The sequence below is a fragment of the Euphorbia lathyris genome, chromosome 8 (assembly GCF_963576675.1).
Source record: "Euphorbia lathyris chromosome 8, ddEupLath1.1, whole genome shotgun sequence".
Taxonomy (NCBI): Eukaryota; Viridiplantae; Streptophyta; class Magnoliopsida; order Malpighiales; family Euphorbiaceae; genus Euphorbia; species Euphorbia lathyris.
Window position 1 is genome coordinate 14,368,216 of NC_088917.1, and position 57,988 is coordinate 14,426,203.

Below are 57,988 nucleotides of genomic sequence, written 5' to 3' on the forward strand. Positions count from 1 at the left end.
ATCATTATTATTAGAACCATTATTATTTTTATCAAATTTTTATTTTAATTATTGCTATTCTCAAAAGAGCATATTATTATTTTATTTTCAGTAGAATTCAGTACAGTTCAGTTCAGTTTTTTTCAGTCATAAAAAGCAGAGCATTAATGTTGCATAGAGTAGTGGATGGTTGTAAAACCTCTTAATTTACGTGTTATTCCATTATAATGACGTTGAAATTAATAAGGGCTGATTAGAAAACGAACGAATTCTGGATTTTGAGGGAGGGTTTGAGCATCCACTGGTTGTTGAAAAATGCCGAAAATTCTATGAAAACCGTAAATGATGCTTTATTTTTAAATGTAGAAACATTAAAAAAATATCAATTTAATACTCATAAGCATTTCCTCTCAATAAATCATGAATCCGTCACTGTTTCGAACTACTAATTAATTTCCATTTGGATTAATTAGAAAATTATAATTAGCAAGTTGAGTGAGTGATTAATAACAAAAGTGAATTTTTCTTCTTTTGCATATGTAAACATATATGTGCTTAAAAATTATTCAGGATTAAAAAGAAAAGCAAACAACAAGGTTACAAATAGAAAAATGATGTGTATCAATTATTTTCCACTTGGTTGCTTTTAAGATTGTGGGTTAAAAGTAATATTTAGCCATCATCTATAAAAGAAATGTTTCCATTTTTCTTCTAATCTATAATGGTGTTACATTAACTCCAAATCTATTAAAAATGTTTGTGTTTACTTAGATTTTGACCCATTATTTTATAATATTAAAGAATACTAATCAATTCTTACCAAAAAAAAAATATTAATCAATCAATCACATTTGATTAAACTTAGATGGAAATCAAAGCATATATAAGAGCCATTAAATGTTTGTATTTTTTTTTTTTTTGAGGAAAACCATTAAATGTTTGTATTAATGATTGTTAATCACACCACAACTATTACAATATTTTACCAATTTACTTAGTTGTGTCAATTTTTATATAACATTTTATACTGAAAAACCATTTGTTTCTTCATTTTTACAAGAGTTCGAAATTCACTTGTTTCTGTTTATATACGTGCTAATTGTAAGGTGGACTATCCTTATAATCATGTTATGTAATGGGGGCGAGTGACTCTAGTGTAGTATTCAAATATTGTAATCACAATAAAAATAATAGGCTTTACCAACACTTTTATAGGAACACTTTGAAAAACTGTCTCATGGGCTTAAATTGGATTTAACTTGTGAAAGCTCATTGAAGTCTGGATCAACCCACTTTAACCCATAGCAAAAAAAAACACATAGAATTCGCTGATTCCATGAAGTTCGCTTTTAACCTAGATCATTTTTTTCTCTCGATCCAAATTCTCCTGCTAAACAATTTTTTTCTCTAGAACTTCTTCCACTCCGATCTCTATCTCTCTCTCTCAAACAGCAAAGTAATATCTGTGTTTGGATCTTGAAGATGCAGACAGCTGCTGCCTTCAGTCTCTCTTCATCCCCGTCTTTCCCTCTTCTCAAGCCAAACATGGTTCTTCTTAACCCTAGATTCGATTTTGTTCACGCCTCTTCCAAACGGCAGGATACCATCGTTTTTCATCGCCTATGGTCTTCTCCCTCCCTTCGTAGGCAATGGAATCCTCTGCCTCCTCTCTTTCCTCACAAATCTAACAGCATCACCAAGCTTCAGGTTCGTCCTTACTGGATAATTTTCTCTATTCAGTATTATCTTGCCAATACAAGTTATTGTTTAAGTTAATGATTAATTTGAGCACTACAACTATGATATCTTATGTTGTTTGGTTAATGATTATTATGGAGCATATGGATGAATTGTACAATCAATACATGAAGAGAACTGAGATGAATTTTATTGTCTAGTTACAGGATTACATAGATTCCCTTCAAAAGCAACATGTCTGTTGTGGTCGAACCCATAAATCGTAATGGTAAGAGACTTTTTCTGTAGTAATTTGAAATAGCCAAAAGAAGAGTTGGTAGTTCAGGTTGTTTCTTTTACTTAGGTTATATTGGTGAAAGTAGCTTGGTTTTATAATTAGATTTTTGCTATTTGCATTGGTATTAGCTAATATGTAATATTTGCTTTTGACTTTCATAGGAAAAGTCCAAGAGGGGTGCTTATAGTGTATTGGAGAGGCTTTTGGGGGTGAGTCTTCTAATGCGTTTTATTAAAAGCTCTTCAAATTTGTACTTATTGAAACTTACTTTTTATGTTTCCGTTTGACTGGTGATAATGTTTTTGATTGTACATGTATAATATGGTGGCTGTTGGTTTTATTGTCCTTATTGTTTCATTGTGTTTCAGGGAAGATTGTGCGCGCTCCTTAGTTTTAAGTACTGATGTAGATTTATTTGAATTCTGTACATTATTGGTTCTTTCAAAACGTTTGTAGTGAAGTGTTAAATATTATCAGTTGTTTGTGAGTTCTTGTAGTTCTTGTGCTTGAATTCCTGTGTAAACCCCTTATCAAAGTTCTTGTTCTTGTAGTTCTCCTACCGGTTCATTTGGTCACCGGAAACTATCTCTAGATCTAACTTCTGCAGTGTTGATTTATGGATTCTTCGCAGTGTTTGGTGGTTTCAAACTATGGATTGTTTGGGTTATTTATTCACTCCTCATGGAACCTAGATCAATGTAAGCATGAATCTCTATGTAACTTTTCCTTTTTCTCTTTTTCAATTACTGTTTCAATTTGGTTTGTTTTCTTCCCTTTCTAGGGTTCTGTTTTTTCTTCTTCTATTGTAGATCGATTTCCCTACTTAACCTTGACTGATTACTTTTCTTTGGGTTTAAGTTCTAGATTTGAAATTTTCTTTGGGGTTAAGTTCTAGATTTGAAGTGGATTGGTCCAAATTACTATCTTTTGCTTGTAAACTAAATTAAAAACTGTTAAATGTCAGCTATCTTTTAGTTATTCTTATTGCCTAGTAGTATTTTTTTTTTAATATTTGCAGGTCCAGACAATCAAAGAATGGGAGACAACACATGGAAACTTAATCTGTGAGTTGGAGGTAAGTGAAAAATTCTCTTGTATTTCAACTCAGGACATGGGAACTTAATATGTGAGTTGAAATAAGAAAATAAAATTTGTTTTGCATTTCCAGCACTATGCTATCTGTAGTTTGGTATTAAGTCCACTTCAAGAATCCTCATTCAAACTACGCCCCATTAAAATTAATTATAATGTGCATATACACCTTTATTTTGTTTGAAAGGTGCATATATACCTTTATTATTATTATTATTATTATTTCAACATTATTCAATCAGACAAGTTACCTATATAAAGGGCTTACATTGAGTTATAGTCCAAACATCAAATTGAGGATATGGCGAGTTGCAGAGTACTAGTAGTGTTATTGTTGTTCTCTACTCTATTTTTTAGGAGAAGTTCTGTCGCTAGCACTTGATAAGGCTTCTGGCTCAGGCTTCCGGTCTAAGTACGTGTATCTCTTTGCCTGAGTTGATATGGAAGTCAAGCTTGTTCGTGGCAATTCTGCAGGAACTGTTACTGCTTTCTATGTAAGTAGTTATGGATAACGGTTGAAAGGTGTTCTCAACGTGCCTTAGCTTTTTTTTTTAATGTCAGCAACGAAAGTGGATACGGTGGACTATTCTCATGAAGCGAAGGTGAGACACTGAAATTGAAATGTAATGTCTGAATTTCAACGGTGTTTTACTTATATTTAAAATTGAAAGGGTTCATTTTTCAGTTTTCAAATTTCAATTTAGAAAAGAGGGGCAGATATATCCTCAGAATTGAAAGGAAGGTTGCCATTATATTATGGTTACTCAAACAGATTGCCTTACTTTCATGTGTAATAGATGTTAAGTTGTTGGATTGCCTTACTTATTTCTTCAAATACTGCTATTTTGTTTGGTGACAAGAATTTAACTCTCATGATCAGGAAAACCCTGTGGCGAATTCATGGTTTGAATTATTATCCGTTGTTCATATGAGGTCGATTCTAACTTTGTCCGATGCTAACTCATTGATGATTCCCAATGATCATTCTGGTTCAGGCATAAGACTGTTATCTTCAGGTTCATATTCTTACATCCTTGATGCTAACTAACTCATTTATAATATCTCGTCAATCATCTTTTATCGTTTCTGTTTGGTCGACAGGTTTTAGGATTCCCTTTAAGTGATTGGAAGAGGAGGCAAAGGTTCTGATCCCTTTTTCAATTCCTCCAGGTCTGCTCCATAGCTATCATATTTCATGTTAAACAAGTACTTATAGGAACTTATAGTATGTTGAAACATTTACACATAAATTGCTTTTATATGAACTACTAATGGTTCAAGTTTATCTCCTGAGCAGGACATAAGACGAAGCGTTTCAGGTAAGCTAAGGCCACTTACCAGCATACCAGAGGAGGCAAGTGGATAGTGCGAGGTCAGGAGGATCTACAAAAAAAAAAAAAGCTAGTCAAATAGTGCTTTGGATTCTCCTCTTGCAACAAGCAGCAATGCTAGCTCTGAGCTAAGTGTGAATAACTCCCATTTTTTTGATGGGATTGAAACAGAAGTTAATGACTATATGAGTCAGGTAAGTGAAGTATGAGACCAATAGCCTTCAAAATTCTTCCTATTTTATTATACTATTGTATACTTGGACTCCCAATTTGTGACATGTTTATGATCGTTGTTCCTTGTTGGAAGTGATTCTTCGATAGGCAGTTCATTTGAAAGAATATTGGTTCTATTAATATATAACTGGAACCACTCAGCTGCTCCTAATTATTTGATGGGCTATATTCTTTGTGGATCATCTTTTGATTCTGTTGAGGAAAGTGGAACTTTTGTAATGCAAACTGTTTTGAACATCTTAAAGTTTATATGTGACTAACATGCCTTATACCCATTTTAAAGTTATAGTGCATATTATGAATTAATTCATATTCCAAGTTATTCAAATCATATTGAAATGAGTCTGTTTCTTAAACATCATTTTCAAGCTATTAGACTGATTTGTTTATGTAGTACATATTTGCCAAACATTAGAAATTTTCTCATGTTCTAAGAATTGGTTCTATCTAATAACATCTCTGTTATTTTGATTGAGTTTTTAGTAAATTTTCTTCAAAATAGGTTCAATTTCCTGTTATATCTCTTTAAATCAGTTTATTATCTGTACTTTCTTTTGCAGCAAACTTGGCACTAAGGATAAAAAGCAAGCCCAATTAAATTGTTTATGGTGACATGGTAAACTTATATATTATAAGCCCAATTTGAAATTTGACTGTCAAACAATTTTTATTTGGTTCAGCCTATCTGACTTGATATATTTGTTGCAGGAGGATGTTAAACTTATATATTTAGTTCAGCCTATTTGGTGTAACTAATAATGGTTGTTATTTTATCTCATAAATGTCTTGATAGAGCCTAAAGATATTGTTAAAAGTGTCTGCTGATTCTATTCATGAAATGAGTAATAAATCCATGGTTCATATTTGATTTTTCTGCTTTATCAAACATTTAATTTGTCTATTTTATTTACTAATATATGCTTGTTTAAGTGTTTGATCCAGTTGGTGAATTCTCATACATGTCTTGAGAGAGTCTAAAGTTATTGTTAAAAGTGTCTGCAGTACTTCCACAAATGGACCGGGGATAGGTTGGTTCATGCTCAACTGTACTCAATTGCATTTTGAACTATACCATATTATTGACGAAATCATATGGCACAAGGACGTTGAAGTCTCTCAAGTAATTTCTTCTCAATTTTCTTTTTTCTTCTTTCAATTTTGATCCATAATTGGGTTTAGTCTAATAATGGTTTTTTTCCCGGTTAAAACAGAGAAGGCCTCTATATGCGATGAAAAATTCTCTAGACAATGCTCCGGAGCAGTCCACTCTCTTAAACAAACAAACTATGGTTGTTTTCTAATAGCATTTTTTAACATGTATTTTTTTTTTTTTTTTGGTAGAATTTTAACATGTGTTTCTGATTAGTCATGTGTGGTTCTTACTTTTAGTTCTAAATTTTAACAATATTAATGTCAAGACGAGTGCATAATTGTTGATTGTACTTGAATTGATTGTTGAATGACAATATATGGTTATGTTTGCTACTAGTGGCAATGTATTGAAATATATTCTCGAAAATCATATTTTTTTTTTTATTGTTGATCAGAAATTTATTTTTGTCCATAAAAAATGTACAGCAGCAAATCATTCATAAAAATAATCACAGAAATCTTCCGTCGGTAAAATTAGCAAGTTTTGAATTACGGACGAATTACCGACAAATATTCCGTCAGTAATCTATTTCTGTTAATGTTCGAAAATCACTTGTAGCGGCGGTTTAAATCGCATTTAGAAAAGTGTCGCTACAAAAAAACCTTACCCCGACGCATGTGAAAAACCGTCGGTAATGTAGCAACAGTGGCAATTACAATACTTTTGCGACACTTAAAAAACCGTCGGTAAACAATATAGCGACGGTTTAAACCGTCGGTACAGGGCAAAAAAACCGTCGCTAAAAACCTTTTTTTTTTTGTAGTATGGTCATTGACCGAACACTTAGACTTGGTATAAGAAACATTATAGGGGAAATGACCTGTCACATTAGATTTGTAAGCCGACATTCTACCATCTCTAGTAGTTGCCCCCTACTACTACGGGATGTGACCTCTTGGATGTAACATTGTTGCTTATGTATGAATAACATCATCCATGTATTGTTCATTCTTGTGTGTCGTATATGTTATCCATGCGTGTGTATTAATGTGATGGTTGTCTATATAATGGTATTGTATGTATGCTACTATGTTTTCTATATATATGGATCATATGTAACCTCTATGTGTGATTATTGCAGATAGAGTGATCTAATCCTTTTGGCTTGCTTACTTTGGGGAAGACAAGTAAGCGCCACACGGGTCTCTACGATTGGCCCAGTGACACTAATAAGGGGAGTAGGAGAAAGGTGTACAAAGAGTTCTTTTGCACAGGGCCCAATTTTTTTTATATAATATTTGACTAATTTTTATTATTATTATTTAGCATGTTCAAAATGAAGTAAATGTTAACTTATCCAAGAAATATCCAGAGTCTAACAGTTTAAGAGATTTAAGAGGTCCAATTTTTTTTCCCTAATTCAGGGTCCAATTTTTTCATTTAAGTATGGCTCCAAAAATGTTTAAGACGGCCTTGATCCTGATTACAATCTAAATTACCCACAAGATGTGATATTATACGGCAGCCATCAAATGTGGTTGATTGACATACATTATAGGATCAATATTAAAAATATTTAAATTGAAAAACACTAAAAAAAAATTATATTGTGTTCCATATGAGTTGATAAAAAAAATTCAAATATTTTATCGAATTTAAAAATATTGATCTCTAATTCTATTATAAAATTTTAATAACATAATTTTTTTACATCCGACTATTTATGTTTTTTTATTTTATTTTTTGAGAAGGTTTATGTTTGAAATTTTTTTACATCCGACTATTTTTATTTTTTATTAATGTTTGAAATTTACTCAACTTGTCAACGTTAGGAGAAAATTGCTCCTAATTGCCAACTTTAGGGATAAAATTGTATCATTTTAGATATTAAGATAAAATTGCTCTCGACTGTCAAATGTATTTCTGCACCTTATCTCTTATTTTAATATTTCATAGTTTTCGATAAACTTATTATTTTGGGATAAATATCAAATTCAACCCTAACGTTTTAAGCGAAATGCAGATTTAACCATAGCATATGAAATTGTGCAAATTTAATCCTAACATTTTCAAACATACGCGCTATCAAAAATTTGAAAAGAATGAAAAAGAGACTAAGTAGTTAATAATAATAATAATAAAGTTAGAAAATAATAATAATAATAAAAAAAAAAAGTTAGAAACTCCATAATATTCTGGTGAAGTGGTATATCCAGCAAGTCTAATATTGTGAGGTGAAAAGTCACCTCATAGAATCATAAATAGAAACATCTTTAAAATGTGCCTTTCTTTCATTCTTATCAGAAACTAGCAATGGCACTTCGTTGAGCTCTCCACAATGGCTTCTTCTTCATCATCATTTTATGTTTTCCAGCTCATACAACACACATTTTCAGTGTATATATATGAGGCGCTTCGCAATGACTTCTTCATTCACGGATTTTCAGCTTTCACCGAAAGGTGAAAGCTGAAACTCCGAGGCAAATTAACAAAAAAGAAACTGCCCTAGATTACAAAAATCATTACTAATAACACCCGTTAATCTTAGCCACCAAATTCAAATAACCTTGACCAAAAGATCCATTTGCACCCTCTCGCTTGCTTAAATGTTACCGAGTATGTAGCCTTCTCGTTCATCTACTGAAACCGAGTTTATCAAGCCAATGGCACAACAATTGGCATGACCCGTTAGTCCACTTGGCAATGTATAAAGTTTCTAGCACAATAAGCAAGGCTTCTCGTAGTGAGATATTGGCTCTCATATGTATGTTGCAGTTACGAACGGTGTTGATGTGCTTTCACTTTCTCTTTCTCTTGGAATCAGCTCTCAATCGTTCTATGAAAATGTGAATGTGACTCCATTGGGTGCATATGCAGCTATTAGAAAGTGAATCATTTCGAGTTGTTCAGCCGGAAATTCTAGGCCTTATAGTAGCTTCTTATTAAATGAGGTGCCATATATTCTAACTGTTGGAGCAAGTACTATTGATCGGGCTATAACAACAACAATATTACTTAGAATATGTGCGTGATTATTTTAGGTAATTTAATATAGAATCGTAGTTGTTCTACCTTAAAACTCATTCAAAACATTTTTTATGCAGGTTTGTTCTCCAAAGCGGTCAGACTGTTCTTAAACTGCCTAGGACGCAAAGTCAAAGGATCTTGAAGTGGGGCCGAGAGGTTCCAAGTAATATTGTTATTCTTATGGCTCTATCAACAGTACTTGCTCCAACCGTTAGAATCCATGGTGCTTCATTTAGTAAGGAGCTATAAAGCTCGGAATTTTCAGCTGAACAACACGAAAAGTTTCACTTTCTAATAGTTGCATATGCACCTAATGTGATCACATCTTCGTAGAACGCTTAGGAGCTAATTCCAAGAGAAAGCGAAAGTATATCAACACCATTCTCAATTGCAGTATCCATGTCAGCCAATATCTCACTATCACATACCTTGCATATTCTGTCTGATATTTTGTACATTGCTAAGTGGACTAATCGTGTCACGCCAATTGTCATGTCATTGGCCTTAGGATCGGTAGGGTGGACCAGATGGCTACATACTTAGTAACATTTAGCAAGCAAGAGGGTGCAAATTGATCTTTTAGTCAAGGATATTTAAATTGGGTGGCTAGATTGATGATTTTTTGTAATTTAGGGCAGTTTCGGTCTTGTTAATTTGCTCGTACTAAAGTTGTTATTTTGACTCTATTATTATTTTTCTTTCTTTTTAATAAAATTCGATCCGGTTGGTTTAAGAGTTCTGTGAATGTGTCAACCTAGTTAAAATGTTTAGACTGTTTCGGCTCTCTAGCTTACAACTTTCATTCCAAAACACATGCAAAAATAACATATTGAAAACTAAATGTTGGGGTCAGTGTCATTTAGTTGATGTAATAATTTATATATTCCTCTCTCCATAGGATTTTTTTTTTTTACTTTTACTGAACTAAATTTTTTATTCACATGGGTGACATTTAATCCATTTTGAATAAAAAAGTCTAACTGTTTTATTAAATGTTTTACCAAATGATACAATTTTTTATGTGTGATACGTAAATTTAACAATTTTTTGAATGGAATTAATATGTGGATAAATAAATAAAAATTAATTTCTTATTTATCCATATATTAAATCTATATGGAAAAAAATCAAATGAATTGCTACGTGTATATGCAAGGTTGTAAAAAACACTATGCGCTAGGCGCTAGTCGGGCAGACATCTCCCTTAGAAATTAATCTCGGATTAGTCGGAATTAATCGGAGATTAATCGTATTTGTATTTTTGTATTTTTTATTTGTTAATTAACAAATTATTATATAAATTCAATTAAAATATGTATTATACTATTTAAAATAATAATATAAAATTATTTAATATGAAAAAATATGTATATTTGTAACATATCTTTAAAAATATGCGAACTTCGACATTTCAACAACAATATCATTGAAACAACTTAAAATTGAATTATAATAAACCAAAACAATAAGTTCACAATAAAAAAAAAATGCTTTTGTTCATTGTCGCTTAGGTGGTACTAGACGGTGTCGAGGCGGTCTACGCGAAGGCAAGACGGCTAAAAAATCACCTAGGAGTCAATAAAACGCCTGGAGGGATAAATGACTTATATTTTTATCCAATTACATTTAATATATAACCTCATATTTTTCAATAGAATTTATTGGATGTAAAAAATGGGAGACACATTCCGCCATGTATCAAAAATAAAATATCAAATAGATAATAGTTTCTCTTGAAAGCTCCCATAGTTATTGGAATATGAAGTTATGTATCAAAAATAAAATATCAAATAGATAATAGTTTCTCTTGAAAGCTCCCATAGTTATTGGAATATGAAGTTATTGAATGAAATTGCACAAAAATAACGGATTATTGAAAACAACAGAACAAGAATAGGGAGTTAAAGAATAGGGAGTTATTGAATGTAATTATACCAGAGTAAGGTCATTTGTAATTGAAGTTTTGAGTATTAAAAGCCTTAAGATTAACTAAACAGAAATAATAGTAAAAAAAAAACTAAACAGAACTAAAATGACATTAATTGAACCTGGTTTCAAAAGAAGAAGAGGCCATTGTGATTGTGAAGTCATTGCTAGTTTATGATAAGAAAGGAGGAAACTCAACTGTTATTCCAAAACTAAAGAGGTTTCTACTTATAATTATGAGGTGACTTTTTCACCTCAAGTGAATATTAGCTTTGCTAGATTGCACTTCAAGAGAATATAGCAAGATGTTACTGTGGTATCAATTGTATCGAGTTAGTGTAATTTGAGTTAATTCTAACCGATGTATTAAAAAAAAAAAAAGGGAAAAATACAAAAATAAACCTTATGGTTACACCAGTTTTCGAACAACACTCTGTGGTTTAAAAGTTTGCAAAATAGTATATTGAGGTTCATTCCGTTAGCAAATACATATAAAATTGACTAACGGTGTTAAAAATCAAAGGAAAAAGAGTTAATTTGGTCCTTATATTTATTTATTTTATAAATTAACCTCATTTATTATCGAATTATCACAAACAAACCTCAAAATAAAAAATAAAAATCAATTATACCATCTTTTCCATCTCTTTAATTTCTTTTTTTTTTTTTCTACTATCTCCTTTTTTTCTCTCTTAATTTTTATCTCTCAAAAATCAATTAAATCATCAAACAAACATCTAATTATTACACCTCATCATTCCAACAGCTGCTTGTAGTGATCACTGACCGACTTGGTAAGCCATCGCTAATGCCAGACTACCGGACTCCGCCGCTGTGAGACTGTATTCCTTGATTATATACGCCATTGTCATAGCTTCAGCAGTAATCGATGCGCTGAAATTGTTGAGAAGTTGAAATTTATTCGCCGCAACAGCGAAATACGACGTGTTTGGATTCAAAGAGCTATAAGTGCTAGGATAAAAATGCAATCGGACCCATAGCCATCATGTACGGTACGGTCGACGGCAAAGAAGGATCTTGACTATCTGCTGTAGCAGTAATTGAATTACCGTAAGAACTTACAAATTTCAAATCAGGTTCCCATTTCTGTCCATCTCCGTCAAGTACATAAGATGTTGAATCCGCCGCGGAAATTTTATTGAATTCGAAGAGGCAAAGATAAATGAAAGGAACATTTGGGCATTTCAGCTCATATCTATGAAAAAACAGAGGAAATTGAAAACAGAGTGCAGGAAACAGATGAGAAATAAGATTGAATATAAAAAGTTGTCTTCCTCCACAATGAATCTCTTCTGATTCCAGAAAAAAGATGAACAAATTAAGTGATTAAAGTTTGAATTTCATTGAATCTGATTTAGGTTTTCGTGTTTACTAGGAGGAGCAGAGAAAATAGAGGAAGGAGAAAGAGTTTCTTCCCATACTCGGCTAGTTTTCTTTCCTTCATTTTATTCAATATTATTCCAACAGCTATTCAAGACAATGGAACAAATGAGGTGGAATAATTGGGTGTTTGTTTGATGGTTTAATTGATTTCAGAGAGATAAAAATCAAGATAGAAAAGAGAGAAATTAAAAGAAAAAACAAATAAAAAATTAAGGAGATGGAGAAGATGGTATAATTGATTTTTATTTTTTATTTTGGGGTTTGTTTGTGATAATTAGATAATAAGGGGGTTAATTTATAAAATAAATAAAATATAAGGACCAAATTAACTCTTTTTCCTTTGACTTTTAACACCGTTAGTCAATTTTGCCTGTATTTGCTAACAGAATGAACCTCAATGTACCATTTTGCAAACTTTTAAACCACATAGGAGCTGTTCGAAAACCGGTGTAACCACAAGGGTTATTTTTGTACTTTTCCCTTCAAAAAATTAGTGTCGTAATCGTGTCAATCTAATCGAGTTAGTTTTGATTTAGTATCATATTTTCGAATCACATATAATTTTATTATGTACCTATGTAATAAGGTTGTGTAAATTAGGAAGATTAGGTAATTTGGAAATCACTTTGACTTATTATTTAGGAAGTTGAGGTAATTTAGGATTTTAAGTTCTTAATTTCCTCGACTTGAACACTAATCTTAGGCCATGTTTGTTTGGGGGAAAATATTCTGCAGGAAAATATTTTTCCAATTTTCCAGTGTTTTTTTGGGTAGAAAAATAAGTCAAAGGAAAATAAGTGGTAAATCAATGGAAAATGAAGAAAGAAATAAGGGAAAATGTTTTACCCTTTCCCCAAAACATACGCATTTAGAGAAAAATGGAGAAATCGTTAAAAAATGTAAAACACGAAAAACATGAATAACGTGAAAACGTTACAAAACACGAGAATATGAAAAAAAAACCCGCAAAAAACATGAAAATGTGAACAAATGCAAAAAATACAAAAACGCAAAAAAAAAAACAAACACTTGAAAAAGCATAAAACATGAACAACGCGAAAAAGTGACAAAACACGAAATATACAAAAACGTGTAAAATACCAAAAACACGAAAACGTGAAAAAATCGAAAAAAACGCGAAAAATGCTAAAACACAAAAACGTGATAATACGTGAAAAACATGAAAAGACGAAAAATGCAAACAAAACATGAAAAATACGAAAAACATGAAAAAATGTTAATAACACGAAAATGTAACAAAATGCGAAAAATAAAAACGCGAAAAAAAAAGAAAAAGGGAAAAATCGATAAACTAAACGTGAAAACACGAAAAAATGAAGAAAAAATGCAAAAAAAAAAAACACAATAACGTTAATAACACGATAAAACTTACAATTTATAGTAATAGATTTGAGAGTAATGTTGTCTTTTAAATGAAAAATTATATATTTTAGTCTATCTTATTCCACCAACCAGACATATGAATAGTTATTCCTAAGGAATTTCTATTCCATTCTTTGCTATTCTATTCCTTTAGAATAGCAATTCTATTCCATTCAATTTCATTCCGCGAACCAAACGACACCTTATAGTTTATATGTGTTTTTGGTGCTTAATTTGTGCTTAATACTACATGTGAATCTTTTTTTGTGTTTTATATATACAATTGAAAATAATAAAAAATACATAAAATCTATATTTAGTAGTTGGAAAATATTTTTCAGTGTTGTAGCTAAACACCGGAAAATATTTTTCAGTGTTGTTGCCAAACACAGGAAAATATTTTATTTTTCTGCACAATATTTTCCTTGCATAAAATTTTCCAGAACATAATATTTTCTCCCAAACAAACAGGGTTAGAGGGATTATATATTCATGTGTAAATATTTTTAGATAAAAAACATCATTAGACCCTTGATCTTTCATTTTTTGGTTCATTGAGCCCTTCATCTTTTATTTGGATACATTAAGCCTCTGATCATTTATTTTTTGTCTCATTAAACCCTTGATGACCAAATTAGTAAGTTATAAACATCTAATTCTGTTAAAAACATGTTATTAACTTCATCTCTTTTTGAAATTATTAAAAAATATATATATTTTACATTTTGAATTAAGGTTTTTACAGTTTTTCTACAACCACATTACACATCCAAAACTGCTTTCAAACAGTGAAAAAATAAAAATTTTGAATGCAGTTGCAATGAATAACAACCTGTTAACCGAATTTTATGTTCAAAATTATTTTTTTTGGTCATCAAGGGGTTAATGAGACCAAAAATAAATGATCAGAGGCTTAATGTATCCAAATAAAAGATGAAGGGCTTAATGAACAAAAAATGAAAGATCAGAGGCCTAATGATGCTTTTTGCCATATTTTTATGATCAAGGGGAATGAATGATATTTAATTTTTTGAGGCAAACTTGTCATGGTATTAAAGCCTTAAGAGAAAACCTAAAGCTTTTCATAAACCACATGAGAGATTTGTGAGCTTACACCGAGAAACTTTATCTTTCCGATGAGAGACAAGGCTAGAGAAAACTCTAGCAAACCGAAGATGGACATGACGTACCATCTCAGATCAAGCGATGGACCAGGAAACATCATTAAACCAATCCAACTTCGTGGTGAGAACTACGATGAGTGGGCGAGAGCAATCCGTACCTCATTGAAAGTGAAAACCAAATTTGGCTTTATTGATGGGACGGTCGAGAAGCCAATAGATGCTACTCAATTTGAAGATTGAGATGCGATCTACTCCATATTGGTTTTCTAGCTCACTAATGAAGGAAAATAGACAAGTCTAGACGCAGCGGAAATATAGAATTTTATCTATTTTCTTTTTCAAGATCCGTTAATCGTTATTTCATATAAAGAGTGATTAAACAAGTTTACCTTTATTGATGATCTATCTACCATTGCAAACGAAGTGCCTACTATGACTTGTAATTGATACCTAACAAATTGTTTTGCATAACATAAAGAGTGCACATCCTTAAATAAGTGTCATTGCACATACAAATGAACCAAAATATGTGCACCAACAATACCAAAAAAAAAAACCATCAACAGAATGGTGCCTAACAACTGTTTTGTACATTCTTAATAAGCATTCCAAAATATACACATGTTCCTATTAAGCATCCCAAAATTTACACCCAAGATACAAAAAGAACTGGCTATGCACATCTAAAACACAAATGAAATCATCTCCATGGTTGATCCCTTCCTATAGTGGCAGAACCCTGCCCTCTTCTACCCAGTCCCCTGGATGTTGTCACTCTTCCTCTTCTAGCAAATTCCCTTCCTCTTGCACCTCTTCCCCTAGGTTGAGGTCCAGTGAAATAACTATATTCACCGAGATGTCCTAGGTTGAGCTCTAGTGTTATATTTCTTGCCATTGAAATTGTAAGTGTTGTATACCCTAGGCCATTCCTTTTGTATATTATACCTTGTGAATTTTATATCCAAATGGCAGTTAATAAAATATGTATTCTTGTGTAATTATTTGTATTGTTTAATTACTTAATGAATATATATTAGTCCAAAGATTATTTACAAAGAGATAATATTATCAAGAGTTAATAATAATGAGATATATTTCTTTGGTAAAATAATAATCTTAAATGTTCATAGTCGGTGGATAATGAATTGGACATTCATCTATCCTTAGATTATCACCTCTGTTTATTTTCTCGATTAGTATGAGATATTATTCGGAAACAGAAAATCTCATTCTATTTGATATGATGATATCAAAATAAATATGTGGACATTCAAAGAGGTGAATGGTCGAACTGTGACGTTAGATAATAATTGCACAAAGGTTTACTCCTAGTCAACATAATTATTATCTAGGTCATAATAGTGCATATAGTCCTTTGACTTGAGGAAACTTAGTTGTTCTTGCGCAGGTAATTATAGTTTGTTCATGCTTTGTACTGGGATCTTAATTTTGGTAATCCGGCAGTGAATCGCTACAGTTGGTTGTGTAGTGTAACAAGAGTTTGCTAATAGAAGATTCATTACTCTAAGTAAATAGAGATAAATCCTAAGATAGTTATTGATTGGTTTTTTGATGGAATGAGTTCCTGGCCAGGACAATAAAACTCATCTGATGAGATAAGTATCAAGGAATGGTTCCTTGATGAGAGTCTTATTTTATCAAAGACTTGATCAATATTTCTTAGTATCTTGACGATTAGAGCTTGACACTTTGTGGCTCTAGTCAAGATCGGGATTTTAAATAAAAGGACTTTAGTGCATGGAAATTATGATCGATGGTTCATAATTAGTTTAATTATAAGTTTACTTCAAGTAACTTTATTCTTTAATTGGGACATCATGACGCAGTGTGTTAGCTGGAGATCATGACCTTTAGAGGACTATAAGTAAATATAAGTTAAGCTTATATAGGATACACTTATAGTACAAGGAATTGGATTCCTGACATATTTACTAAGAGTTAGTATTATGCCTCTAATGCCAGTTAAAGATGAACCTAGAAAGTCACACACTTATAAGTTGTCTGTATCAAGCTTTAGTTAAATTGATTAATTAAAAGTGTTTTAATTAATTAATTGACACAATTGAATGCGTCAATAAGATTGACAAAACATCCTAACACTGTTTGATATTCAATTGAAATGAGGAAATTATAATAATTATTTTTGCTCAATCTAAATGGGTAAATTACATACGTGGTGTACAACATTTGCCCCATTTCACACTTTGGTGTACAACCTTCAATTTTGCACATAAAAGTGTATAACCTTTTGATGACCTCCCACTAAAGTGTACAGCCGGTAATAATAACCGGTCAACCCAAAGTCAACACGCCACATCACCATTCTGACTTCTCTAAAAGTCAAAAACTGACCCACCTAATATGAAATTATTTTCGTACCCTTTATCCTTTATATAATTACTAAAAAAACCTATCTTCTTCCTCAATTTTTTTGCCATTTCTCTCTCTAAAACTTCCACTCTCTTTACCTTTTTCTCTCTAAAGCTTTCCCTCTCTTCCCTTTCTCTCTCTAAATCTGTAAAATGTATTATGGTTCATATTTAATTCTTTCCCTCTCTAACTCTCTCTCTCTAATTCAAATTTTGATGGGTTTCTCTTTCTATATTCGAGTAACTTTCTTCTTGCCATTAAAAAGCTTTTTCAGTTGAAGATTGGTTTTTTTCTTGCAGCAATATAGTTTATTACTAACTTATTTCCCATACAAATTAACATTAAACATTCCAATAATTAAAATAACAACCTCTCGTTACACAGTCTTACACATTATGAAAATAAATTCCAAAATAAACTACCTATCCTCTCCAATTTTTTTTTTTTTAAAAAACCATATCAATAACAATAATTAAGATGATAATTATTATTAATTAACAAGGGCATTTAGGCTCAAAAGCAAAAGGACCAACAGTGAACAGAACAAAAGGAAGCTTGTTCGAAACATATTTTTTGGCCAGCCTCAAGATGCCGCCGGTGAGTCCACCGTGGAGATCGGTGATCTTGCTGCAAGCGGGATTGGGAGCAGAAACAAGTGAAATCTTACATTTGTGGGCCTCGTAATTTCACTGCAATTTCACTGTTGCCCTTGCAATAAAAAAAATTCAAAATCAATACATGAATTTAGAAGTTTTTGCCCCTGAAGATCGGCTTTTTCAGTTGCGAGTCAAGTCTGGTTTTGTAACTAGAGAGAAGGGTTAGGGAGAGAGAGAAATTTAAGAGAGAAAGAAATAAACACTAATACAGAAATGGCTTATAGCCACGCCTCATTAGCTACGGTTGTTCCAATAACCGAAGCTAAAGGGCATTAGAGTCGGTTATTAGAAATAACCGACTCTAAAACCCCTGAATTATGAAGGCACGCGTTATTTTAGTCATTAGGATCGGTTTTGGAAGAACTGACGCTAATGACCCTAAATATTAGGTTCGGTTACAATGTAACCGACTCCAATTATGGGCATTGGCGTCGATTTTGTTCCCAACCGAAGCCATATATGCTTTAGGTTATTTACCAGATATTAGAGAGGGCATGTTTTCTTTTCTTCTCCTTCGCGAACCACAGAGCAAAATTGTCCTCCCTCCTTTGCGCGAAAACCACATTCCATGCTTTGAGTATGAAGTTTTGTTCGTGTTTCAACATAGAAAAATGGTAAGTTTCATTCGTTTTTCATCCTCTCCTTTCTTCTGTTATATGGGTTCCGTTCGTGTTACAGAGCAAATTTTTCCTTTCTCATTTGCGTGAAAACCACATTTACATGAGTTGAGTTTGAAGTTTCGTCCCTACTGAGTGGCTGTTTCGCTCGTGTTTCTACACAGAAAATAGGTAAGCTTCGTTCGTGTTTCATTTTTCATTATTATCTCCTTTCTTCTTTTATATGGGTTTCATTCGTGTTCTGTCTTCAAATCATATGGGTTTATGATATGGTTTCAATGGTTTATGTTATATATGGTTTCGTGTATGATATGCGCTTGTTCGATTTTTGTGTAAACTGACTGGATAGTTATCGGATCGATTGTGCTGAGATTATTGATATGCTCATGGGGTTTGTAGACCATTAGGGTTCTTGTTAGGGCTTCCATTTGCTTTAGTTGCTATTAGTGTTTCATTTTTCATTATTCTCTCCTTTCTTTTGTTATATTTTAAGGTCTGGGCTTCTCACCCTCATTTATCACTTCATGTTCGACCTGCCATTGATCTTACTGTTCGACCTAGGTATGGGTGTTCCTCATAAGTGATGGCCTTGGCTCCTTCTCTCAGACCATTAAAGTTCAGGAACCAAACTATTTGGCCATCTTCTTCTTGTCATCTTTTTTTGCAGTATCTCAACTCTCACTCACAGGCCAACTCATCATCTAGAAGAAGACAGACAACAACCCATCTCTCTATGATCTCACCCTCTCTCTCTCTCTCTCTCCATTGGAACATGATAGTAGGTGCGCTGACAAATCATAGATCTAATTGAGGTTAGTTAAAAAAAATTGTTGTGTTTTTAATTCTAATTTTAGGGATTTTGTGTTAAGGATTCTGTTTTCTCTTGGCTGCTCACTCATTTTCTATGCAATTTTGAATGTAATGGTTGACCGGTTGAGATTTGAGAATGGGAATAGCTTGTTGAATAGTTTTGATAGCATTTTTGGTTGCGAATAGCTTGTTGAATGAAAGAATCGAGTATAGTCTTGTGTTTTTTATGGTCCTGCCTATTAATCTCTATTGTTTTTTATGGTTTGTGTTTTTTTAACTTATTATTTTCATAATGTAAGAGTCTGCTTGATTTTCTAACTGTCCACACGAGGAAATTACCTCACGAGTACAATAATCAATATGATAGGATGAATTTTGTTCATTTGTGAAAAGAATCTGTCAATGATAATACTGATATTATGTTAAGGCTAAAGTTGTTAATTATTGGAGAAGACATAAATGGAAACTTCTGAACTTTAGAGCATGTATGTATGTATAAAATAGCATACCATGAAGTTGGTATCCACATATCTCCTCTATAAGTGGTCTTTTGGTGTTGTTTCCCTGATGGAAAAAGGGTAGGTTGCTTGGTTAATTTCTTTCCTGAAAATATAATTGCTCTGTTTAAGTTTTTATGTCCATATTTCCAGATTCTACTTAGTTTTCATTTGAATGCTAAAGCTCTAGTAGATAGATTAGACATATTATGCTTCTAAAGTGTATTATGGGATGTTGGTGAATTTGATTTTGGTAATGGAGATTGGCACAGTGAATACTGTTTTGTTTTAACATAATGGAACAATTTGGTCAATATTTGGTTGTGTTTTATTGATTATTATGCTTGATTGTGACCAGCTTATTTTGCAATTAAATCTATTTTAATTTTCCTTGTTGTTGTTTAATTACTTTTTTTAGGTTGATATTTCACTAGAATATTTTCTCAGATTTCAAGGTTCCTGATATTGCTCTATCAATTGAAAGGGGAGGCCACACCCATAATTGATCTCTTGCACTGAGGTAAGCTTATTAGGTGCTTAAGGCTTTTTGGTCAGTATTGCTCATTGAGGTACTTATTTTCGTGCTTGAGTAGAGCCATGCTATTTGTTGTTGTATTTCGTATTGGCTTGAGCTCTATGTTGAGAAAGCTACAAATAGTTACCTGTATAAAGTAAATGGGAGGTTAAATAATTATTTCAAAAAACAGGGATTGGATAGTTTAATAAGTTAAAACATAGCTAGTAATGAATTATTTCCCCAAAATCTAATAAAATGTAAAATGGAGGTTGTGGGTTCATTACCCTCTAATTAAAGGTTGTTGTCATCTCATTCATATTGCAACTTCCTTTTGAATGTCCCCATTTTCATTTTCAAATTCAATTGCCCACTTTTGTCTTTTCCTTTACACTTGTTTAAAAAACTCCTAAGATGTAGATTTCTGAAACTGCCACTTTTAATATTTCCAGTTACCTTTTTTCGAGTCGTTTTTGTCTTCTCTTCTCCTTCCACATTCATGTGACCCCTTGTTTCCATTTCCTCGAGTCCCCAAATGCCACTCCCTCTTATACAGTTCATGTTTCCTCTTCTTATCTGCTTCCATCAATGGGTTTGGGCAAATGCATATCACCAAGAGTTGCAAGCTACTTGGCCCACTGCAGAAGTTATCCCTTAGAGTTGTATGCATGCAAATGTAATTTCTTTTCAATATATATCAAATCATTCTCTTGTTTCTCTGTTCAAACTGGTTAACTGATTTAGACATTTGCACATCATAATCATGCAATACATCCTTATACTCATTACCTATTTTGATTACACAATCATTAATATATTATACAACTGAATATCTTGAGTTAGGTTGTCTTACACTAATCTTTTGGTCTGGTCTCTCTTCTTCATGCTGTTCTGCTTTTGGTTTCTTCATTTTGGTCCGGTTTGCCTTGCACTGCTTTTGCCCTTCGTAGTGACAATAACACATTGTATGGATTGTTTAGCAGTAAACAATTGGTAAGGGTTTGATATCGAAATTAGTGTGTTAAAATGAGTTATCGCATCATGATTATATAATTATATATGATATAAATACAATAAAAATGATAATTATATTCCTTAACAGCAAGCTGTTCACGAGCAGCCATAGCCTCTACCCTTGCATTCTGTATCTCTTCATGCTTCTCCCTCGAACATATACTTCGTTCTATTGCTAGCTTAACAATGCTTTCCATATTTTGGTGACTAAAAGAGTTCTCCATTTCTAAGGTTATAATCTTTTCTTGAAGTTGTTTGATCACATGAATTGCCTCGGAATCCCTCAAACTTACATTTTTGTCCACTTGATCAGAATTTCTATAGCCATGGTTGGTCGAACAACTGATACATTTAGCAGATTTATAATTATTTGTCAGCAAGCTGTCTCGGTAAGCAATCAATTTGCATCTGACTCGTAGTCCTCTGCATGGAAATAATAATCATAATTAATAATATGAAGAACCACACTGATGGCAGATCAAAGTATGCAGCTAGTTGAAATCCCAAGAAAAGGCAATGTCTAAGATGAGGGAGCTAAGCATCCAGGATCAAAGCTTTAAAGGAGGTATGTAAGATTTTGATTTTTTGTCATTACATTAACATTTTCTTTGTGTAATTTTATTAATTGAATTATTCTTAAAATCAACATAAATTATTATGTGCATATTTCTCCACTTGCTTTGTTTTTAATTTGATGGTGTAAAGTAAATATGAGGCTAACCTGTAATGTAATGTTGATATGAAGCTGCTCTTGTTGGTCTCAATTTAATTAATTATGGTCCTTAATAAATTCTCCATTGCAACTGTATAATCTATTGTGTATCAGTGATTATTCTTAACCAAAGTTGCTACGTTCAAAAAATTCAACTGGCATCAAGTTTATATTTATCATTAAAACAAAATTGGATTTGAATCTTAGGCATTGTTTAACTCATGTTTTGGTATTTGCTGTAGTGAAACTGCTATTAATTAATGCTAGCATGCTTTTAACTGTAATTAGTCTATTTTCAGGGAAATGACAGTAGTGATAATGAATATCATTTCAGAATATGTCGAAGGTCGAGACAGCAGGAGAGGAGAAGATGGTAGGATTTCAACACTGCAGTTATGTAAATCTTGTTGTAAAGAGTATGATAGAGTAGTAATGAGTATAAGTCAGTTTTTTTTTTTTTTTGTGTTCGCACTTAATTTCAGTAATATACGGATCGTTAAATACTTGAAAATACTATGAATATTGAATCAAAGCTTGTATTTATATAGCATGTTAATTAATTATCCTATATTTGTATACATTTTTATTGATTTTGCATTTAATTTCAGTAATACATCATGATCAATTTCGATTACGGTAAATAGCTGAGGATAACAAATATTGTTTTATCGTTAATTACAGTAATACAAAAAATAGAGCAGGTTCAATTTGAACCTGCTGATGTAAAATTGTTGAAAATAATAATATTAGGGTCGGTTGTTTGTAACAACCGACTCTAATATTATTGACATTAGCCACAGTTGTAGAGTAACCGACTCCAATGATCTTATCATTAGCCACAGTTGTTCTACAACCGACTCTAATTATCAGAGCATTAGCCACGGTTGTTTAACAACCGTGGCCAAAACATAGGGCATTAGAGTTGGTTATACGTAAATACCCGACTCTAATGCCCTTTTGGCCACGGTCAACCAACCGTGGCTAAAGACGGTAAGCATTTGCCACGCCTCCTTTGGTCATGGTCGTACAACCGTGGCTAATGACAGTAAATGACCGTGGTCGTAGGTCATTTCTGTACTAGTGAAATTTGAAGAGGGAAGAAGATGAAGAGAGTGAGTGATAGGGGTAAAAGAGAAAATGTATCAAATTAATTTTTTTTAATGATTTATGGGTCCCACTTTTTAAAATGGGTAGGATGAAAATGGTGATGTGGCGTGTTGACTTTGGGTTGACCGGTCATAATTACCGGTTGTACACTTTCGTGGGAGGTCATCAAAAAGTTATACACTTTTATGTGCAAAATTAAAGGTTTCGGTCATATAACTTGATAATTTGTGTAAGAAATAGACATACGGTTTCGGTTCAGAAATCATATCCAGAATCAGTTTTCGATTTTGAGCAAGATTAATCAATTTCTTCAACAATCGACTTAGTGGACTGACTAGAGGCTTCACCACTAGAGAAGCTTTAATACCCGATTGGAATCTACAAGAGGTATTTTTCCAATCTCGTAGTATAAATATCAATTTGATTATTAAAGTATTTAATGATCTTGGTTAAGGATTTGATGTCAAACATCAGATGTTTGACTGTTTATCAGAGTGATTGGATCACACTGATTGTTTGTTTAGGAAATTTTTTTGAAATTCGTTTCCTAAATACCAACATGCTTCCGTTTCAAATCCTTCAGAAATAACCATATTCACCAAAATCCCCATAATAATTTATAATAATATCGAAATATCCGTCCTCTGGATCTATACACACATCTATCGACACATATATCAACAATGGAAGCACTAATAAAAACAGAGTGCCATAGACAATACAAAGTCCATACTTTTATAAAAACAGAGTGTCAATAATATCTTAAAAACAAGGACCCCATAATAGAGAGTTGTATTCAATATTGTGCTCCATACTTTCCCAAAACACCAAACTAGACCAATATAAAAACACTTATAAATAATTGGTCCATATAACGACACTTTTACCATTTTAAAACTAAACACTAAACAACAAACTTTAACTTTACAACCAACATTTTTATAAAGGGGAAAGAGCATGACTCACATTTCATCGTTTGCGAAAAATGGTCTAGAGTCCAATTGCACGAGAAAAAAATTATTGTTAAATCTTTCTCTAGTTAAATATGCAATTGCAAAATGAAACACAAAAATAATCAATAAAAATGCTCCAACAAAGCGTGAATACAAAAACTAAGACGACGATCTATGAACAGAGAGTTTATCTTTCGTTTTGTTGAAGCCAGCAGAAGTAGAGACAACATCACTTTTATCTTTCCTTGGGTTCTCTTTCTTTGGTTTCGTTCTTCACTAATCGCCGCACTAATATCTTCAGTTAGTTTTGCTTAGGGCTTTTAGAAGGTTGACAAGAAGGAGAAAATGCAAACTTAGTTTTTATGAAAGTCTTGTGGTAGATGAAGCGTTAAGAGGAAGGGGATGAAACGTGACGTGAAAGGGAGAGAGAAACTTTTTGATTGCTATGAGAGGTGGTGAACAGATTCCAACGCTTGGACAGGGTAAAATGAGTATTCGATAATTTAGATGGAAGGAAAAGAGAGAGGTAACTGATGTAAAAAAGAGTCAACAGAAGAAAAAGTAGGTCAACAGTCATTGTGGCTACGAGTGTAACAAAGTGTAAAGTTGTATGACTTTTATGTGATATTTTGAAGTTGAGTGGCCATATCATAAAAATAGTTAAAGTTCTATGGCCATAGGTGTAATTTACCCTTACTTTATATACACCTAAATTCCTATAATTTATTCAATTAGAGATCAGAATGACCGAGGAAGAAAAAGTGAAGGACTCATCATCTCTATCAGGTAGCTGCTTCTTCCTTCCTGAATCTAATCTATTTTATAATACGATTGCAAAACTATCTGTAAGGTTCGTTTACTCTTTTGGCAGGTCGATGTAAGCGAATCAATGTCAGCGGTTTGACAGACGAAGAACTAGAGAATTGTGTAAATGGATTCAGTGAAGAAAATTTTATGGGAAAATTCCAATTTGGAGAAGTTTATCGCGGAACTTATAATGGAACAGAGGTGGTTGTGAAGATTTGGAAAAAACAGGGTAGATATAGAGTGCTTCCCGGGGAAAACGAAGGCAGATTGGAAGTGAGTTTCTTCGACTAGTTTTCTGAAATTTTTGCATTTTATTTATTTATTTTGTGGTAAGTAAAATTGTGCTTCAATTTATTTTAGGCCTAATATACAAATAACCCCCTGAACTTGTCTAAATGTTGCAACTGCCCCCCTCAACTTTCAATTGTAACAACTTACCCCTTAAACTTATCCAATTGTAAAACATAACCCCAAATTGAGAATTTTTTTATCCCGTATTTGAAGCAACCGTAAAAAAGTTTTCCCGGATTCATATCACGCCAAAGATCTGATTATCATACTCCACGAGCATTGCATATTTTGTATTTCACGTGTTTCTTCAATTGCAGTCCATGTCAGCAATTTTGGGGTTGTGTTTATACAATTGGACAAGTTTGAGGGGGAAGTTGTTACAATTGAAAGTTGGAGGGGGCAGTTGCAACATTTGAACAAATTCAGGGGGTTATTTGTGTATTAGGCCTTTATTTTATAGGATGAAAGACGTTTACATAGATATTCCCAAATTTACGAGTTCCATCCAAATGTGGCGAAGCCGTGGGCAATCTGTCATGGCAGAAAACATCTTGCTATTGTTTATCATAGGAATCCAAAGGCAATCGACACACTACATAATCTCATTGAAAAAGGTATAGGTTAATTTCACTGTTGCCGAATCTTACTTTTGCTATTTCTTTTGGATATGGTGTGCATTGTTATATGGTACGGAGGGTTGGACATTGTTTCACTGTCACATTCATAAGATGTCGGTAGCGGACGAAAATCCATTGATGCGCCGCTTAGGAGGACTTAAGAGCAGTAAAGAGATATAATGGCGAAGGGTAGGGGAAGACCTAAGCAAATTTGGAAGAGGGTGAGGAAGACCTAAGCAAATTCGGAAGAGGGTGATCGAGAGTGATATGAGTTTATTGGGGATTGAGGAAAATATGGTAGTGCATAGGACGGAATGGAGAGAGAGAACGGTTTTGTAAGATGGTTCATGTTAGCCGATCCCGAATCATTTCAGGATTAAGGCTTTGTTGTTGTTGTTGCTGCTGCGGATGTTATTCATTTTGATAATCAGTTTCGTTTTGTTCTTCTAACTGTTAATCTAATTTACTTGTTTTTGCTCAAATCACAAAATCATTATATTTTGATGATATCAAGGTCGTTTTCCTATTTATGAGGATTTATCTTAAACCCTTAATTTATTAATGGAACGACTGAACTAGTTGTTTGCATTTTTAGATAGTTTTACATGGGCACAGAGGATCAAGGTTGCTTTTGGGCTTGCTTCTTTACTGCGGTATATGCATACTCCACATCCTAATTGTCCAAGTAACTTGCCATATCTGATTCGCAACATAGATGCTGCTCATATATTGGTTGATCAGGTTGGTCTTTTTCTTTTGATTCCACTTTGCTTCTGTTCTTAATGATTGTAATAGGTTGATTCATTCATATTTAATGATGTTAGTATCATTTTTGCTAGTGGTTCTGCGAATAGTGTTGACCATGCACTTGTAAGGGCATCCTATTCTACGCCAGGACTGATGGAGTCGCATACTAGTCCTCCGGATTTCATTGTTCAAGTCTTGTATTCTGATTCTATTTAATGCATGGTCTTTTCTTTTCAAAACAAAAAAGTAAAAAAATTCAGGGTTAAGGTCGTGGTAAGAACCCCTGACCTGTGCTTGCTGTTATTTGCATACGATCAGACTGCTATTCCTGTGTGTACCAAAATTTATGTATTTTTTCATTTTTATGTATTTCACGTGCTAGGATCATGAGCCGCTGTTATTTGATTTTAGTATGATTTCTGGTGGAATTCTTACCGATAAAAGGGACCTTCTCGATCAACATTTACAAGGCTGTTTTGCTCAACCAGGTTTTTTTATTCTCTTATCTACCTTTATTATTTGAAGTGTCGTACCTATGTTCTCATTGTGAAAATCCTCGTGTCTAATAGTTTGAATGCACTCATCAGCCTGTACTTTTTCCCCTCATCAATAGCTATTGGATGAGGAAAATAGCCTGTCATTTTTCACACAAAAGATACTGATTGGAGTTCATGATATGGGATAACCCATCAAAGTTCTTAAAATAACAAATTGGGTACTCACAAATGTGATTGTGGAAATGAACACTCATGGTAAGTGATATCAAAGGCACACCAGGCAACTTCCTAGTGCAAAGCATTGTTATTAAAAGACTCATATGCGCTCAGGCGAGGCGAGCACTTCAGCGCAGGTGCTGGGCATGAAGAAAGCATGCTTCTACAATTTTCTGGCTTTTATTTTTTTTGGAAATGTTGGAAGCTATTTTTGAAAGGAAAGTAGAAAACATTAATAATTGGAATGATTTATCAAAGTACATAAGTACTTTAAGGAAATAGTGTCACATAACTCATAAATATTGATTTGGTTTTAAGACATTAATTCTAGTTTCTGTAACAGATTAAACATACTAAAGGTAAGGAAAGTGGATGAATAGGAAAATTAAGATTGTTATAATATAGATTTGTTTCTATTGCGTACTTTGGGATTTTTCAGACTTAAAAATGATGACCATGACTTATGTGATTAATATTTATTTCGTAAAGTTCGATGTTGTTGTTTGTGTTTTTACCCTTTAATATTTCAAGTAGTGTCTCACTTATGTAAGGCGGGCGCCTAACTCCTAGGGAGGTTCGATCTATTAGATTTAGCCCCTTAAACTTGCTTAAAATGTCTCATTAGTCCACTGAGCCCTCGTGGTAGAACAAGGAAAGATTTGGATAAGTTAAAATGTGGATCACTTTAAGCAAGTTCAGTGGACTAATAGATCATTGTAACCACTTCAGGGTGTGAATAGGTCATTGTCAGCAAGTTTAGGAGACTAATGAGACATTTCCAAAGCTCAGGGGGGCAATTAGATAGTCTGAACAAGTACAGGGAGCTCCTATTGTATATTTTGAAGTACAATAAAATTTCTTCATCTCACAAAAAATAATTTTTTTTGTGCGACTCTCCCCTATCATGTCAAATTTCTCCAAACGACTTGGAAAATGTTTCTAAGTTATCTTTTATGGAAAATTTAGATGAAGGGACAACCATTAGGAAAGAGCACTTATGCAAGAAGAAGAAGAAACTATGATGATTGTATGGACAAAAGAACCGAAGAATCTCCTTTTTTTTAAGATAACAGTTAAACGTTTGCTTCTGTTTGGGTTTCTTTTCTCTAAGTAATTTGCAATATAGGCTCAAGTTCCTTTTTCTTAAAAACCGTGTGATAGTGATAAGGTCAGGGAGAAAGGAGGGCCAAAGGTGTTAAGGATGTACACTAGGAGAAAAGGTGGACACGTGTAAGTGTGTTAGTGGTTTGGCTTTTATAGGGTATGTATTAAATAAGGCCTGGTGTTAGTAAGGCAAGGTATTGAGATGTTTAGTTGTTTTGGGAATCAGTCCTGGTTTGTCAGGGGATTCTTGGAGGGGGCTAGTCCCTGTGGGTTTATCACCATTAATGCTATTTTGTAATAGAGAGGGACATTTACTGTTCCATTGGTTATCTATATCATCTCGGATTAAACCTCTATTTGGGGTAAAATTGGAACTTAATTTCATAGTTGGTCATGGTTGAAAAATAATTTCAACCAAGGGGCTGTTTCTCAACTGTAGTTGAGAAACGTTGCTACAGTAACCATTCCGGCGCACGTGGCGCCGGAATGGTCATCCATGAAGGGATGGGTGAATTTTGTTTTGTACCCATTCCGGCGTCAGGTACGCCGGAATGGATACAGAACAAAATTCACTCATCCCTCCACCTAATATTTTTGCAAAGGAATATTGTACCCATTCCGGCGTACCTGACGCCGGAATGGGTACATCTTTATAATATGTGACCATTATGGCGTACCTTTCGCCGTAATGGTACAAACATTAACCACAGTCACAAAAACAGCCCCTTCTGTTGAATAATTTCCTAACCATTACTAATAGTGTAATATTATTTATAATTTTGACCCCAAACAGAAGTTTAATCCTATCATCTCTATCTTTCTTCCTCTTCTCTGTTCTTGTTAATTCTTTACATTTTTATACCTTGTGTTGGTTGATTCTTATCACCGTGCCATTTTAGTCCAAGTATCATCATACTTTATTATCTTTATGAACTGTGTTTGTTTAAATCTAATTTCAATTTTGGAACCTCTCACTGGATGAGTGAATTTTGATATGCAGGTCCAGGTAGATGGTCGGATAGATGTGATGTTTTTTCTTATGGTGTTGTTCTACTGTCTTTAATAAGCAAAAGAATCTACAAAGACGATGGTGACTGCATTAATGTGTCGCTTGTTTATGAATTGGGGAAGAATGAGCACAAACAGCATAACTCAGTTGCTTCTTTTGGTAAATTGAAGTCTTCCTTGATGCATCCAAGTCTAGAGTTAGAACCAGATTTTCACTTCAATGATGCCATTGAAATTACCAATTTGGCATTGCTGTGTGTTGAATACGACCCTCAGAAACGACCAACAATGGACCAAGTTGTTAGATATATGCAGAATATGCATATTGTTCAACATAATGCCAATACTTGGGAGTGTTGCAAGATGCTTGATGGTGTTGATGAGATTCTCCAATTGCTGTACCGTCCTAAGTATCGTCGAGGTACTTATAAATATCTATTCTACCTTTGTAAATTAATCATGTACCTTGACAAGTTAACGCACTCTTTGTTATCAGCTTTATCTTTTTCTTGATTTCTGCTTTTCTATTGTGGAATGTTTAAATTCAACTAGTTGAAATAACAGGCCAAGGCACTTCTCCTTTTCTTTTCTTCTTTTATCAATTTTTTTCTGGATTAATTTTCTCTTTAACAGATATTAACAATTAACGAAAAAAAACAGATGCCCTGATAAACCGTCTGTGATCAGTGCACATTTTCTTTATAAGAATTCCAATAATGAACATCTTGAATTTGTGAAGTAACCCCGGATATTGGCATTAGGATTAGTGGTTTTGCAAACATTTTTCTAGATTCATCTTAGAAAACTTTTACAAGGGAGTCTGAGATGTTTGTATGTTGGTTGGTGGGGGATTTTTTTGTTATGCTTTCACTATTTTATATTGATGCAAGTTGCTAAGAGTGTTGCATCTTGCAATGAGCTTATGTTGTGCCTCTTAAACCCCAAATACTGCCTTGGGAATTAGTTTTTTTTTTGTTTTTTTACTAACGCTGTGCTGCAGAACCTTTCGGAAGACTTTAAGGCTGTCTTCAATTGAAACGGGAAATTAAAGATTGCTACAAACAATCAAAGAAATAGAATAATAATGGTTTGGTTTACTTGTAGGTAGAGAAAGCAGCTTTGAGCCTAAACATAATTCCTCCCCTACTACTAAGAACAGAGCTAAACGTGCAGATAACAATATTCGTCATACCATACGAAAAAGCATAACTAACTTTCTATATATAATCCATACATAGTCCCTGTACTACCCTCCAGCTCACTTCCCCTAGGACCCAGAGAAGACTTTGGTTGCCTGCTCAGCAGCCGTCACCTCTATTTCTTCTAATATAAACCTTCCAGGCCTGTGCCTATTAGAATAATTTGGAATTACTCTTAGATGTTTGTATGTAATTTGCTGTGCGCTTTTCTTACTAACTTTCTTTTGCTTTCAACATTTTACATTTGTGGAAGTTCTTTAGAGGATTTTCGCACTCCATGCAATGAGCTTCCTTTGTGTGTTTTAAAGTTTACATCTTAAATTGATAATTGCCAAAAATGTTAAAAATCACGTACTATAGCAATTTTTTCTGTGCTCCTTGTTTTACTTGTGCGTTTTTGTTCTTTTGTTTTTTTTTTCTTTCAAGACATTGGCATGTTTTCTTTTAGAAAATGTGGTAGTTAAATATATGTGGCTTTTTTGGACAGTGAAGGAATTTTGGCAACCTTCAAAACGGCGTCGGGGCTTAATAGTCAACCGGTTCAAGGGCTTGATGCATGGAAATAAAGTCTGTGGTGAAAGTCTAGCAAGTGAGCATCTGTATTTCATGCAAAAACAAATAATTTCTTTTATCTATATCTTTCTAGCATGTCAAAATATGCCGTACATGGAAGGCGAGGTGTATGTGAGGCAATTTCTGAGTGCTATAGTGATGTTTCATATAATTGAATAAAATCACTAAAATAAGAAACCAAATTCACTTTTAGTGATTTTATTCAATTATTTTCCTATTTGAATTAAAAGAATCCTAAAAGTTATGGTTTTTAGTTTAGGAAATAAGTATTACAATTAATTAGTATTTTAGGAAGTGTAAATCAGTACACTATTGTGAGGTTTCTAAATGTCTAAAATTAGAAATGCTCAAGTATGGAGACACTTGTGTCAAGACTTATTGTTTAGGAAGGGGACAGCTGAAAGCGTTATTTGCGCCTCAATTCGCCTAGGTCATTTCCTTTTCGTCGCTAAGGCCATACAAGAATCTGTTGCTTTATTTGCGCCTTGCACATTTTCTGTCATTTATAGGATGACCAAAACACCAAGAAATTTCACCAAAGTTGCGAAATTTGTTTGAGTGTTTTTTCGATAAGTCCTAGGATAATTTCTCTTGATTCAGCAATTTGGTTCATCAGACTTAGCTTCTTTGACAATTTCTTTGGCTTCTTTAAAATGCAATATACTGTAAAAAGGATTTGGTATATTCCTATAACCTGAGTCCATTTCTCGACTTAAAAAGGGTTGGCAGCATGTTAGGGGGATTCAACATTTTGTGAAAAAGAAATTATGTTTTTAAAGTTGTACGTTTTCAATATTGTGCTCATAATCCTTTTTTCTATTCTATGTCCTAGTTATCAAATCTTCAATTGGGGAACATAATGAGATCAAGGTTTTCTCTTATAAAGAACTGGTTGATGCCACTAATAGATTTGGCCAGGAAAATCTCATCGGTCAATTTCAATTTGGAAACTTGTTTCGTGGAGAGAGGGAAGGAAAAAAAGTGATTGTGAAGATATGGGAGATCAATGAAGAGCGTGGAGTTTATAGGCTTCATAATGAAGACCGGTTAAGGGTATGCTGCTGAAATATATTAGATTGTTTAGTGAATTCATATTTAATACACAGAAATATATTAGATTGTTTAGTGAATTCATACTTAATACACACATTACTTGCCTCACAATGAATTCATATTTCAGGATGAAATTTCTTTACTTCGACATCCTGAGCTGTTCACTCATCCTAACTTGGTAAAGATGATTGGATATTGTCCCGATGAAGAAAAACTCGGTGCTGTTTATGATTTGGATCCACACGACACTCTACATAATCTTGCACCCAAAGGTACTGCTTTTTTCCTTTTTAATTTATGGTTATAGTTTTGTAATGCAGTCTGCGTTATTACTTGGGAATTGAGACGTACATCAATTGTTTTCATGTGTTTAAAAGCTATGAAGTACGGAAACTCTTCATGACATGCGTTTCCCCATTTCCAGCAGATGTGGGAAACGGAAACTCTCGAAATCTGATACGAAACATTTCCGGACACATTTCTGTAATCACCCAAAATATGAAACGCGTTTCTCAATTTTTAAACGGTTTTCCCTATCTATTTTGATTAAAATTCTGGAAATTCAAACTTTCTATTTTGCAATTCCTATTCAATCTAAGATTAGAAAAATTGAAACTTCCTATTTGAGAGATAATTCCTTCCTTGTATACTTCAATTTAAAGAACTTACCCATATTTCTTTCTCCTATAATCTTTGTCTCTTGAATCTTGATTGACCTTGGACTTTCTTCCTCTTGTTCTTCAATCATGTCCTTTTTAATGTATTATTATATTTTTAATATTTATAAATATGCCCCTATACGAGCCTTGGCACAACGGTAAACGTTGTTGTCGTGTGACTGAGAGGTCACGGGTTCGAGTCTTAGGAGCGACCTCTTGCCAAAAAAAAAAAATTGGTAGGGGAAGGCTTGCCCCAGTACACCCTTGTGGTAGGACCCCTCCCCGGACCCTCGCTTAAGCGGGGATGCGTAGTGCACCGTTCCCCCTTCTGTTTCTGATACTTTATGCTTAACCCTTTGTAGTAACTTTATTGCTTCGAGTTGTTAGAAACTAATGCAATTACGATAAATGAAACACAAACAAACACACAAGAATTATTTACCCAGTTCGCTACTCAATTTGAATGACTACTTCTGGTGGCACTACCAAGCCAGGATATTTTACTATAATTTTCGAGATGCGGATTACAAAGAAAGAGGCTATATTACCCAGTTGGATCGCTGAAGTTGGGCCTATCTATTAGTCTCCAAAGCCCAACACGAGTAACATACTTGAGCTTAAAATTTAGTGTGCCTATTTCTTATGGTCACTGCTATATTTACTTATTCTTGATCATGTCCCGGTGGCCTTTTGTCCACTGGCATGCATGATGCGATCGTTTATTTTGCTTGAGAGATTATTTGCAGAAAGTGATTTGACATTTTCGATTGCTTATTGATTAAATTAACTAGTTTTAATAGACGGACATTGTAGCTCATTCCTATTCTTGCTTTATAATGAATGAGTTGGTTATGTTTTATTATATTATCCAATGTCTTGCCCTGTTATTTTATAATAAATTGTGTTTTCACCTACAGATGAGTTCACTTGGCTTCAGAGAATGAAAGTTATTTATGAATTTGCCAACCTGCTTAAGTATTTTCATGGTCCTAATCCACCGTATGCGCCCTATAGAGTTGGCAACGTTGAAGCTGCGAGAATAATACTCGATAAGGTATGCTGCATATCTGTCTTGTTGATTCTATCTTTTATTTTTGTTGTTGTTCTTTTTGCTTCTGTATTGAACTTTGGAACTACATTGATATGTAGGATTACAGGCCAAAACTGTTTGATTTTGGGATGACTGTTGGTGGAATCATTCTTAGCTTGCGAGAAGAAAGAAACGCGCATATGTGTGGACGACCCCGTGGTTACGGGGATAGGAGCAGAGGTATGTAATCCTAATATACCTCAACTTGTAATAGGACCAAAGAATAATGTAGACCTAATACATCACCAACTTGTCCATAATAGTAGTTTGGCTTTCTAAATTTTGCAAGTGTCTCACCAGCTCCTTAAACTTGATTTTTTTGTATCACCAACTCCCAGGACTTGTCCATAAAAGTAGATTAGCTCCTTGAACTTTATAAGTGTCTCACCAACTTCCTAAACTTGCTTATTCCGTAATAACTAAATACAAAAATCTATTAAACCTAAATTCTAAAAATACATCTTCATCTATTCGAGAGATAATTTTTTCTCTTCTCGTACCTTTCAACCTATTATAAGAGTTAGTGTTGCAGGTATGAGAGATCGAATGCATGAGAATTGAGAGTTAGTATTATGGTTTTTGTATTTAGTTGTTACCGAATAAGCAAGTTTAGGGAGCTGGTGAGACACTTATAAAGTTCGGAGAGCTAATCTACTTTTATAGACAAGTTTAGGGAGTTGGTGATATGGAATAATCGAGTTCTAGAGGCTGGTGAGACACTTGCAAAATTCAGGAAGTCAATCTACTATTATGGACAAGTTCAGGCAGCTGGTGGTGATGTACAGGGGCGGAAGAGGGCTCATGCCCCTCTGGCCGCCTGAACCGCCATGGCCTCGAATAAAATTTAGGGCCCGTTTGTTTTATCTGTTGTTTGCTGTTACAGTTTGTTATTGTTGTTGCTGTTACGGTTTGTTGTTTGCTCTTAGAAAAAACTGCTTTTCCAAAAAGCAGAGATTCTCTGCTTTTGTAAAAGGCAAACAGGAGACCACTAACCAAACACCTAATGATGCTTTTCAATTGTAAAAGGCAAACATGTGGTCACTGAACAAACATCTAAAACTCTCCCTTTTGAGCAACAAACACCCCCTTACACACCACGTGTAAAATCCCCCCCCCCCTACCTATTCGCCACTGGTGATGTATTAGGCAAATAATGTATGTTTTCTAGTAGATGTGGTAAACAACAAGTATTGAGCAACCCATACATGTGCAGGTATTTATATTCAAGAAGGAGATGTTTTTGCATATGGTTGGATACTAGTATGCTTGATATCCAAAACAAGTCCGACACCAGATGATGATGATCCAATTTATGATGCATTGGGGTGGAATGACCTTGAAGAATCGTCTGATGATATTGAGCAATCGCGAATCTCACTTGTGCATGAAGACTTTATACAAGAACGTGGTTTCGATGAGAATGATGGAATTGAACTTACCAAGTTGGGGTTGAAGTGTACAAGACTAGTCGGTCGTCCTCCTTCAATGAAGGAGGTTGTAAAGCGATTGAGGAATTTACATGTTTTTCGCAGCCATGGCGAAGAGATGGGCATCCAAAATTTGCCTTGCAGGTACAATAATTATAAATTTAAGTTAGTTCAACAAAAGATGGAGCAGTAAATTGGTCCATGAATTTAGCACTTACTTTCATTATGGCCCCTAAACTTTGCATTTTTTTCATAATATTATGCTCCCTTGGATACAAATTTCAAAAAGAATAGCAGGCCTTTGTGTTTAGTAAATACATTATGTTGAATTTGTTTGGGTCCAGTCCAAGTAAGTACCCATACATATGGGTTTATTGCATTTTGTAACAAACGAGAGAAATCCATGGGATACCATGTAGATTAAAAGTATACGAGGTTCTCCTTTAATGAATGAGACAAACTGACCCTACCAGCAGCCCTACAGCAATCTTAGGTATGTTATTTATTAAATTACATTGACTTATGCTCCAACACATTCATTTTTTATTCTTTTATGCTATTAATAGTATTTTACTTTTACATATATATAATTATAAAATTCTTTTATGCTATTAATAGTAGGGTTAAGATGCAAAAATACCTCTAACGTCTAAAATGGTGCAATTTTTTCCCTAACGTTAGAAGTTAAGAGCAATTTTACCCCTAACGTTAATAAATTGGGTCAATTTGAGAAATAATTCATCAAACTGTCTTCTCGGTCATGAATCTTGTCATCTACACTTTATACGTGTGTTATTTTATCAGTAACAAATCATAAACATAGGTTGGGATGTGAAAAAAAATAAAAAAATAAAAAAATATACTATTTTTTTTTTTTGTACGAATTAGATAAAATAAATTAAAAAAATTCACCTTATTTATAAATATTAATCTCAAATTCTATTATTAAATTATAAAAAACATGAAATATTTTTTCAGAACGAATTGTTATGCAATTGGTGCTGAATAATGAACAAAAATATATGTGTTTTATAATAGTATCTGAAATTGACCCAATTTATTAACATTAGGGGTAAAATTGCTCTTGACTTCCAACGTTAGGGGCAAAATTGCACCATTTTAGACGTTAGGGGTAAAATTGCTCCTGACCCAAAACGTTGGGGGTATTTTTGTACCTTAACCCTTTATAGTATTTTACATATATATAATTATAAAATGAATCACGTCACGTGTTTGAATCACTAGTTGAATATGTATGTTTTAAATTGATTAATAGGTTTAACATGTCAAATTAAAATATTGTAAATTCAAACATCTTGTGATGTTTTTTCTTAATAATAATAAAAAGACATGCAACGAATGAGCAAATGCTTTTTTTGAGCTTATTATAAGATGGAAATTTGAAGCTTTTTCCTTGAGAAGAATTGACACTTGATAAAAAATTTAATTGAAAGGTTGGTTACTGAGATTGAAAGGTTGGTTACTGAGGAGAGAAGCGAGAGCAGCTAATCCCAATTAGGTTGGCACCAGCAGGCAAACGCAAACAATCCCGAACCAAATATATTAAAATAAGAAGAAAAAAGAGTTTACAAACAGAACAACCAAAATCGAAAAGGAATTAAAGTTTTACAGATTCTAAAGTATTCAGTTTTGTTGGCATCCTTATAGACAAAAGATGCACAAAAGTCCGGGAAAGAGGTCCACCAATGTGGTTCTGAAAGTGATAGCGCATGTTTAGAAAGACAGTCAACAACCATGTTTGTCTCCCTGTAAACATGAGAAATTCGTATGATTTGTTGATGGCAAAGCTGTAAACAATAAAGTCAATCCTTTCTAATTTCCCAATGCACATTAGTGGATCGCGAAGCAAAAAGATTCACAACATAGACCGAATCGCATTCCATCCAAAGAAGAAACCAATTACAAATTGCTGTTTTTTAATTGCAAAAATCACTCCCTTCAATTCTGAAAACTGTTTTCGAGAAATTGTTGATCCAAATCATAGTACTTTTGGTCATTGGTGAGATGAGCTTCATTATGCATACTTAAAAAGTAACTCATTTAGAAAATTGCTAAGAAAATGGAGATCAAGTCCAGAAGCTTTGCATAGAGCATTTAGCTTTCTGCACCTAATTCTAAGAATGATGAAACAGTATAATACTCCCTTTGTTTTTTTTATTATACGAGGTTTTAGTTTTTTTAATTTGTTCTTTTTTATATGTCGTTTTGTATTATTAATGTACGTTCAGAAATATTTTCTCAATTTTGCGCTTATTTACGGTAAAAGAGAGAAATTTAGAATTAATGCGAATAATCATAATTAAGCCATAAAAATAAATAAGAGAGAATTTACGCATAGAAAGTTGAAATTTAGGAGACAAAACGGAAAAAAAAAACCCTAAATAGAGCCTGTAAGAAAATAAGTTAATAAGTGTTTTAGTGGTTAAATACTCATTTCTTCCTCAAAGGTCCTATATACAACTCTACATGAAAGCAAATTTTTTTTTAAGTATAAGATGCAATCAGACTAGCTCAGTTTAACCGATTGGATTAGACGGTTCTAATTGGACAAAACCCTCGAGAAATAATAGTAATAACAATAATGATAATGATAATATTAATAACACCAAAAAATAGCGGAGATTTTGGGTTTTCGAACCGTCGACTGAGACTATAACTAAAATAATGTCATCGAAGTTAGAAAAATTTGTGCTCACATATGCGTTTTAACTTTTTCAATTTCCATTTCTTCGTAAAAATATTTCAACTATTTCTTTAATTCATACTGATTATAATTTAATGCGAGAAAAAGACATAAGAATTTAGAATCCAACGGGATGACAAAACGAATTATTATTATTATTATTATATATATATATATATATATATATATATATATATATATATATATATAACCGTGTTACATGATCTATTTTTTCTGCATGATTATATATAATATAATCAATATAAAAACAAAAATGGTAATCGAGTCAAATGAGTATTGTCAAACAGTTAACAGAGAACGTAAATGCCTTTGTAGTTACAACTAATTTTAGTTAGAAAAAAGTTCAATTATATTAAACTAAGGGTTATGATTAAGCCTAATACACATGTTGTCTTTGTACTTGGCTTAAAACTTCGAGTGCCTTTCTGAACTTTTAAAAGTTCCAAATGACTTATATTCTTATCTAATATTTCATATATAACCTCATATTTTTCAATAAAATTTGTTGAATGTAGAAAATGGGAGACACGCTCCGCCTCGTATAAAAGTTCTCGTCACGTGTCAAAATGAAAATGTCAAATAAGAAATAACTAGGAACCTTTGAAACTTGAAGGGACAGTTGAAGTTTGAGGTTATTGAATACAATTTGATAAAAATATGCGGTTATTGCATCAAATTGTATAACAATAACGGATTATTGACTGCAAATGGATAAGAATAGGAGGTGAGGTGATAAATATAATTACGCCGGAATATGGATCATTTGGAACTTTGTAAAGTTTAAGGGAGAAATCGAAGTTTTGAGTATTTAGCCATAAGACTAACTAAACAGAACTAAAATAACATCAATTGACAAAGCAGTAAAAAAAAAAAAATTAGAGTTCAATTTCCGAGTCGGCCCTATCGATGATCTGTAAATTCTAAGGATCCAAAACCCGGCCGCCATGTCGGAAAGATGAAGTAAATCTAGAGAAATCAGTTTTCCCAATGAGGCGTCATGGTAATGATTAAAATCAGAGTGATGATCGCCGCCGTAACAGCAAGGTTCAACCACCACAAAAACAAGTTGAAGGCCAGGACCGGCTCCAGTATTTTAGAGACCTAGGCAGGGCCGATCCTGATTTTTTTATGGGCCTAGATGAAAAAAGAGATAAAGAAGTCCTTGATAAAAAAAATAAAAAAAAATTGTACTTAAATGTTAAAATAGAAATTTGGACATATTTTAGATTTAAAATATCATATTATTTAGTGATTTAAAAAAATTACTATATATACAGGAAAAAATAATTTGAGACCATTTTGGCTTAAGTCCTAGGCGATCGCACTCATGGCCTATATTCAAGGTCGGTCCATAAACATTTGAGCATTTTTATGATTTATTGTCCTACTAGATTATAATTTTCATTTTGAATTTGTAAAAATATTCGGCGTAAAAAATTTGATCAGTACATGTTGTTATATAATTAACTCAATGTATTATATTACAAAGAAAATTATTTATTTATTAAATCACGTCATAAAACTCGAATACCGATTCATGGTACAATTGACACATACAAACTTTTGGATACAGATTCATGGTCTTACACAGAATTTGTTTACTGAGACAGTGGCACAGGCATTGGGAAATTTCATTGGGTCTTATGTATCTATGGACTCAAAAGCGAAATGGATAAATGAGCAAAGTTATCTCCGTGTGCGAGTTAGCGTGGATATCAGACAACCATTACAAAATGGAAAAAAAGTAAGAAGGGCAGGAGGTGATTGGTTGAACTGTGTCTTTAAATATGAAAAATTACCAATTATATGTTTTATATGTGGTCTAATTGGACATTTGGATAGACATTGTGAGATCTTTTTTCGTAGCAAGGAAGAAGACTTAGTGAGGGGGTGGGATGCTTCTATAAAGGCTCCCTTACGACGTGCTAGTGTTATGGGAGGAGAAAGATGGCTGAAGGAAGAGGCTAGACCCGATGGAAATATGGTATATGGCTCAAACAGAAATGCTGGTAGTAGTACAACGGGACAGCGGAAGGAACCAACCCATAGACATAATCTACGACATCTATCAAAGAATTTTGGTGTAAGCTTTTATGCTCAGGAGGATGTGGAAATCCCTCCAGTTAATCTCTTGCAATCAGAAATTGGATTAGAAGTAGGAGAGGAAAGGAAAAGACGAAGAGGCGAACTTGTTGCATTTCAACCAAAACCAATTGAGAATATACAAGAGGTAACCATTCAAACCATGGAAGTTGATGATCTATCCCCAAACCAGGAAAATGATAATGATAATAAAGCTTGCGAGCAAGAACAGAGAAACGCGAAGTTTCAAAACAAAGCTAAGCAGCAAACAGGAAAGGAAGGCCAAATGGTCTGCCCAGAGCAATGAAAATCTTTAGTTGGAACTGCGAAGGTCTGGGCAACACTAGGGCAGTTCCCATTCTGTGTGAGCTCATCAAAGCTCATAGGCCTGATGTTATTTTCTTGTATGAAACTCTGGTTTGTCAATCTCGCATTGAAGCTATCAGGGTACGCATTGGTTTTGAAGGATGTTTTGTTGTTGATAGGATTGGGAGAAGTGGAGGAATAGGTGCTTTTGGAGAAAGTCCAGTATGTGCTCCTTAAGATCATTTTCATCAAATTACATTGATTTGACTGTAAATGATCCTAGGGAAGGAGACTGGCGTCTTACTGGTTTTTATGGGTATCAAAGAGAGCTAGACGAAGGACTTCTTGGGATTTACTAAGGAGCCTTGCTGCCGCCTCTCCTCTCCCATAGTCTATTTTATGAGATTTTAATGATCTACTTGTTCATAGTGATAAAAAAAAGGGATGAATGAGCATCCTGAGTGGTGTTATAAGGGATTTAGAGATACACTTACTGATTGTGGCCTTACTAATATTCCGTTACAAGGATATCCATATACATGGGTACGACACAGAGGTAAACCAAATGAAGTTCAAGAGAAGCTTGATCGAAGCCTTTGTACAGAAGCGTGGGGGAGGCGTTTTCCTGGTAATTTTTGTGTTAATTCTATTGCTGCCACTTCAGATCACTCCCCAATAATCTTACATACATCAACCGATTTAACTATTCTAAAGCAAAAACAGTTCAGATTCGAGCAACGATGGCTAAGGGATGAGGAGATTTGGAATGTGATTAAGGAGGCATGGGGATCAGATAGGCGAACGGTACTGAGTTCGCGGTTAGCGCATGTGGCAGAGGTGTTTATGAGATGGAGCAGAAGTAGTGATGTCAACTTTCGTCAGAAAACTGAACAATTAAAAGAAAAGTTAATACAACTACGTGATCTAGGAGGTCCAAATAATAGTGATGAGTATGAGTCGACCCGAGCTGAGTATGTGAGAATTATGGTTCAAGAGGAAGACCACTAGAAACAAAGAGCAAAAGTCTTATGGCTTCAAGAGGGAGATTTGAATACTCGTTTTTATCATTCTTTTGCTAATGGAAGGCGGAAGCAGAACAATTTAACAGGGCTTAAGAATCAAGCAGGAGACTGGATTGATGATAAGGATGGGATGGGGCAGATTGTAATATAGTATTTTGAATCGGTTTTCTCTGATAGTAACAGTGAATGGAGTGAAGTGGTGGATTTGATGCAGCCACGCATCACTGATTGAGACAATGAGCAATTACTACGACCACTTACAAAACAGGAATTCAAGAGAGCTTTATTCGATATGCATCCTGATAAGACTCTAGGACCTGATGGATTTAATCCAGGATTTTATCAAAAATTTTAGGACATAATTGGAGATGATATCTTCACAGCTGGGTCAACATGGTTTCATCAAGGTATGTTCCCCTCTAAGCTTAATAATACTATCATTACTCTCATTCCAAAGTGTGAGAATCCTGTTATTATGACTTAACTTCGTCCAATAGCACTGTGTAATGTTATACTCAGAATTTTCTCCAAAGTCTTAGCAAATAGATTAAAAATTCTTTTGCCTGGGATTATCTTTGAAAATCAATCTGCTTTTATTAAAGGGAGGTCTATTCATGACAACGTTTTGATTGCATTTGAACTTATCCATAGCATTAACAATAACGTTGCTAAAAAAAAGTAGGTAATGTGGCACTAAAGGTTGATATGAGTAAAACATATGACAGGGTGGATTGGAATTATCTAAGAGAATTGATGCTAAAGTTGGGGTTTGCACATAAATGGGTGAATTTGATAATGCATTGTGTATCTTCTGTGCAATATATGGTTAGAATAAATGATCAGTTGGTTGGTCCTGTTTGTCCAAAAAGAGGGCTCCGCCAAGGTGATCCACTATTACCGTATTTATTTCTGCTGTGTGTTGAAGGGTTGACATCATTATTGGTGGCAGCTGAGAATAGGGGGTTATTGCATGGGTGCCGAGTTAAGCGAGGGGCGCCGGCGATTTCACATTTGCTCTTTGCTGATGATGCATTCTTATTTTGCCAAGCTACCATATCTGAAGCTAGAGTGTTAAAAAAATTACTCAGATTATATGAATTAGCTTCGGGGCAGGCTATAAATTGTCAAAAATCCGGAATCATGTTTAGTAGAAATGTGGTAAATGACCTGGCTATGGGAATTTCTAGCATTTTGGGTATTACTAGTCCGTTGAATACGGGAAGGTATCTAGGTCTTCCATCGTTGGTGGGCAAAACGAAACGAGCAATCTTTGCACACTTCAGAGATAGATTATGGAAGCGGCTACAACGCTGGAGAGGGAAAGGAATATCAAAAGCTGGTAAGGCTACACTTATTCGAGCAGCAGGGCAAGCCATCCCAATCTATTTCATGAGTGTATTCTTGCTCCCTATATCGACGGCTGAGGAATTACAACGAATGCTGAATTCGTTTTGGTGGGGTAATAAAAAAGTCAGGTGAGAGAGGACTGAATTGGATGGCATGGGACAGATTATGTGCTCCAAAATTAATGGGAGGACTGAGTTTCTGAAATTTCACAGCCTTTAATCTTGCTATGTTGGGAAAACATGGATGACGGTTATTTACCAATCCATCTTCGCTTGTTAGTAAAGTTTTCAAAGCTAAATATTATTCAAGAGAGGATTTTATGGGGGCCTCATTGGGGCATTCACCAAGTTTTATATGGCGAAGTATCTGGAGTTCTCAACTAATCATTAGAGAATGAATTAGATGGAAAATTGGAAACGGTCAATCAATAAATGTGTGGAGTGAGAGATTGTTACATAATGAGGATGATGGCTATATACGAACCCCTATGGTGGAAGGTTTGGAATATTTGAAAGTTAATGATTTGTTTATCCATAATTCTAGGGATTGGGATGAAGAGTTGTTGGAGGAAATTTTCGAGCATAGAGATATTACAGAAATTCATAAATTGGCTGTTGGTACGTTGAGTAGTGAGGATCGGTTAATATGGAAATTCCATTCTTCGGGAGGCTACACGGTGAAAAGTGCTTACCGGTTGGCTACAACGATGGAAGCAGGTGAAAGATTTCATGTTCAGGGAGCCTGGAAAAAATTATGGTATGCTGAAATTCCACAAAAGGTCCGGCATTTTGGTTGGCAATTAGCACGCAATTGTCTCCCAACGCGTGTGAATCTTCAATTTCGTGGGTTACAGGTATGTAGTAATTGTGTGATATGTAATGAACCTTGGGAGGATGGATGGCATCTTTTTATTGAATGTGCAGGAGCTATAAGAGTATGGCAGAAGGCGGGACTTCTGGAACGAATTAATGCGGAGGCGACATTGGCTGAGAACCTGACAACATGGTTTCATAATATAATTAGAGCAGCACCGGAACAAATTGTAAAAACATTTTTGATGCACCTCTGGAGTTTATGGCAGGCTAGAAATACCCGTCTTTGGCAATATGAGATTCACACAACAGATCAAATAGTGGCTCAAGCTTGCACAGTACTTAATGATTGGTCAGAAGCAAATGCCTTGAGGAATCGGACTAGTACAGGAGAACAATGGATCGGAAATACAGTAGCAAGAAATATTTCATCTGCTGGTTGCACGGCTTGGCATCCGCCATCAGAAGGATTTCTCTCGTGTTGTGTTGATGCCGCATGCTTTAACGCTGATGGTCGTGCAGGGATGAGAACAGCAGTACGAGATGCAAATGGACAGTTTGTAATGGGGAGATGTGCGGGTTTGTTATGTTGTCCGACAACACGAGAATGTGAGGCCGAAGCTCTATTACATGCTATGCAATGGCTAGAAGCTGATGGAATAAGGAATGTGGTTTTCGAATCTGATGCTAAACAAGTGATTGATGCAATAAATTCTAGTTCTATTGATGATTCTGAATTTGGGGATAGAATTACTCAAATACGATCGATCCTAACATCAAATGACTCTTACTCAGTCAAATGGATACGGCGGCAAGCGAATGGGATGACACATGTGTTAGCACAGTCTTCTCATTTATCCACTTGCCCTTCTTTTTTTAATTTATTACCGAGTTATGTTTCTGTTTCATTGTTACAATTTTGCCATGATTTGGCTCATTAATCCATTGTTTTTTTTATTAAAAAAAAACTCGAATACCGAGCTCATTCTATATAAGCCTCATGAAAGATCCGCCGTCAGGTATTGATATGCCCACCAGATGACTGTGCCGCCTTTCCATGAGAAAACCGACATCATTAAAGGCAAGTAATAGCCCATTAATGAGCTAACGACAATATTTGAATGAACTCAGTAACCACCATTAATGAGGCATTAATGGAGATTTTCTGGTTACCAAATCGATGGTTACGACTAACCTAGTATAAATAAACATGCATCCCAAACTATTGAGGTACACTTTTCAATACCATTTTTCGTGCTTTTGCTTTATTATTTTCAATACTTTGCTTTATTGAGGTGACGAGTAAGGGAGAGAGAAACTTTTTTAGAGGTAGTGAATAGATTCCAACGCTTGGACGAGGTAAAATGAGTATTAGATAATTTAGACGGAGAGAAAAGAGAGAGGTAACTGGTGTAAAAACGGACTCAACGGAGGAAAATACATGTCAACAGGAACTGTGGTTATGAGTGTAATAAAATGTAAAGTTACCTAGCTTTTATGTAATATTTTGAAGTTCATTGACCATACCATCAAAATAATCAAAGTTCAGTGGCCATGGGTGTAATTTACCTTTCCTTATATAAAGCTTAAACAATCGTCTAATTTATTCCATTAGAGATCAGAATGACTGAGGAAGAAAAAGTGAAGGACTCATCATCTCTCTCAGGTTCGCTGCTTCTTCCTGAATCTCCCTGTTTATTTTATAATACGATTGCAAAACTATCTGTAAGGTCGTTTACTCGTTTTGGCAGGTCGATGTAAGCGAATCAATGACAGAGGTTTGACAGACGAAGAACTAGAGAATTGTGTAAATGGATTCAGTGAAGAAAATTTTATGGGAAAATTCCAATTTGGAGAAGTTTATCGCGGAACTTATGATGGAACAGAGGTGGTTGTGAAGATTTGGAAAAAACAGGCTAGATATAGAGTGCTCCCCGGGGAGAATGAAGGCAGATTGGAAGTGAGTTTCTTCGACTAGGTTTCTGATTTTGTTGCATTTTATTTTGTGGTAAGTAAAATTGTGCTTCAATTTATTTTATAGGATGAAAGACGGTTACATAACTATTTCCAAATGTATGAGTTCCATCCGAATGTGGCCAAGCCATGGGCAATCTGTCATGGCAGAAAACATCTTGCTATTGTTTATCATACGAATCCAAAGGCAATCGACACACTACATAATCTCATTGAGAAAGGTATAGGTTAATTTGACTGTTGCGGAATCTTACTTTCGCTATTTCTTTTGAATCGCTGATGTTATTCATTTTGATAATCAGTTTCGTTTTGTTCTTTTAACTGTTAATCTAATTTACTTGTTTTTGCTGAAATCATAAAATCATTATATTTTGATGATATAAAGGTCGTTTTCCTATTTATGAGGATTTATCTTAAACCCTTAATTTATTAATGGAACGACTGAACTAGTTGTTTGCATTTTTAGATTACCTTTCAACTTTTCATGTTTTTCTACTTTTTGCGATTTGACGAGAATGAAAGGTTAGATTGAGATGTGAGATTTGACAAATGAGAGGTTGGATGGAGGTTTGAAAGTAGGAATTAGGATTATGTAATGAAAATTCAAGTCATTTTTCTATATAACGGGAATTGCAAGATTTGTTGAACAAAATTTAACTCATGGTTTTCTCATTCCATTACAACAAAATTGTAATATACAACCTTAATTTATAAATGGAACGACTGAACTAGTTGTTTGCATTTTTAGATACTTTTACATGGGCGCAGAGGATCAAGGTTGCTTTTGGGCTTGCTTCTTTACTGCGGTATATGCATACTCCACATCCTAATTGTCCAAGTAACTTGCCATATCTGATTCGCAACATAGATGCTGCTCATATATTGGTTGATCAGGTTGGTCTTTTTCTTTTGATTCCATTTTGCATCTTCAGTAGTTTGGGATTTTACTTCTTTTTGTATTCAGGGTTAAGGTTGTGGTATGAACACATGACCTGTGCTTGCTGTTATTTGCATATGATCAAACTGCTATTCCTAGGTGTACCAAAATTTATGTATTTTTTCATTTTTATTTATTTCACTTGCTAGGATCACGAGCCGCTGTTATTTGATTTTAGTATGATTTCTGGTGGAATTCTTACCGATAAAAGAGACCTTCTCGATCAACATTTACAAGGCTGTTTTGCTCGACCAGGTTTTTTTTATTCTCTTATTTCATACCTATGTTCTCATTGTGAAAATCCTTGTGTCTAATAGTTTGAATGCACTCATCAGCCTGTACTTTTTCCCCTCACCACCAATAGCTATTGTATGCATAGTTGTTAAATCGAGATTCGACTTGTCACTCGAAATCTCATTTTGCGAATCGGGACTCGTGAATCGAATCGGATCGTAAGATTTGGTCAAATTCAAAATGCTATACAACAACAACAACAACAAAGCCTTAGTCCCGAAATGATTCGGGGTAAATTCAAAATGCTATAAAAAAAATAAAATATTAACCATATTTAACTTTAAATATTAGTCCAAAAATGCAATTTTAATATCTAAATAGAAATTATAAGTTATAAAAGAAAGTAGAGACAGATAAAACATAGAAAATAGAAAGAATAGAGAGTAGAAGAAGATAATAACAAATAAATAGAAAAGAGGGAAGGTTTTTGAATTTGTAAAGTGAAGAGTATTTAATTGAAACTATTTGTGTTTCATAACTTCTGTATGTTTTTTTTTTGTTTTTGTAAAGTCAATAGTCATCTTCTTCCGCTTTCATAACTTCTATATGTTTTTTTTGTTTTTGTAAAGTGAATAGCCATCTTCTTCTGCTGTACGTTTTTTAGTTGTTAAAAATTGATTTTTTTTTTTAAATGGTGGCCTGAATTGACCGAATCGGGTGACTCGATGACTCGGTGACTCGGTCGAATCGGTGGTGACTCGGCCGATTCATGAAGCTTCCGAGTCCTACCATAGATACGGTTCGAATTCTCCATGCGACTCGTACGATTCTAACAACTATGATTGTATGAGGAAAATAGCCTGTCATTTTTCACACAAAAAATACCGATTTGAAAGTGCAAAATAAAATGTCTTTGGAGTTCATGATATGGGATAACCCATCAAAGTTCTTAAAATAACAAATTGGATACTCACTAATGTGATTGTGGAAATGAGCACTCACGGTAAGTAAGTGATACCAAAGGCACACCAGGCAACTGCCTAGTGTAAAGCATTGTTATTAAAAGACCCATAGGCCCTCAGGCGAGGCGAGAACTTCAGCGCAGGTGTTGGGCATGAAGAAAGCATGCTTCTACAATTTTCTGGCTTTTATTTTTTATGGAAATTTTAGAAGCTATTTTTGAAAGGAAAGTAGAAAACAATAATAATTGGAATGATTTATGAAAGTACATATACTTTTAAGGAAATATTGTCATAACTCATAAATATTAATTTGGTTTTAGGACATTAATTCTAGTTTCTGTAACAGATTAATTAAACGTACTAAAGGTAAGGAAAGTGAATGAATAGGAAAATTCAGATTGTTATAATATTGATTTGGTAAATAAAATGACGTTTCTTTCTTTGATTAAGAAGGAAAGACAGCAAATTTGGAAGAAAATCTGCAACAAGTTTAAAGTCTTATTCTTTGATTCTTTTTAGCTTTGTTCTTTTTGTTTCTATTGCGTACTTTGGGATTTTTCAGACTTGGAAATGATGACCATGACTTATGTGATTAATATTTATTTGCTAAAGTTCGATGTTGTTGTCTGTTTTTACCCTTTAACATTCCAAGTAGTGTCTCACTTATGTAAGGGGCGGGCCTAACTCCTAGGGCGATTCGATCTATTACATTTAGCCCCTTAAACTTGCTTAAAATTTGTCATTAGTCCACTAAGCCCACACGGTAGAACAAGGAAAGATTTGGACAAGTTAAAATGCAGATCACTTGAAGCAAGTCCAGTGGACTAATAGATCATTGTAACCACTTTAGGGTGCGAATAGGTCATTGTAAGCAAGTTTAGGAGACTAGTGGCTCATCTCCAAAGTTTAGGGGGCCAATTAGATAGTCTGGACAAGTACAGGGAGCTCCTGATGTGTACTTTGAAGTAGAATAAAATTTCTTCATCTCACAAAAAATAATTTTTTTTCTGCCCCTCTGTCCTATCATGTCAAATTTCTCCAAACTGACTTGGAAAATAATTTTTTCAAAGACTTGGCATGTTTTCTTTTAGAAAATGCGGTAGTTAAATATATGTGGCTTTTTTGGACAGTGAAGGAATTTTGCCAAGTTCATCATACCTTATTATCTTTATGAACTGTGTTTCTTTAAATCTAATTTCAATTTTGGAACCTCTCACTGGATTAGTTAATTTTGATATGCAGGCCCAGGTAGATGGTCGGATAGATGTGATGTTTTTTCTTATGGTGTTGTTCTACTGTCTTTAATAAGCAAAAGAATCTACAAAGACGATGGTGACTGCACTGATGTGCCACTTGTTTATGAATTGGCGAAGAATGAGCACAAACAGCATAACGCAGTTGCTTCTTTTGGTAAATTTAAGTCTTCCTTGATGCATCGAAGTCTAGAGTTAGAACCAGATTTTCACTTCAATGATGCCATTGAAATTACCAATTTGGCATTGCTGTGTGTTGAATACGACCCTCAGAAACGACCAACAATGGACCAAGTTGTTAGATATATGCAGAATATGCATATTGTTCAACATAATGCCAATACTTGGGAGTGCTGCAAGATGCTTGATGGTGTTGACGAGATTCTCCAATTGCGGCACCCTCCTAAGTTTCGTCGAGGTACTTATAAATATCTATTCTTTAGAGGACTTTCGCATCTCTATCATGCAATGAGCTTCCTTTGTGTGTTTTAAAGTTTACATCTTAAATATAATTGCCAAAAATGTTAAAAATCATGGACTATCACAATTTTTTCTGTGCTCCTTGTTTTACTTCTGCCTTTTTGTTTTTTTTTTTTCCTTTGGCATGTTTGCTTTTTTAGAAAATGCTGTAGTTAAATATATGTGGCTTTTTTGGACAGTGAAGGAATTTTGGCAACCTTCAAAACGGCATCGGGGCTTACTAGTCAACCAGTTCAAGCGTTTGATGCACGGAAATAAAGGCTGTGGTGAAAGTCTAGCAAGTGAGCATCTATATTTCATGCAAAAACGAATATTTTCTTTTATCTATTTCTTTCTAGCGTGTCACAATATGCCTGACATGGAAGGCGAAGTGTATGTGAGGCAATTTCGGAGTGCTATAGTGATGTTTCATATAATTGAATAAAATCACTAAAATAAGAAACCAAATTCACTTTTAGTGATTTTATTCAATTATATTCCTATTTGAATTAAAAGACTCCTAAAAGTTATGGATTTTAGTTTGGGAAATAAGTATTACAACTAATTAGTATTCTATTGTTAAGACTTATTGTTTAGGAAGGGGGGAGCTGAAAGCCTTATTTGCGCCTCAATTCACTTGGGTCATTGCCTTTTTTGTGGCTAAGGCCATACAAGAATCTGTTGCTTTATTTGCGCAGTGCACATTTTCTGTCATTTATAGGATGACCAAAACACCAAGAAATTTCACTAAAGTTGCGAAATTTGTTTGAGTTCTTTTCAATAACTTCTAAGATAATTTCTCTTGATTTAGCAATTTGGTTCATCAGACTTAGCTTCTTTAACAATTTCTTTGGCTTCTTTAAAATGCAATATAATGTAAAAAGGGTTGATAGCATGCTAGGGAGATTCAACATTTTGTGAATAAGAAAATATGTTTTTAAAGTTGTACATTTCCAATATTGTGCTCATAATCTTTTTTTCTATTCTATGTCTTAGTTATCAAATCTTCAATTGGGGAAGATAATGAGATCAAGGTTTTCTCTTATAAAGAACTGATTGATGCCACTAATAGATTTGGCGAGGAGAATCTCATCGGTCAATTTCAATTTGGAAACTTGTTTCGTGGAGAGAGAGAGAAGGAAAAAAAGTGATTGTGAAGATATGGGAGATCAATGAAGAGCGTGGAGTTTGTAGGCTTCATAATGAAGACCGGTTAAGGGTATGCTGCTGAAATATATTGGACTGTTTAGTGAATTCATATTTAATACACACATTACTTGCCTCACAATGAATTCATATTTTAGGATGAAATTTCTTTACTTCGACATCCTGAGCTGTTCAGTCATCCTAACCTGGTAAAGATGATTGGATATTGTTCCGATGAAGGAAAACTTGGTGCTGTTTATGATTTGGATCCACAAGACACTCTACATAATCTTGCACCCAAAGGTACTGTTTTTTTCTTTTTAAATTTATGGTTATAGTTTTGTAATGCAGTCTGCATTATTAGTTGGGAATTGAGACATATATCAATTGTATTCCAATGTGCTTAAAGACAGTCTTACACTGTAATCTTATGGTGCTTGTCAAATATTAATATGAAGTGGATCTTTAACTATCAGCTTGAGCTGTTAGTTCAACCGGTTCCATAACATGGTATCAGAGCTAATGTGATCAAATGGTCCAGGGTTCGATTCCTGGCAGCCCCATTTGTTGAGTTATTTGCAGGACATGGTAATTTGGGCCTATGTTGTGCACGCTTCAAGCCCAGTGGGCATTCACATGTAGGGGTGTGGGATTTGACAATTTCGATTGCTTATTGATTAAATTAACTAGTTTTAATGGACGGACAGTGCAGCTCATTCCTATCCTTCCTTTATGATGAATGAGTTGGTTATGTTTTATTATATTATCCAATTCTTGGGCTAGCAACTAAAGGGAATAGCTCTCAGTGAATGTCTTATGCCAAATACTCAAAGAGCTTTGAATTACTGGCAGTGAACGTTTATTCTCGATACTGCTCCTGTTATTTTATAATAAATTGTGTTTTCACCTACAGATGAGTTCACTTGGCTTCAGAGAATGAAAGTTATTTATGAATTCGCCAACCTGCTTAAGTATTTTCATGGTCCTAATCCACCGTATGCGCCCTATAGAGTTGGCAACGTTGAAGCTGCGAGAATAATACTCGATAAGGTATGCTGCATATCCGTCTTGTTGATTCTATCTTCTATTTTTCTTATTGTTCTTTTTGCTTCTACAGTAAAACCTCTCTAAATTAATAATGTTGGGACCATGAAATTTTATTAATTTATAGAGATATTAATTTATCGAGTATAAATTTACTGAACTGGCACAAGTCGAGACCAGAAGAAATTATCATTTTAAAGAGGTTATTATTTTATCGAGTATTAATTTATGAAGGTTTTACTGTATATTGAATTTGGAACTGCATTGATATGTAGGATTACAGGCCAAAACTGTTTGATTTTGGGATGACTGTTGGTGGAATCATTCTTAGCTTGCGAAAAGAAAGAAACGCGTTCATGTATAAGTGTCGACGCCCCCGTGGTTACGCAGATGGGAGCAGAGGTATGCAATCCTAATATACCTCAACTTGTAACAGGACCAAAGAATAATGTAGGCCTAATACATCACCAGAATACATCTTCATGTATTCGAGAGATTATTTTTTCTCTTCTCATACCTTTCAACATATTATAAGAGTTAGTGTTGCAGGTTTGAGAGATTGAATGGATGAAGATTGAGAGTTAGTATTATGGGTTTTGTATTTAGTTGTTACCGAATAAGCAAGTTTAGGAAGCTGGTGAGACACTTATAAAGTTCGGGGAGCTAATCTACTTTTATAGACAAGTTCAGGAAGTACATCATTTGCCCCGTGAACTTGTCCAAAAAGCTTGATTGGCCCTTGAACTTCCAAAGTGTTCTGATAGCCCCTTCAACTTGCAAAAAACGTTCAGTTAGCCCCCTGAATTTGCGTACGATGTAATCAATTGATCACTCGGTTGCAAAAAAATAAGTCAAATGCGGAAGATGTATTCCACGCATCTTAGAATGTTATTACATAATTCAAAAATAGATTAAAAATGAAGTTATTACTTGCTCAACCACACAACTTGTCTTCTTTAATATTAGAACTATCTACCCCGATTTTGATCGTTTTTTTTTAAGACGAGTACAATACATCTTGTGCATTTAACTTATTTTTTTTGCAACCGATTGATCAATTGATTATATTTTGCGCAAGTTCAAGAGGCTAACTGAATATTTTATGCAAGTTGAGTGGGCTATAAGGACACTTTAAAAGTTCAGGGGTCAATCAAGCTTTTTGGACAAGTTCAGGGGACAAATGATGTATCAAGCCAGAATAATCTGAAACAATCTACTATTATGGACAAGTTCAGAGAGTTGTTGAATAACAAAACCAAGTATTGAGCAACCCATGCATGTGCAGGTATTTATATTGAAGAAGGAGATATTTTTGCATATGGTTGGATACTATTATGCTTGATATCCAAAACAAGTCCGACACCGGATGATGATGATCCAATTTATGATGCATTGTGGTGGAACCTTGAAGAATTGTCTGATGATATTGAGCAATCGGAAATCTCACTTGTGCATGAAGACTTTATACAAGAACGTGGTTTCAATGAGAATGATGGAATTGAACTTACCAAGTTGGGGTTGGAGTGTACAAGATCCGGTTATACTCCTTCAATGAAGGAGCTTGTCAAGCGATTGAAGAATTTACATGTTTTTCGCCATCATGCTGAAGAGATGGGCATCCAGAATTTGCCTTGCAGGTACAACAATTATAAATTTAAGTTAGTTCAACAAGAGATGGAGCAGTGAATTGGTCCATGAATTTAGCACTTACTTTCGTTATGGTGTCCTTAACTTTGCATTTTTTCATAATATTAGTTGGGTTGCTACTAGGGCGAGCCTTGATGCAACGGTAAACGCTGTTGTCACGGGTTCGAATCTTAGGAGCGACCTCTTGCCAAAAAATTAGCAGGGGAGGGCTTGCCCCCAATATACTCTTATGGTGGGACCCCTCCTCGGACCCTCGCTTAGCAGGAATGCGTAGTGTTTCGGACCGCCTTTTTATTAGTTGGGTTGCTACTCTGCTCCCTTGGATAGAAATTTCAAAAAGAATAGTAGGCCTTTGTTTTTAGTAAATACATTATGTTGAATTTGTTTGGATCCAATCCAAGTAACGTCATGTTTTTTATTACTTAATTTCAGTATCACCAGTAGCATTTCAGTTTAATTCAGTAATTTATCATTACTTATTATAATTATTTTTTTCTTTATTATTATTATTAGAACCATTATTATTTTTATTTTAATTATTGCTATTTTTAAAGGATTATATTATTATTCAGTTCAGTTTCTCTGATAAAAACAGAGCCTAACTACCCATACATATTGGTTTGTTGCATTCATTTTTACATTTATATAATTGTAAAATGAATCACGTCACGTGTTTGAACCACTAGTTGAATATGTATGTTTTAAATTGATTAATAGGTTTAACCTGTCAAATTAAAAATATTATAAATTCAAACATTTTGTGATGTTTTTTCTTAATAATAATAACAAGGACATGCAACGCAATGACCAAATTATGCTTTTTTTCTTTCAATCTCATTTTCTTAGTAATTGGTACTGCTATTGCTATTCAATTCAAATCTAATTTTTTATGTTCTAATGGTTAATTGATATTTTTAATTTGAGCTTTTTAATTATTGAAGATTGTTTTTATGTTTAATGGTTCTTTTGACCTTATTCACGAGTTTTCTTTAATTAGTACGTAGACCGGCTTAAAGCACTATTTGACCCCTGATCTATCCAAAATTTTGTCATTTGGCCCCTAACCTATTATTTGGTCACATTTGGCCCCTGATCTATTCCAAATTGGTGAACTTTCACCCAATTTGGATTCAAACTTAACCGAATCATTATCTCATTTATAAATAACGATATTTTGACACTTAAACTTAATAGATTTTAGTTTAGGATTTGTTTTTTCTTTTTTTCTTTTTTTTAATCTAATTAATTATTTTCACTTAATGTGGAAAAAAACTTTAAGAAATATCACGTTTCAAGTTTAAGTGTCAAAATATAAGTGTTTATCAATGAGATAACGATTCCATTAAGTATTCATATAAATTGGGTGAAATTTCACCAAATGAGATAGATCAAGGACTAAATGTGACCAAATAATAGGTCAGGGGACAAATGACACAATTTTGGATAGGTCAGGGGCCAAATAATGCTTTAAGCCTACGTAGATGTATAATAAGTAGACATAGATGTTGTAAAATTGTACCTAAGATGGAAATTTGAAGCTTTTTTCCTTTTTTTTTTTTGTCCTTGAGTAGAATGGACACTTAATAAATTTAGCAATTGAACTTAGGGTAAATTTCAAAAAAAAAACCCTGTGGTTTGATGTTGTTCCAAAAAAACTCTTGTGGTTTGGTTTTACAAAAAAAAAAAGGACCGTGGTTTCGCCGTTACCCGAAAAACGGAAATTGGCTTAACAGTGTTAAAGTTGCTGACGTGGCAAGAGGTAGAGTTGGAAAAAATTTTTTTTTTTTTTTTTCTTTTTCTTCTTCTTCTTCTTCTTCTTCTTCTTCCTCTCTTCTTCTTCTTCTTTTTTTCTATCTTTTTTTTTCTTTTTTTTAATTTCCAGAATTCTGGAAATTTTCCAGAATTCTGGAAATTAAAAAAAAAAGAAAAAAAAGATAGAAAAAAAGAAGAAGAAGAGAAGAGAGAGAGGAAGAAGAGAAGAGAGAGAGGAAGAAGAAGAAGAAGAAGAAGAAGAAGAAGAAGAAGAAGGAGGAGGAGGAGGATTTCAGACGTTCAATGTCTGAAATCCAGACGTTCAATGTCTGAAATCCAGACGCTTTCAGACATTGAACGTCTGAATTTCAGACGTTCAACGTCTGAATTTCAGACGTAACGTCTCGATTTCAGAAATTAAAAAAAAATAGAAGAAGAAGAAGAAGAAGAAGAAGAGAAGAAGAACACTGTCCTTTTTTTTTTGTAAAACCAAACCACAAGAGTTTTTTTGGAACAACATCAAACCACAAGGGTTTTTTTTTGAATTTACCCTTAAACTTATTGCAGTATTTATTTAAAAACAATGTTAGCTACTGATTAATTGAACTACCAATTATATAGATTGTAGTTTGTTGTAATTTATGATGTAAACAATGTTTTCTAGAAATTGTGGAGCTTCATTATGCATGCTTAAAAATAACTCATTTAGAAAGACTTCTTTAATACTACTGATTGAATATTTTTACATTTTTAGTTTTACTTTCAAAGGATAATTTTTAATAATTTCTAAATTAAATATATAATATTATTTGAATAGAATAAATGAATAGAAAAAATATACATTTATTAAACGTAATAGAAAAAATAGGTGCATTGTAGGGTCCAAACCTAGTTTTGATATAAATTATAAATTTGGATTTAGGGCATGTTAGTACATGTATCCAAATTTTGGATCCATTCCTTACTCTCTAAATCTAAATTTCTAATTTATTTATTTTTTATCGGTTAGGTTTCCCTAAATCCAAATTTCTAATTTTTTTAAATTTAAATTCAAATTATTAATTTCTTTTTCTGGTAGGTCCTCTCAAATCAAAAAAGTTTTAATCTCCTAAATCCAATTTTTTTACGTGTTATGAATTTTAAACAAAATCTAGTTTAATATTGAGAAATTGAACATTAATACTTAAAAACTGATTCTTGAACACTCAAATTATAACATGCATATATACACAAAAAAAGAAGAAGAGCAAATTCGATTTAGCAAGAAAAAAAAAATTTACGAACGCACGTGTGAAATCGCCCCCCTCCCCCCAACTCACACACACACACACACAACCGAGTATCCTGTATTCACCATTGTTCGTCATAGCTTCACATATCAACCTTGTCAGAGATTAATATAAGATATATGATTGGGCCTTAACAATCAATTTGAGCTTTTAGTTCAAACGGTTTCATGACGTGGTATCGGAGCCGCTTGGACCAAACGGTCGGGAGTTCGAGATTAATATAAGATATATGATTGGTCTACTAGTGAAACTCAATATTCCTCAAACCCACTAAGTTCGTGATTTAAGAGATGGGTGGATCCTTATCGGGGTTTTTTTGAGACTTTCTGAGCCAAGACCCTAAAAATGGATCATACTGGACATATTCATTTTGATAACTCTATGTGCTATCTTTCCTGGGTGATGCGTTTTGTAAGTTCTACGTAAGCGTGTTTATATTCGTCTGATAACTCTAGACTTTCATGACATGGTATCGGAGCCGCTTGGACCAAACGGTCGGGTGTTCGAGATTAATATAAGATATATGATTGGTCTACTAGTGAAACTCAATATTCCTCAAACCCACTAGGTTCGTGATTTAAGAGATGGGTGGATCCTTATCGGGGTTTTTGGAGACTTTCTGAGCCAACACCCTAAAAATGGATCATACTGGACATATTCATTTTGATAACTCTCTGTGCTATCTTTCCTGGGTGATGCGTTTTGTAAGTTCTACGTAAGCGTGTTTATATTCATCTGATATCACTACATAATAAAACTTTAGTTGGGCAATGATGCACTTAAATGGCGTTTGACGAACTTCGAACCGAACAATTCAAATAAATTATAACAAAATATATTTTTTACTAAATAAATATGCTAGAATTACTTTTTGATTATTTCATATTAATTTTTATTATTTCATTAATTTTCGGGACTAAGACTTTGTTGTTGTTGTTGTAGTAGAATTAAAATTTATAAAATAATCATAAATTAATTTTAACACATTATTTTAGTAAAGAATATTTTTTTATATATATAATTTGTCCGATGTAGATCCTTTACCAATTAAACTTTTATGAGTATATGAGGATTTGAACTCGTTTAAACAACTCAAGACCCTTAACCACTGAATAATAATATAATTTTATTACTAATATTATTTTGCATATTTGTATTAATATAATTAAAAAATTATATAAAATTTAATTAAAAACATTTATGTTAAGCTCTGTTTTTTATCACTTAATTTCAGTATCACTAATTTCAGTTTAGTTTAGTTCATTAACATTGCGGCGCCTAAGATGCTTTAATGGGGTTATTTTAATTTTTTAATTAAAAACAATCTCTTTTAAAGAAATATTTTTTTTTTGTTTACATGGAAGGCACTAGGCCCAGGGGAAAAAGAAAACAGGATAACTAGAATGAAAAACTTAGCAACGAACAGTTCTACTAACAGCCAAACCCTGGCAGTCTGCATAGAGTGTATCCTGGAGACCTGCAGGAGGTAAATCAAACTCTTGATAACTCATGTTTCTAGAACCTGCGAAGTTCGCCAACCAGTCGGCTGCATAATTACTCTCCCTGTAAATGTGTGTGATCGTTACAGTCCAGTGTCTATCCTTTAATTCCCGGCAACGCTCAATTAGCCATGAGTAAGGATGGTGCCAATCCAGCCCTTCATTTATCAGCTTCAACACCATATTAGAATCCACTTCTACCATGATTTTTCGAAATCCTTTCTCCCGAGCTAGTCTCAAACCATAGAACAGACCCCATAACTCTGTCAATGTTACAGTACACCATCCAATTTTAACCCCAAATCCCCCTATCTAAGCACCATTCGGTCCACGGATTAGCCCTCCAGCCGAAGCTAGTACCGAGTTCCCTT

The 57,988-nt window shown here is 33.9% G+C and overlaps 1 protein-coding gene and 1 long non-coding RNA gene across 14 annotated transcripts; both read left to right on the forward strand.

The window, feature by feature from the left end:
* Positions 1–18,080: 18,080 nt before the first annotated feature.
* On the forward strand, positions 18,081–22,357 carry LOC136202844 (uncharacterized). 13 transcript variants are annotated; one of them, XR_010674628.1, is made up of 7 exons: positions 18,081–18,403; positions 18,726–19,044; positions 19,987–20,059; positions 21,156–21,298; positions 21,381–21,456; positions 21,545–21,632; positions 22,079–22,357. It is a non-coding gene; the product is annotated as an uncharacterized lncRNA (long non-coding RNA). The 13 variants fall into 13 exon arrangements; XR_010674632.1 differs by lacking the exon at positions 21,156–21,298 and having other exon boundaries at positions 18,081–18,229; positions 18,294–18,403; XR_010674635.1 differs by lacking the exon at positions 21,156–21,298 and having other exon boundaries at positions 18,081–18,229; positions 18,294–18,403; positions 18,794–19,044.
* A 2,192-nt stretch (positions 22,358–24,549) lies between these two features.
* Positions 24,550–35,470, forward strand: LOC136202826 (uncharacterized). Its single transcript, XM_065993742.1, has 12 exons — positions 24,550–24,625; positions 24,711–24,919; positions 25,398–25,551; positions 26,150–26,295; positions 26,684–26,789; positions 29,119–29,547; positions 30,813–30,914; positions 31,731–31,951; positions 32,079–32,223; positions 33,528–33,664; positions 33,760–33,880; positions 34,914–35,470. The coding sequence occupies exons 1-12, from the start codon at positions 24,583–24,585 to the stop codon at positions 35,318–35,320; spliced, it is 2,220 nt and encodes a 739-aa protein (XP_065849814.1). The 5' UTR covers positions 24,550–24,582; the 3' UTR covers positions 35,321–35,470.
* Positions 35,471–57,988: the final 22,518 nt, after the last annotated feature.

What these genes read in the sequence shown, in the direction of transcription:
- LOC136202826 (XM_065993742.1), top strand. Translation starts at nt 24,583, where the DNA reads ATGACCGAGGAAGAAAAAGTGAAGGACTCATCATCTCTATCAG. An exon ending in GGACTCATCATCTCTATCAG is followed by an intron (nt 24,626 to 24,710) that starts GTAGCTGCTTCT and finishes CTCTTTTGGCAG; the next exon opens with GTCGATGTAAGCGAATCAAT. An exon ending in ATAATGAAGACCGGTTAAGG is followed by an intron (nt 31,952 to 32,078) that starts GTATGCTGCTGA and finishes TTCATATTTCAG; the next exon opens with GATGAAATTTCTTTACTTCG.